The 72089-nt window shown below is 36.8% G+C and overlaps 1 protein-coding gene across 1 annotated transcript; it reads left to right on the top strand.

The window, feature by feature from the left end:
• Positions 1-10287: 10287 nt before the first annotated feature.
• LOC118851236 (receptor-type tyrosine-protein phosphatase R-like) lies at positions 10288-55767 on the top strand. Its single transcript, XM_036760730.1, has 3 exons — positions 10288-10560; positions 54302-54606; positions 55666-55767. The coding sequence occupies exons 1-3, from the start codon at positions 10503-10505 to the stop codon at positions 55765-55767; spliced, it is 465 nt and encodes a 154-aa protein (XP_036616625.1). The 5' UTR covers positions 10288-10502.
• Positions 55768-72089: the final 16322 nt, after the last annotated feature.

Here is a 72089-nt window from a genome sequence, read left to right on the forward strand (position 1 = left end):
ATTGCTTATTCATAGAAAGCATTTTATTGCTTATTTCTATTCCACTACATTTATTATGACACAATCTAAAGTTATCCAAATGAGGTATCAAGGGAATATCAAAAAACCAAATGACCAAATTTCTTTACCTTTTATCCTTAAAATAGATGGGAACTTGAGTTGAAATGCATATATTTATGCTGCTCCTTATTTGGTAGAGACTCAGGTGTGACTCAGATCTTCCAGTGTTATGTTCCTGTCATCTACTTTTGACAGTTGAGAATTTTCTCTCTCTTTGGGGCTCTTGCTGGTTCACTGGGATAGAAATTCAGTGTCACCAAGCCTGTCATTTTCATTCTCCAGCATATTTAAAACATTAAGAAAGAAACTGAGCACCATTAAAATGGCTTTTCTTGGCAACAAATATTAGTTCACATTAATAGATGTGCTTTTAAATAAAATATTTCATTCATGAGTTTAGATAGAGAAAAACTAATATTTATAAAGGGAAATTGAAAATGTCATATTGCCACTTGCTTATTTTCTAGAAGCATTAAGGACATATTGTATCTTCTTGAAAACTAGGAAAAAATGATCCTATCTAATTCTATTTAGGATTGAATTTTAAAAAAGAATTGAATTGAATTTCATTTCATTTCTGAAAAGCAAATGTGCTTAATTTTATGAAAAAATGCTTTATTTAACTTCCCGTGTGCCATTACCACTGGTACAGATCTGATGAAAAATATTTAAAATCTGGACGTTATGCTAACTTAATAGGTCAGATAGTTATTTCTCCCCTCTATCCTGAAGCACTTTCAGAATGTCTCATATACCTTGGTTCTCTAAAAATGGATATACTTTAATTCTTTCCCATTCCAAATAATATGCTATGGAATTCAACATTTTAAAAGTATAGCCTAATTTCCCTTAAAAACTCCAAGTAGAAGTATGATTTCAACCAAAATATTTCAATAATAGTAGCATGAAAGCAAATCACAACAGCTCATATTTGGCAAGGATTGGGTCATCAACCAGAGGTATCAAACATGCATCCTGAGGACTGTTTGAAGTCCACACAATTTCAAATGCAGCCTGAACCAGATTAATGTGTAATTGGGAAATATGTCCAAAAATAAGTAAAATGGGGGTGAGGGGGTGGTATGGCAGCAGCTAGGTGGCTTAGTGGATAGAGCATTGGCCCTAGAGTCGGGAGGACCTGAGTTCAAATCCAGCCTCAGATACTTGCTAGCTGTGTGGCTGTGGGCAAGTCACTTAACCCTGATTGCCTAAAAAAAGAAATAAAATGCAATATTTTCATATTAAAACTAAGTCAACATGCCACCCACTGGGATCCTTATGTATGGATCAGTGGTCTCCATTTTTATTTGAGTTTGACACCACTGATCTAAAGTCAGGAAAATCTGAGTTAAAATACAGCCTCTGACACTTACTAGCTGTATGACCCTAAGGAAGTTATTTTACTTCTACATGCCTCAATTCCCTCCTCTATAGAGTGGGGATAATAGCATCTACCTCAAGGTCATTATGAGGACCAAATAAGATATTTGTAAAGTCTTTTTTTAAAGTTGTTCGTTAATGTGCCTCTACCTACTTTTCTAGTCTCATTACACATCCTTCCCCTTCACATACTCTACAGTATGGCAAACTTACTTTCTTTCTATTCCTAACAAACAAAACTGCATGTCCTTTCTCTATGCCTCTTCTTATGCCTTTACTAAATCTTTATCCAAATGACACCTTTTAATCACAGGAACACTCCAAAGGCTCTGTGCTGGGCCCATTCTCTTTTCTCTCTGTACTTTCCCACTTGCTGCCCTTACCAGCTGGAATGGTTCAGTCAGTTCCAATAGGTCCAATTCTCATCTCTATGTACCCCCTTCTTACCTTCACTCTTACTTCCTTCAAGAGTCTGCTTCAGCACTTCCTTTTTCATGAAGCCTTTCCTGATCCTCTCAATTACTAGTGTCCTCCCTCCTGAAACCATCTTATACTTGTTTTGTGATTATTTTGTATGTAATGATGTAAGTATTCTCTATACTTCAGAAAAACTGAGGATAGGAAGGGGCAATATACAGAGATAATGAAAGATAATAGTGAAGCTCTCTATACCTTAGAAGGGGCCTAAGGCTTGAATAGTTCAATTGAATATGGAAAATCCAGGTTGGGGGTGGGGAGGGGAGTGCTTTATAACTACTATTATTGCTATGACATTTGAGTAAATGCATTTTCTAAGTGCTAATTGAACTTACTGGCTGATTGTAAAGGGGAAGCACATCAATGGGGGCTTATGAGCTACAGTATTAGGAGAAAAGTGTATCCCTAGCAGTCAGAAGTTATCACTTTGGGGACTTTACCTGGTGTTTAAGCATAGAGAGGTTACTGTGCTTACAAATCAATCAGTCAGCATTTATTAAGCACCTACTGTGCCAGCCACTGTGCTGCATGTTCTATTCCCCAATAGAACGTAAGGATCTTGAGAGGAAAGACTTTCATTTTTGTCTTTGTGTCACCAGTGCTGGGCCCTTTAAGGCATTCAGTGAATGACAGTTAATTAATTATTTTCTTTATAATGCTTGTCATTAAAGTTCCCACATTAGAAAAACAGGCTACCCTTGCTCACTTCAAAGAGCCCTTAGAGTTTCAAAGAATGTTGGAGTTTCATGATATATTAAAGATCCTATAATCTTTGACAGTATAATCTTATCATCATTGGTAATATTATCATCATAGAATCCTAACCATTAAATGAGCTTATTCTTTGGTATGCAAAATGAAAAGCAGTATTCAACCTCCAAGTTCTTTCCCTGGTGCATCTATGTGAGGACAAGATATTTTGTAATACTTGAACCTTTGGAATACTTGAACAGACACTCACCATTCAGATTAAATTAATCCTGCTTAATTTTTTAGTTAGCACCCACTTCTCAAAAAAAAAAAAAGAAAAAAGGAACTGCAGCTAGTCAAAACACACTTCTCATAACCCTCTTGGTGTAGAGGGTAGTCTTCTGAGGCTTGTGTTAAGGAGAAGGAGCATGAGAATCTTGGATTAAGAGCTCTGTTTCAAGGAAGAAATGGAAAATCGTTATCAGGTTACCTTCTTTTTATTCAGAATCTTTCCCTATAGTACAATGTGTTGATCCCCACCCCCCTCAATCAGTTAATTCATTCAACAAACATGTATCTTACCTATCATGTACTACACACTGTGCTATTTTATTGTGATAAATTCAAATAATAAATGTGAATTTTTTAAGTTTTTTTAAGTTTTATAATGTAAATTGGAAGAGACATGCCATATGTAAATGATAATGTGAAATATAACAAAAATACAAGAGGAATGCATACAAGATGTTATGAGAAGTGATAGGAAGATGAGATCACTTCCAGTCAGGGAAGGTTATTGCTTCATCAGAGCTGTCACTTAAGCTGGATCTTGAAGGATGAATAGGAGTATATGCCATTGATATCCTCTTTAAGCTTTTGAGATAGTGGGAGTAAACAGGAATATAAAATATCTCTTTAAAAAGTTAACATTTTGCTTGTTATACCAAGTATCTGTATGAAAGGGCAGCTTTCTCTGGTAGAAAGCAAGCTATACTTAGAGTTAAAGGAATTGGATTCAAATGCTGATGGTTCAATTGACTATCCTTGTGTCTTTACACAATTTAACATCTTGGGGTTCTTAGTTTCTTCAACTATAAAATGAAGGCATTGGATTAGATGACCTCAAAGGTATTTTTTTAGTTCTAAACCTATGATCTTAATGGACGAGTGATTTAAAAAAAAGGAATGACAAAATGCAGTGTATGGAATACAGCTTCTTTTCTTCTTATGAGGTATTAGGTGGTGATATGGATATAGTCCCCTCCTGGATCACTGCTTTATCATGGCAGAAGGCCTTGAGTAGCTCGATGAAATTATAAGCTTTGCCATGCAGGATTAACATTTAAAAAAAAACAATGACCATAGCGTATGGTCCCATCACTTACTGGGAAGTAGAAGGAGAAGAAATGGAAGCAGTGTCAGGTTTTATACTTTTGGGCTCAAAGATTACTGCAGAAAGTGACTGCAGCCATGCTCATTCCTTGGAAGCAAAGTTATCACAAATCTGGACAGCATACTAAAAAGCAGAGACATCACCTTGCTGATAAAGGTCCATATAATCAAAGCTCTGGTTTTTCCAGTAGTAATGTATAACTGTGAGAGTTGGACAGTAAGGAAAGCTGAACACTGGAGAACTGATGCTTTCAAATTGTGGTGATGAAGAATTTTTTTGAGAGTTCCTTGGACAAGAAGATCAAGTCAATCAATCCTTAAAGAAATTGACTGACTATTCATTGGAAGGAAAAGTATTGGAGCTGAAGCTTAAATACTTAGGCCTTCTAGTGAGAAGACAGGACTCATCGGATAAGACTCTATTGCTGGGAAAGATTGAAGACACAGGAAGAGAGGCATGGCAGAGGATGAGATGGAGAAATATTGTCATGGAAACAATGAACATGAACTTGGACAGACTTCATGAGCTACTGGAACATAGAAGGGCCTGGTGTACTAGCTGAATGACAAAACAACAATAAAGGGTATAATGCTCAGTTTGGTGTCAGAAAGGCAAGTTCAAATTCTGCTCTTACCTGTGTGATCTTAGAGACTGAATGTCTCTCAGCCTTAGTTACCTCATCTGCAAAATGAGGAGGTATGGACTTGATGGTCTCTAAAATCTCTTCCCGCTATAAATGTATGACCTATGGTCTAGAGATATAATGATAATTTTTTAATATAAGATAATTGTTATGGTAATTTAAAAAAATAAAATTCTTTGGCTGAAGTTGAACAATAGCTACATGTGGGCAAATTATTCTTACAATATCATTTGACTCTTTATCAACAAAATTTCTCTTTATAGGTATTGAAAGCATATTTTATAGTATCTGTAAAGTAAGAGGCTATTCTAGATTGGATAGATTTAGAATCAGTAGTATAATCATTCGAAGGGGGGAATATGTTATGTTACCTACACATCCTTATAGTCTATCATTTGATCCTATTTGAGAGCTTGGAGAGCAATTGACCATACTTTTAAATTCAAACTATATTTTGGGAGAGGTCACTGAATAAAGATACTGGTTTTTACAATGCATGGAAAGATACAAAACAAAATCATTTAGGGAAATTTTTCAGATGGCAATTTTATCAGAATATCATCTCAACGTTTGCTTAGGCTCCAAACTTCAGTACATGAACAAATGAAGAAGAAACAGGTGAGATAAAGAATAATTATATAAATTTAAGTAATGGGAATAGAATCCACAACAGGGTTGGAAAGGTAGCCAGAGTTAACAGTTTCAATTATAATTTGGTTTTGATGAAAGAATTGATAACTTGGACATAAACAGGCTGTTAGTCATATCTTCAAGGTAATGGCCATGTATGATTAGAGTGAGCACATCAGACAAGCCAAGAGTTGCCTGTTGGTTTTGAAATACTAGAAATAAATTACACAGAAATGTGTGCTATATTAATAAATAATATTAGTTATATATTACTAAAGAATATTAATGAATGAATAATAAGGTAATAGTATGATATAACATACAATAATATAATTCTAATAATGTATAATAAATTAACAATAGCTAGAATTTATAATGCTTAAAGGTTGCCAAACCTCTTTCCATATGTTAACACCATACATTTGACTCCCACAAAAACATTTTGAGGTATTTGCTATTATTATCCCAATTTTACAGATGAGAAAACTGAGACACAGAGAGGCTAAGTGACTTGCACAGAGTCTCCTGGCTAAGAAATGTCTAAGGCAAGATTTAAACTCAGTTGTTTCTGACTGTCAGTCCTACTGGCTATCCACTGTACAACCTAGCTGCCTCATTATGTTATATCTTGAGGTAATTGTTAAAGTGCTGAACTTGACATCAGGAAAACTTGGTTTCAAATCCTTCCTTTGACATTTTGCTTTCTGGGCTACCATGAATCAGTTACTTAACTTTTCTAGGTCTCAGTTTCATTATCTATACATAAATAACAGTTATAATTTATATTTACACAATTCTGAAGTAGTGTTTTACAACTAGTTTCTCTTCCATGTAAGAGGAACAGATAGTCCATTTGGATCACGATTCCCAGAAGTTCATATAGACAGAGCTAGACTCTAGAAACCTGAAACCAGAAGAAGGACAGCAAATAGATGCAGAAGTGAATGGATACACCACTTCTTCAATGTTCTATCCTCATCATAAATAGAAAAAAAACTTGCTTGGACTATCTAAAGTGTTTTAGGGAATGGCAATGACAATCAAAAAGATGAGCAGTTGGCCCTTACCAAGTATATAGAGAAAAAGTTGACACTAAGGTAGACGTACTTATAAAGGCACTCAGATTAATTATGATTTCTCAAAAAGAGAAAAGTACAAAGGGAATGACAAATTAGGGGTCATATTTTTCCCTAAAGAAGAGGATGATCGAAGAAACATTAGCAACTAACTGAAGAGTTGGTAGGAATAGAAGACTTTCAATGCTACAAAGAAATAGCAACTGGATCTGAAATTTCATTGATATGCAAAGGCCCCTAAACCAACTCTTCAAAAAAAATAGAAACATTATTAATCATTTATAATTTCCTCTGGGTTTTCATTGTTCATTTTTGTTCATGTGCTTAGGAGGCAGTTTGGGTTGTTCCATTTTACATATGGACAAATCAAGTTTAAAACAATCTACTGGAAATAAAGGTAAATTAGCTGTTGAACACCCCAGTTCTTAAATGTTCTTAAATGTACAACTTGTCCTTCTGTTCCATTTCTATTTTTATAAGCTAGCTAATACCACAACCATTTCAATTGAATGTTAAGAAAAAGAAAAAAAGGAACAGTATCAGTAAAAATTTCTTTCTCCTTTTGAAGAGAGAGCATTACTTAATTGGAATAAAACTGATGTTAGCTGAAATACTGAAACCGATATGTTTACTTTTGAAAATAGCACTACGAAACCCTTCAAAATGATGTCATTCAGGAAATTTAAATAGGAGTGATAAGAACTTAACCAACATTATTACATCTCTGAAGGGAATAATCTAATCAAAAATAATTTGAGTGTGGTCTCATGGAAGGAAAACTAGATTTGGAGTCCAAAGACCTGGATTCAAGTCTCAGCTTAAATATTAACTAGCTGCATATATTTTGATACTTACTACATGTGTGACTCTGCAAAGTACTTTACCATTCTGAGCCTTAATTTCTCCCTCTTCTTCAAAAAGGGATGATAATATTTGTATTTCCTGATCTACAGAGTTATAATAAGGAAAACATTTTGTGATATATTATAAAAGTGTGAGTTATTACTACTCATTCACTAGTTCAGTGAATCAAAATTCTCATCTTAATTTTTTCAATGTACTTGCCCAGATCATGAACTCATTTCTTCAGGCCAGTGTTAATTTAGATGGCCATGTCATATGCCTAGTCAGTAACAGAGCCAGAAATAGAAACTAAATGTTCTATGTCCTGGCACAGTGCTTTAGACTGGACCCATCTTTGTATAATCTCAGATTACCTCTACTAGCATAAGATAATTGTGGACCAAGAATGGCATCACCTATAGATTTGAACATTGCATTTTTAAAGAAATTAGAGAATGATTCAAAAAGTAAAGAAAGACATCCTATTTAGTAGTACTCTCTATGTGCTCAATTACACTTTCACAGGATTAGTTCCATGGGGGGGGGGGGAGGGTGGGAATGTGGGGGTGGGGAGGAGGGGCTTGTTAGATTGGCTTTTCTAAGTAATTTACATATTCTCTCTTTACAAATAAATTAAATCCTAATCTCCAATATTATGGTTCACTTGAGAAGAGGATATTTTTACTCTAGTGCACTATTCTGGTATTATGCTAAAATGGGAAAAAATGACTCTTGAGGGAATGGATCTATTGCACAGTTTGAGAATTCAGGCACATGTACCCTTGGGAACTGGAAATAGCTACCAGGCTGCTCATTGACAAAATCATAGCCAATTACATTAATTGAAACTTACAATCCCCCCCCCCCCCCAACACACACACACACAAGGGAGGGTTGGAACTGCCTATGGAAAAACATGGTGCCCATTGTCTTACTGTTTGGTTATTGTTTCACTGATATGCATGTACACCCACTTCCTTTACTGTTATACATTTTTCTTCCATGGAAAAATATCCTGTCTCAGAGACCTTCCTATGTAAGGAGATTAGCTGAATTTAGGGAAGGTGTGATAGCAGCAACTCTTTTTAAGGGATGGTGCCTCTTCTCTAAAGGGTGGCAGCTATACCACAAACTGCTAGGATTGTGAGATAGGTTAATTCTTTAAACTTTACTGACAAACAAATGCTCTCAATTTATTGAAGCTTCCAGAGAACATGACTGTTCATCACCAAAATGGATTTTGCCTGTCTAGTGTTTGACCTTTTCCTACTCCCCTCACAGGAGAGCTCCAGAGTAATAAAATGTCAGTATTTTCAAGGTACAACTCATTTTTGACCTATACCAATGTATTTCTGTCTCTTTTTACACATGTGCACAAATGAATCGGCATTTGACCTGTAATCAATTAAATTTTTACCAAGTATATTGTCTCGCATCTGAAATACTACCTGACTTAAACTTTTTGTGTGTAGTTGACCACTAATTATCGCAACTTCACTAAATACTAAGGAGGGGAACATTCATTTAAATATTCCACTAAACTCAATAAGAATATATCTGCACATGCTATGTCCAGGATTATGTTATATCCTAGTAGGAATGCAAGATAATTAGCAGGTTTTTTTTAAGGAACCCACAATCTAATTCAGGAGAAATAGATATGAGATAATATGTGGGATTTCATCAGTATGAGAATTTAAAATGAGAAAAGATCACTGTGGTGTGGGATTAGACAAAGGTCTGCATGAAGGAGGTGGCATGAGTTGGGCCTTGTGCAGAATCTGTTGGTGGAGAAAAGGGTAAAATATACACCTTGGAGAGGAACATCATGAGCCAAAAACAAGAAGAAAGGAATAAACAGAGAATGTTTAGAGAAAATTGAGGGAATCAAATGAAATAAATATTATCTGAGAGCAATTTATTTTTTTTCAGTTTGCATGCAGCACTTTTACTTGCTTATTTTTTACTCAATAGTGTGTTGGGTATTACAATTCTCAGTTCTTAGGATGAGTTACTAATGTTGGTATCTGAGAGTAATTTATTACTGGACTAGATGGGTTATAGACATGATATGCTTGAAGATCTTAGAAATAAGTAGGTGATCATCTGGCTTGGACAGCTTAAGTGCCAGCATGCTTAGAGGCAAGGAAAAGACTAGGGGAGAGACTGAGGTGAGGTGAAGCTTTTTCACCTTGTTGTGGGTGTTGGCTGAAAAAGTAGAATAAAATGGAGATCAATCAGGTGGATCAGTGTGGCTAACCAAAAAACAAACAAACAAAAAAACAAACAAACAAACAAAAACTCCACCTACATTTGCTTTCATTTTCTGCCTTGCATTTTCAAGTAAAAACCAGTTAGACTGAATTGTCTGAACAATGGCATCATTTGGTGTTTTGCTTGTAGACTCAAACTGTGGCCATAATAAAAGGAATGAGAAGGAAGCAACAGAGAAGGGGTTGGGGGTAGGTGGGACCATGAAGGAAATCCAGGCAGGAATGAAGAATAAATAACACCTCACCCAAGCAGCAGAAAACCAGAGGACTGGAGAACCAACCTTTATCCCTGCAGATAAATCCTTTGGGATGATGCATCCAAGCAAGTGGGCCTCCTGTAAGTAAGAAAAAGGGGTGTTTGGGCGACAAGGTAAAGCTTTATCAATGTGCTTGATGTTTTCCCAGGTGTTTTTACACCTGTCTCTCAGGCTCTCTTAGTCCCAGAAATTACAGGGTCTTTGATAATCTCAAAGCACAGCCCCCTTTCCAATTCTGTGGGGTCTGTGACCCCCTCTCAGCTGCTGCTAAGAGCTGGAGAAGTGGAATACCAAGTTGAAACTCCAATGTGGTTCTAGTACAGAAACTGGGCATGCTCAGTAGCCAAGGCAGGTTTGGGTTGCAAATAAGACGCTTTCTCACTCCACATGCAGCAGAACTGCCAGGCTGGGAAGGGACAGACAGTAATGCGACCAGAAATTCATTCCCTACCGTGTTCGCAGTGAGTGCCGGTTCCCGAAGGCATTAACCATAATTGATCAGGCATCTGTCCCAAGCCTACTTGGAACCCGACCCTGCTCCCTCCTCCCGCCCTCTCTTTCCCTCTATCCACCTCCCCTCCCCTTGGGAAACCTAGGAAAGGAGGGTTTGCTGCTGGTTTCTGTCAGCGCCACAGACCTCTCCACAATATCCAGGGCGAGATCTAGGAATCTTCGAACAGAAACAGCGAAACAGGAAGACACTTGGCCATCGACTCATTGCGCTTTGCCAGTGGTGAGATCGCGGTGGGTTGATTCTCCTCACCTCTCCATGCAGTCACTATGCAGAGAGCAATCGGCTTCCCTGCACTGTGCCTGCTTGTTAATCTCCACGCTGCAGGTAAGATACTGCCGCGCTTTTAGCCAGACCTAGATGAGCCTAGCAGTCGCACATGCTTGAGGACTGGGGGAAGAACATCCCGGTCTTGGGATGTCAGGGATAGGCTAGGGAAAGGGACGGCAAGACGGTGCCTGGTGGGAAGAGAATGAGGGACGCACCTGTTGGTGAATCAAGGCAAGGAGCTTGAGCTAAAATTGGAACTGGCATATACGCATATACAACACATGTATGTATTTATGTGCATATATATGTGTACATATGCATGCACGTATATGTGTATGTATTACATGAGTGCCATGAGATGCATCGTAGACATGTCTTATTCGTAATACTAATATCCACGTTTTCACTGAACGTGCAGAATTTTGATTCCCCACAGCTATTCGCGTGTGATGCACCTGGGTCTGTCTTTAGGAGTGTGGTAAAGATTTCTGCTGGAAGGAACCTCATCTATAACTATAGCTTCTCTTGGTAAGCAGGTTTAGGGAAAGCTCCCATAAATGCATTGGCCCTAATCTGGTGGACCACATCCCCGCCCAAAGGATCGAAATAAATGGCCCACATCAAACTGCTTAGGCTACTCTCCGGATCTTTGGTCTCTTTCCTTGTCAATCGAATAATCTCCACCAATAGCTGGAATGAGTGGGTTCAGCTGAGACCCGGCCTCATGCATTCAGAACCATGGTCAGCGTCTGCTGGTAATAAAAATCGAACCATAGTTTTAAACCCTGAACACTGCGGTAGGCACTGTCCCTAAAACAGATTTACTACTCTGTTGGAAAGAGCAGCTGTGAGATTGATCAAAATCTCACAGCAGTTTGTATTAAACCAGAGCCAGGTGTCTTAGTGAAGCAAACCAGGAGACATAAGAATAGACCTGGGATGTTATATGAAGTCACCAAAGGCCATGCTTTCTAGATGTGAAGGGTATCTCTATGTAATGTAGCCTGAAAGGACCTGATAAACAGAGGGAGTAAATTCTTTATGTAAAAAAAAAAGACTATGGCAGGGAGGTTTTAGGAATATTGCTGCAACAGCAGTCTTCTTTTAGCACTCAAGCAACCATAAGACTGTGAATCTTTCATGAGCTTGCATAATTAAGAAATTTCATGAAGGGAAAAAAATGCCTTGCAATTTTTGTTGTTAATGTCCCTGAAGTAGCTGTTAGAGTTGTTTTTTTAATTGCTGGTATTTTCATAGTGAAATAATCAGATTTTAAAATTTCACTTTTCCATTTCCCCCTGAAGCTTTTCTCAGTTTTAACATATTATAATCATGAAGAATGCAATAGATATACCTATTTAGATTGTAATTAAATAAGAGTTTCAACTGTTGTAAATAAAGCATTTCATTTTGAGGTTTTCTCTAGTTTCATAGTACTTTCCAAGGGGTATGCTTTGATTGCTGACTTCATTAAGTTAATTGCCAACACAATTTTGATTTTATGTCCCCCAATTTTCACAGTTCCTTAAATATCCCAACTAGATTGATATCAGGGAGGCAAAAAAAATTATGCTCATTTGGGAAGTAATAAGGTTTACATACAAAATATTCTATCAAATAATATGCTTGTATTTACATTTTTACAGAAATACAATTCCTCACCCTAATTTAGATATTAATCAGATGACCTATCATATAATTAATAGAGTCATTTTAAACAAGACAGCATGAAGCCTGTAAAAATAAGATGCCAGCATTGAATGTCACATACACCACATACAGATGGTCTCTATTTTTAAAATTACATTTAGAGAAATTAAAAGTATAAGTATGTACACCATTGATAACTTACTGAAGAAGATGTCTGTAATAAGATGGAGTGGAAACTCTTGTTTAGAGGAAAAGACTGGAAGTCTTAAGTCCTAGATTATGTCCAGAGCTCTGCCAAGGAAACTGTGTAACCAAAGGCAAATCTATTAATCTCTGTTGCCATCTGAAAATAGAAATGACCATGCTGTTCAGTAATTTCAGTTATGTCCAACTCTTCATGACCCCATTTGGGATTTTCTTGGCAAAGATACTGAAGTGGTTTACCATTTCCTTTTCCAGCTCATTTAAGAAACAAGGAACTGAGGCAAACAGGGTTAAGTGACTTCCACAGGGTCACACAGCTAGTAAGTGTCTGAGGCCAGATTTGAATTCAGGAAGATGAGTCTTCATCCCTAGCACTTTATCCACAATGCCACCTAGGTACCCAGAAATGACCATACTCTCTATTAAAATTTAATGAATAAATGCATGTTAATTTTTCCTTTCCAGAATCTTAGATGAAAAATGCTTTAAGCTGATGTTACACTTATCTTTCATTAATTCCTTCAAAATGGGTGTTTTGCTAGAGCATATTGCAATTTTGACATTTTGATAATTCTCAGTTCTATGTCAATGCATTTTAATTTAAACAAAGTGGGAGCTATCATATTAAAATTCAAAATTGCCATCTATCAGAAATTTTATTGCTTTTTATTATAGAACTGAGGTGAAGACTGATTCTTTCCCTTGTCTCTTGTTCGTTTGGATCAAACATGGGGGAAGAGGGCTTGAGGGGAGAGATAAAAAAATTATCACCCTTACGAATTACTAGCTTGTTGACTACTAGAGATTGTTTCCATGATAGCATTTTTGAGGGTATCAGGATGGATGTAAACTTTACAAAGAAAGGGATGACTTCTATACTCACATATTTTAAATTGAAAAGCTGATTGATTCATTTTGGGCATTACAATAATGTACGCTGGTGGGACTGAGGGCACAAAGGGAGATTGCAGTGAGCATTTAAAGGTTTTTGAGATGAGAGAAACACTTGAGACAAATTGGTAACCGAATTGGAAGATTGGATGCTTAGTTGCTTCCCTTCTCAGTAAGCTGTTTTGGATAGGTAGACATTGGGTGGATCAGGGAGGAATATCAGCTAGACTCTACACAACACTTAGATTCTCTTTTTCCTCCCATATGAAAAGTACTGCATTGTGACATAGGAGAACCAGCTCTTTGTAGACTCAGGCTTTGGATGTCTACTCAAGCACAGCTTTCAGTGCTTTATGATGGTGTGGAGTTGATCCTACATTCTCAATGACTTTGACAGAAGAACACAAGCTTCGGTAGGTCCTACCAAGCTTGAAAGGTCAGACATGCCTACTATTGGTCAAGGATCAGCTTAGCTAAGTTCATAGAGGCTCATCAGAAGTCGGCTATCAGGTGATGATATATTATGGCCACAATAGCTCAGGAAAACTAACTACTATCACATGGGTGAGACTGTGATGTGTACAATAAAATGATGGACCTCTTGAAACATTAAAGTGTTATAACTGAAGTAGGTTCAAGATCCTGGGGTATCTTGGAAAATTTCCCTTTGAGGAATACAATTATCAGATAAATAGCCATGATCTGTTTCTGTCTAGCCCTTCCTTCCAGAGTTTTGGAGAGTTTTCAGAAGGACGACACATTCTACTGAAGAGTTTACTTTCTACTGTTTGCAGTGGTCCGAATTTCTATCTTCCCTGGTAGCATACACAGTCTATCTAAATGTGCCACCTAAAGTTCAAGTCTCCTTTCTCTCCAAGTAGTACACCAGCCAGCCTCTCCCTATTTTTCCTTCTTTTTGTTTGTTTGTTTTTTTTTTTTTTTTGCTTTTTGGCAGGGCAACTGGGGTTAAGTGACTTGCCCAAGGTCACACAGCTAGTACACGTGTCAAGTGTCTGAGGCCGGATTTGAACTCAGGTCCTCCTGACTCCAGGGCCGGTGCTCTACTCACTGCGCCACCTAGATGCCCCTATTTTTCCTTCTTTTGAAGGCAATTTGTGTTTGTATCTAATTCTCTGTGTGGTCAAGGCGAGGGTTCATTAGTGGAAAAATCTTGAGAAACAACAACCTAAAAAAAATGACAGGTTCTACATGAAACTGATTAGGGAAAGGTTTATGGACCTTGAGCTTCTCTTGTTACCTCAATGAGTAATTACAGAGAGCCCTAATATCCATTTTCTCTGCCTCCTCTCTGTCTCTCTCTCTCTCTCTCTGTCTCTCTCTCTCTCTCTCTCTCTGTCTCTCTCTCTCTCTCTCTCTCTCTCTCTCTCTCTCTCTCTTTCTCTAGCACAGAGAGCAATATAACAACAGAGTACTATATACGTTGGTAAAAGTTGTCATCCTGACAGATTTTTTTGCTTAACAGTCTTACCCTCTTACAAGGGAAGGTTCAATTTGTGTTGGGAGAGGAAGTATTTCTATAGATGATGGTTATATAAAAGCAAAAGCACACATATCATATATATGTGTATATACACACATACATATATGAGCATGCATATCTGTGTATATACATATGAGAGGCAGCTAGATGGCTCAGAGTGCTGAGCCTGGAGTCAGGAAGACTTGAGTTCAAATCTGGCCTCATACACTTACTAGAAGTGGGACCCTGAGCAAGTCACTTAACCTCTGTTTGCCTTAATCTACTGGAGAAAGGAATGGCAGACCACTCCAGTATCTTTACCAAGAAAACCCCATAGACAGTATGGTCTATAGAGTCATGAAGAACTGGGCATGACTGAATGACTGAACAACAATATGTACAAGTATGTATATGCATACACATACATCCATATATATGTATATGTGTGTATACTTGAGAAAAATTATGAAGTTTAGGAGTTGGAATAAATAGTCTTTGAGGTCCTTTCCAGATCCAATACTCTATGATTTCCTATAAGCCCATATAATCAAAGCACTGGACAAGATACAATGGGGATATACAAATAAATATGAAATGAGGCCATTCTATCAAGTCTTCAGTCTAATTGTCTTATTTGTCCAACTACTATGAACTCTTGACAGAGGTCAAATCTTATGCTTCTTTGTGTGGGACCACAGGTCCTGGTAATAGTAATACCTTATTTAGAGGAGATGCTTAATAAATACTTAATTGTGAAAATAAGTGCAATACCTTTAGTTACGTTCATAAAGCCATGTCTTTTCTGACCACAAATAGCAGGAATGGCTCCATTATTTCCCATTTTCATTTACTGACAAAGAGGACCAGGAAGTAGGTAAGTAGGAGGTAGGGCTAATTATGCTTTAGCGAACTTCTAGCATAGTCCAATAGATAATGTTGCATTTTTAAGGCTCATTGTTTATCATGTAGTAGACACACATGAACATTTCTAGAATTTAAGAGATTTCTTGAACTTCATCAAGGTGGGAAAGTATTTACTAATGGATATCACACATTGATGTGATACCTACAGGAAAAAAATTATTTTCTTTGGAAAGAAGTGGAATACACTAAAAGAGCAAGTCAAGTATGTATCAGAAGCACCCCAAGTTTTTCCATCCTGAGTCTCAAGTGGGAACCAAGTTCATCTCATCTTACCTCTTATTTGCTCCATGAATTCCTCCTGCAACATACCAGCCAATCATTCACCCATGAGAAACTTACAACATCATTACTATCTCCATTCATTTTAGGACCTACTTTCTATTATTGAATTAGTATCCTTCTCCCACTAATTTCAACCCCTCAAGGGATCCTAGTTCACTCCTTTGTAACTTTCTGGAATAAATCTGATCCTTCCGTAACAACCCTCAAAGTATTAGAAGGCAGCTAATAGTGAAAATGAATGCTTTAATCATCATTTAAAATAAATAGATATTGAGGTAAATTGGCCATAGGCTCATAGGAGCACAACTTTAGAGCCAGAAGGGACATTTGAAACTATATAGTCCAACCCCCTCATTTTACAGAAGAAGAAGCTAAGGTACAGAGCAGTTAAGCAACACTTGCCACTTAACCCAGTTCATACAGCTATTAAGTGTCTAACATGAGATTTCTAAGTCCGATACCCTCTTTGGGATAATCCAGAACACTTTTATTCATAGGAAAATGGGATTTTTAGAGTTGAAAAGGAGTTTAGCATTCATTAAGCCTAAATTCCTTACTTTTTGCTATTTAGGAAAGTGAAATTCTTAGAAATTTGGTGACTTGCCGAAGTTTTCACCCTATTAGTCACAGTCTCTGTTACTCCTAAGCTATTGTACTCTTTACTATATTATTCTATCTTTCTTCTTCATAGGATACTAACCTCTGGCGAATTTAGGTAAAAGTGTTTTCATTGTACTGCCAGCTCCCACACTAGACAGTTGGATCAATTTCCTACTTCCTTTTTTAATTATGCAGAAAGTCTTTAACAAATGACAAAATAATTGGTCACTTGAACACAATATACATTTATTTATCACTTAGCACATGTAAGGCAAACCAAAAAAAAGGAACTTGTATTCTTCTGGCAGAAGGGATATGAAATATGCACAAATAAGTAAATAGCAGGTAATGTGACTAACAACTGAGTAAAATGATTGTCAGGACTGAGAGACAGAAGTGATGAAAGGGTGTTCCAAGTGCTGAGGATAGCATGTTCAAAGGCACAGAAGTAAGAGATGGAAGGCCAAGGTAAGGGAACAGCCAGTAGCCAAGTTTGGCCAGAATATAGAGTTCAAGGAGTAATATGAAAGGCATGAAAAGTCTTACTAGAGCAGAACTTTAAATTCCAGGATGAGACATTCATATTTTATCCTGTAGGAAATGGGAAGCTACTGAGGCCTGTGCCTTAGGAAGATAATTTGGCCAGCTGTGTAAAGGGTGGATTGGAAAGGGGGAAAGTCTGGCAGCCCAGTCAAGAGTTAGGAGGCTATTAACAAAGTCTTACTCTACACAGGGTAAACAATTAGAAAGCTATTTCATAGTCCAAGTTAGTATGATGAAAGCCTAGTCTAGGGTAGTGACCAATGAATAGAAAGAAGAGGATGTGGAAGAATCTAGGTTCAATTAATTTATATTTAGTGTCCTAAAAGTCAGTGCAGTTTGAAGCTTTAAGATCTAAGACTTTTGGGACAGCTTGTACTTATTGTGGTGAACCAGATGAAATATTTGCCTTCAGAAGAAATATTGGTTTAAATGTAAAGAGATAAAAAATTCAATTATTCTTAGAATAATGGGTGATTCAGTTCAATAAACTTTTATTACACACCTAATATTAAGTACCTACATTATATTAGGTTTTGAGTACTCATATAAGATATACAACAATTAAGCTCTCAAGGAGCCTGCAGCCTAGTTGGGGCAAGGTAGAGGATAAATACATTAACAACTCTGATCAATTCATGGGAGAGGTCCAGGTAGGGCTACAAGAAACTTAAAAAGAAATCTTTTTCACCTTGGGATAAATAGGATGGGGGTTCAAGAGGAGGGAGCATCTGAGCTTGGCTTTAAACAAAGGGAGTCAATTCTTAATGATATGTACCTACTTATATTTTGTGAAAAATTTTTAATTCATTTAAATATATATATATATATATATATATATATATATATGTATGTATGTATGTATTTGTCCATAATAGGTGTGTTCCTTTTAGTAAAGGTTTTTGAGACATATGGTCTCATTTGTATAATACTTAGCACTTACATGTATTTTTAATCTTCAAATCACTTACAAAGGATGACATGTAGGACAAGTTTTGATGTCAAGGGTTCCTTACAATTTAAGAAATAGAGTTAAATGGTAAAATTACTCCCTTCACATATCCTTTTGTGAATTCCTCTTTGATCTCACATAAAACTTTACACTTCTTTTTCATTAATCAAGTGTTTTTATTATTATCATTGTGTTATTTATCTATGTGTTCTAATTTAAGCTTCAAAAAGGCAGGGGCTGTGTCTTATCTAAGCTTTGTGTCTTCCTCAGTGTCTATCAAAATGCCCTTCTCAGGTTAGTGGCTTAATAAATGTCTATGAATGAGTTGTAGAATTGAATCTTTATTAAATAGTTGTAGAATTCATTTGACTTATCTGTATGCTCATTATCCTATTTGTAGCCTCTCTGTGTATTAACTGAGGTTCTATTGGAAGATAATCATATCTCTTCTAAAGAGAAAGTATTGACCCACAAGAGTAATTACAATGGCTTACTTACCTACATTTTAAGGCTTACTGAGCTCTTTTCTCACAACTTTCAAGTGGTGAGCCCCTAGGTAATACAAATAATATTATCCTTATGTTACAAATGAGGAGACTAAGGCATGGAGAATTTGTTACTGGCCCAAGGTTAGACAAGAAACAAAGGAGCTTGTAATCAAACCCAGGACTCTGAATCCAGTGTCCTTTCTGCCTAAATGCTATGCTGCCTAATTCCTTATTCTATGTAAAAGTGCTAGATACATTTCTGGAGGATATGACTCTGTTTTCTCTCTGCAACAAGAAGCACATTTTGAAAGGGCATCATGCACTTTCTAAAGAACATGAAACATACATGGGACCCCTTGTATTACATCTAAAAATCTAATTGTGTCTCCTCAAAGAAACTAGCTGATTCCTCTGTTCTTATCTTTAGTAATGGCATATCTTATTTGTGGCTAGAGGCAAAAGCAAAGGGCTGTGTTCCAATTTTTATTTTTCAACATTAGCCAATTATCTGAAAATGGAAGGGGCTTCTTCCTTAGGTTGTGAATTCCTTGTCACTAGAAGTGTTTCAGTAGTGGCCTACATAACCAATTGTTAGCGAAGTTTCGTAAAAGGAGTTGATTCTACAGGTAAGGGTTGGAATAGATGAACTTTCAGGTGCTTTCTAACTTTGAGAGTCTGATTCTGAGTCACTCCACCCCCATCTTAATCTTTATTTTTGTTTATTAATTTATTTTTAACTTACGGAATAAGACAAACATTTCCATAACATAGTGTAAAAAAGATGATTGAGCAGGAAACTGCAAATTATTTACATACAACTTGCTATCTCTTTTAAGTATATAATAAAGTTATCATGTAAATTTCTTTTTTCCTTTTTTTCCTTCCCTCCATCCCTACCCTAGAGACAGCTACCATTAGACAAAAATATGTACACACACATACATACATGTATATGTAAAATCATTCTATATATATTTCTACTTATCAGTTCTTTCTTTGGATGCATCTTCCTTCATATGTCTTTTGTAGTTAATTTAGGTGTTTGTAATAGTCAAAATGACTCATTTGCTCAAAGTTGTTCTTTGTACAATACTGCTTTACATGATTTTTCCATAGTTACACAGTGAGTTAATTATTGGGGTTGGTAAATGAACACAGATCAATCAATTATAGGCAGGGAGTTGGCACCATGTCTAAAGCTTGGGATTTGGAGTCAGGAAAACTTGAGTTTGAATCCTTCCTCAAATACTTTCTAGCTGTGTGACCTAGGACAAATCCCTTAATTTCTCTGAGCCTCAGTTTACTCATCTTTAAAACAGGGATAAGAATAACACACCTCACCAGGTTGTTGCAAGGAGCAAATGAGTAGTAGGAGCTTGGAATTCACAACCCAAGGAGGAAGCCCCTTCCATTTTCAGATAATTGGCTAATGCTGAAAAATAAAAATTGGAGCACGACCCTTTGGTTTTGCTTCTAGCCACTCATAAGATATGCCATTACTAAAGATAAGAACAGAGCAATCATCTAGTTCCCTTGAGGAGACACAACTAGATTTTTTAAGTGCATTACAAGGGGTCCCACATATGCTTCATGCTGTTTAGAGAGTACATGATGCCCTTTTAAAATGTATTTCTTGTTCCAAAGAGGTAAATAGAGTCATATCCTCCAGAAATGTATCTAGCACTTTTACGTAGAGTAAGGAATTGGGCAGCATAGCATTTAGGTAGAAAGGACTCTGGATTCAGAGTCCTGGGTTTGATTACAAGCTCCTTTGCTTGGTTCTGCTGATTTTGTTCTTCATTATTTTTGCACATCTATCCAAGTTTTTCTAAGATCATCAAGCTCATCGTTTCTTATAGCATAGTAGTATTCCCTCACAACCATACACCACATCTTGTTCAGCCATTCCCCAATTGATGGGCATCCCTACAATTTGTCACCACAAAGAGAGCTGTTGTAAAGAGCTTAGGACGTACAGGTTCTTTTCCTTTTTCCTTAATCATCTTTGGAAATAGACCTAGTCAAAGGATATGGGCAGCTTAATTCCATCTTGATCTTTATAAGTCCTGTAATTGACAAGTTTTTTCTGGGGAAAGAGGAAGGGAATAATCATTTATATAGTGCCTACTATGTGTCAGACACTGTGCTAAGCACTTTTTTTACAAATATTATCTCATTTAATTCTCACAAAAGCCCTGTAAGGTAGGTGTTATTATAATATTCCCATTTTACAATTGAGGAAACTGAGGCAGACAGCATTTAAGTGACTTTCCCAGGGTCACAGAGCTAGTAAATGTCTGAGGCCAGATTTGAATTCAACTCTTCCTGACTCTTGGGCCAGACTCTATCCACACTGTACCACCAGCTTCTTTGGTTGTAATGAATAAACAAACACTGATACACCAACTAGTTGAATATAGGCCCCTTAATGACAGGAGCAACTTTGCTTTTTCTTTTTGAAATTGTATAACAGTGGTTCTTAAGCTAGGATCTATGGACAAATTTTAGGGCATCCATGAACTTGGATGGGAAAAAGTTACATCTTTATTTTTACCAACCTCAAACTGAAAATTTAATTGCAAATGTAGGCAATAATTAGTCTGAGAAGGAGTTCATAGGCTTCCAAGTCTGTCAGAGGGATCCAAGATGCACAAAAAAGTTTAATAACCCTTGGTGCATCATAAGGTTTTTCTGTAAGATTGAAAAAAAACCTAGTTAAGTGAGAACTACAGACTACTCAGATAAAGTAGTCTCTTGCGTGATGATTTCTAGCCCTGACACTCTGGCTTTTGTGATTGTGTCCATGAAATCCCCCACAGTTCCTCAGTGGAGATTTGACTTCACTGCCTCATGAAGCATCTCTTTTCACTTTTAGACAGTTACTAGGCAATTTAATATAAAAGAAAGCTCATTGGATTTAGTATTAGCTAGCATTTATTTAGCTCTTTAAGGTTTACAAAGTTCTTTACACATCTTAACTCATTTGATCCATGCAACAACCTACTGAGGTACGTGTTATTCTTATCTCTATTTTAAAGATAAGTAAACTGAGGCTCAGAGAAATTAAAGGACTTGTCCTGGGTCACACAACTAGAAAGTATCTGAGGAAGGACTCAAACTCAAGTTTTCCTGACTCCAAATACTAAGCTTTAGCCACGGTGGCTACTCCCTGCCTATAATTGGTTGATCTGTGTTCATTTACCAACCCCAATAATTAGGTCACTGTATAACTATGAAAAAATCATGTAACCTCTCAGAATATCAGTTTTTAACCCTAAAAATTAGAAAAATAATTCCTTCAACAACCTTACAGGATTTTTCTAAGGATAGAAATTTATAAACACTAAAAACCTTTTTTAAACTTAAAACTTAAAAAACCCTTATAATTTTAAGGACTAATTCTAGTCATCCTAGCTTCAAGGCTGGCTCTCTACCCACTATACCATGTGCCTTCACTAATATATACAAATATGAACTATTATCAAGATTTTTTTGATATGACTCCTTAATCTGCCTCTCCACAACTTCTACTCATTGCTCCCAGTTATTCTCTCTGAGCCAAGTAGGACAAATCTAATCCCTCTTTTTGAGGCAGATAAAATATCTGTCCTAGTTGTCTCCAGGATAAACATCCCTAATTAGTTTATCTGACCCTCAAATGTCATGATTCCCCTAGCAATCCTGGCAGCCCTCCTCTGGACACACTCCAACTTATCAATGTCTTCCTTAACTGAACACTTCCTGTTTCCTTTCGTTTCCTTTCCTTTCCTTTCCTTTCCTTTCCTTTCCTTTTCCTTTCCTTTCCTTTCCTTTCCTTTCCTTTCCTTTCCTTTCCTTTCCTTTCCTTTCCTTTCCTTCCTTTCCTTTCCTTCCTTTCCTTTCCTTTCCTTTCCTTTCCTTTCCTTTCCTTTCCTTTCCTTTCCTTTCCTTTCCTTTCCTTTCCTTTCCTTTCCTTCTCTCTCTCTCTCTCTCTCTCTCTCTCTCTCTCTCTCTCTCTCTCTCTCTCTTTCATGTCCGGAGCTTAGCACAGTACCTGGCACATAATAAATGTTTAGGCACTTGATAAATTTTTATTGGCTATTCACTATACCATTGTCTTAGATATGTCCTGGCAAAGTACAATGGAACCATCCTTCTTCTGGGTGCTATACTTACTGTAGTATTAGGTTTTATTGGTTGTCATGTCATATTAAATTATGTAGAGCTTACAATCCAATAAGACCTTCTTATGTAAGTAGTCTTCCCCTCTCCCTCCTTCAACATCATGGGAAAGCTATCCTAGATTTGAGGAATCCTTTAGATCAAGATCCACAAGTCATGAATCCCCAACAATGTTTCTCTTTTGCTAGATTCAGTGAGAGCACACATTAATTCAAAACAGATGTTAATTAGTTGAATAATATAGTAAAGTAAATAACAAAGACTACATATAGCCAGGACAACTCATGCTTGTGGAGTTGCATCCAGTTGTACTCTCAGCATCTTAAGCTGCTAGTTGACACATCCCTACAGAGCTGCTGCTGTCATCTGCTGTTCTGTTGATGTCATCTGTTGGGCCATTTCTGCTGTGCTATGAGCTGTTAGTGTCATCTGCTGGGCTTCTTATTCCTCTGCACTGCGAGCAATGGTTATCTCCAAATGGTGTATTTCCTCCAATGCATTTCTATTTATTGGTTCTCCACCAAGTTGTTGTTAATTACTTATTGATATGCTTTCATCTCTTGTTTCTCTATTGAATGATAGCAGCTACTTCACTTTTTACCTTCAGAGAAAACGTTTCTACAAACCCCTACTATATAAAAAAAGCTATTCGAGTTTTTTTGTTAGATCCATATTCAGAAAAAAGTTAATTCTTGACTCAAGTCTATCTTTTAAGCTCTCTTGATCTTCTTTTAACTGCAGCTCCTTTAGGGTGAGAAATTTCCTTTCAACTTCTATTATGCTTCTGGCTGCTATTTTTGGATCAATGCAAATTACTATGGACTTTTAATTTAGTAAGACTAGAGGAGCAGGGTTTGCTTTTAGACCTTCATTCTGCATTCTTGAGGGCAACACATTTTTTGTTCAATCTGTTTCTACTGTTTCTTTATTCAGAAGTTGTGGCAGGGAAGGGGAAGAACTATGGGATATCAATTTTGTATATTTCAATATACACATATATGTGTATGTGTGTGGATTTATTCTAATCTTTGGTTAAAAAATAAGCACACACATTTGAATTTTGATCCATTTGGATGACCACATAGAATTAAACTTTGAAAATGAATATGTATATTAGATGATCATAATTATAGATCTTTTAGAAAGAATATATATTTTAACTGGTTAAGTGGCATGAAATACTCAAATAGACCCATCATTTCATAGATAAAATATTTGCTCTGATTATACAGATCATGATTCATCCATGCTTGACCATCTTGTGCAACTCTTGTCCATTTCCTCTTTTAAGTTTGACAAATGAGGTCCTTTCTCAATTTCTCCTAATATCAAGAAGGTTATTAATGGAGAACTCAGACTGTCTACCACATAATCATCTAGTTCCCTGATGACATCCTTTGCTCCATTTTTTGAAATCCTTTATTTGTTAAATGCCACAATCTGCTCATACCCTCCAAACACCTTTTCATTCCACTCTCTATTATATTAATTTTTCTTTCTTTGAAGACTGTTATATTCTTTGTCTCACAGCCATATCATAAGGCTTATGTAATACTGCCTTTAAAAATCTGTGTGTACATATATATTGATTAATAAAGTTGTCCACTCAAATGCATATCATACTGTAAATAACAGACATTCTTTATCCACTTGGTTTTTAATGTATGGATGGTCTGGATAAAGTCTTTGAATGGTTACAACTCTATTCCAGGAGGCTAAGCAGTGTTTTGAGGCTTGATGTAGCCAGCACTTCACAATATCATTCCAAAACAAGTATATCTTGATAATTTTACTATCCAAATGAAATTGTCATTCAACATGGATTCATCACTGGATCTTCTTTATTATAGGTTCATAGCTTTAGACTTCTAAGAGACTTTAGAAGCCATCTAATCTAACTTCATTTTACATATTAAGAAATGGGATCCAAAGAGGCTGTGACTTATCCAGGGTCATAAAGATAGTCAAAAGCAATGAAGATTTTAGCTCAGGCCCTGTGACTCCAATTCTAGCATGCCTCTTGCTATACCACTTAGAGTGGCAAGCACCTTTTGTGGTTATGTTTCCCTCATATTCTTAGCCTGATGTTTATGATCAGAGGGTTGTTGAACAAGGACATTTCTATTGTTATATTGTTAAAGGAATTTTTAATTATTTTGTTGTATGAATGAGAGTAATACAAAAAAATTATGACCAATGGAAATATACTTTATCAAAGCTCACTTCTTAGTTGTTTAGTTACCATGCCCCAAACTTGTTTTCCTTACTGTGGAATGGGTTTTGTAAACTGTGGAGAGACATATAAATGTGTGCTATTGTTTTTGTCTTGATCTGGGCCTGTACTTTCTTTGGTGTAAGAAACTCCCCCCATCAATGCAGATCAGCAACTGCTCAGCAACTTATAAATCCTAGAGAGCTGCTTGGAAGCACTGAGAGGTTAGGTGACTTCCATAGGGTCACATAACCCTTATATATTTGAAGTGGGATTTGAGTCCATGACTTCCTGCTCCCAAGGTCAATCTTCTATGCACTGCCATATTGTTTCCCTATTACTACTGGTATACACACATATACACGCATATGTGTGTATATATACACACACATATGTGCATATATATACACACATATATGTGCATATATATACACACATATATGTTCAAATTTGAGTTCTGATGCTCAGATGTATGACCCTGAACAAGTCACTTAACTTTTTTGCCTCAGTTTCCCCATCTGTAAAATTGGGATAATAATAGCACCTACCTTCTGGGGTTGTTGTGAGGATCAACTGAGGTAATAATTTTAAAGTGACTATGTGACCAGTGCCTGGTACATAGAAAGTATTCATATATAATATGAATACAAACACTTGAAAAACAAGTCTACCCATCACTTAAATGTATTGTTATGGTTATGAATTTATATGCCACAAATATGAAATTCATAAGGTAAAAAAATAAGCACTTATGTATGTTACTTTATTGTAGGTTTAAGATTTATTTCTGCTTTAAAATTGTAACATATTCTTAATTTCTTGTGAAGGAAATATAAGATAAAAACATTACTTGTATAGACTTTTGTGAAAAGTGGCCAGATGGTGCAAAAATTATTATTATTTTGTAAAATTAGGAGTGTTTTTTTTTAACAAAGCTTGGAAACCATTGCACTAGACTATCTCAAAACCAGACTTGAGAGTCTCTGTCCTAGAGATTTTAAAGGAATTACCAAAAAGATATAAAGAAGTCACTTCATGTTGCTTCTTCATGGGTTAATATCCATCAGGATTTTTAGCTTTTTGAGTGGTTGCTTCTGGGTTAGAATTTATCCAAAGCTCTTCTGCCTGAATAAGTATCCTTTCTTGGTGCCTAGATAGGATTTAAGGTATAGTACCATTCAGTATTGTTAACTTCTCTCTCAGACATTGCTCTCAGAACTAATTCTTCACCAAAGGTATCTTTAGCAGCTACAGAATTACCTGCACAAAAACTTAATCTCCTCCAAAGAGTCTTAGCTTTCAAATATATCAATCCAAAGATCTTAGTGATTCCCATTCCTCCTACAGAATCTTTATCCAGCTGTACTGTCTGTAATGCCATCCTATGCTAATTCTGAAAATGTATTATGTATTACATGAAAAAAAACACTCGATTAAGGCCATATAGACAATAGGATATTCAAAATTCCTTCATTTGTTATAATTTTAACTCAATACATGTCTTATAATAAAAATCTGGTGAAATAAGGGGCAGCTAGTGGCACAGTAGATAGAGCCCGGAACTAGAGTTGGGAAGCCCTGAGTTCAAATTTGACTTCTGATGCTCAGATGTATGACCCTGAACAAGTCACTTAACTTTTTTTGCCTCAGTTTCCCCATCTGTAAAATTGGGATAATAATAGCACCTACCTTCTGGGGTTGTTGTGAGGATCAACTGAGGTAATAATTTTAAAGTGACTATGTGACCAGTGCCTGGTATATAGAAAGTACTATGTAAATGATAGCTGTCATACCACCACCACTACCACCACCACCACTACTTATTAATATTCTAATACTCAATTAGATTTTTCTACCATGAAACTCACTCATAACACTTGCATTGTTTTTAGTAGATGAGATAAGTAGAAGTTTTACAGAATCAGTTTTGGCTAAGTGGAAGTATAAGCAATTTTGTTAATTTATTTTTAGTTTTCAACATTCATTTCCACAAGATTTTGAGGTCTAAGTTTTCTCCCTATCTCTTCCCTCCCCCACCCCAAGACAACATGCATTTTGATTACTCCTTTCCCCAATCTGCCTTTGTTTCTATCAGCCCCCCTTCTTTTATCCCCTTCCCTTCTATTTTCCTGTAGGGCGAGATACATTTATATGCCTCATTGTCATCTTATTTCCCAGTTCCCTTCCTACCCACTCTCATTGAGAAGGCAAGCAATTCAACATAGGTTATACATGTGCAATGATGCAACACACTTCCATAATAGTTATGTTGTGAAAAACTAACTATATTTCTCTCCACCCTATCCCACCCCCCATTTATTCTATTCTCTCCTTTTACCCTGTCCCTCCTCAAAGTGTTTGCTTCTGATTACCCCTCCCCCAATCTGCCCTCCCTTCTATCATCCCCCCTTCTCTTATCCCCTTCCCCCTACTTTCCTGTAGGGTAAGATAGATTTCCATACCCAGGTGAGTGTGTATGTTATTCCCTCCTTAAGCCAATGATGAGGTTCACTCATTACCTCTCACCTCCACTCTCTTCCCCTCCACTATAAAATCTTTTTCTTGCCTCATTTATATGAAATAATTTACCCCATTCTACCTCTCCTTTTCTCCTTCTCCCAGTACTTTCCTCTCTCCTTAATTTTATTAGATATTATCCCTTCATATTCAACTCATCCTGTACCCTCTGTATGTATATATATCTAAACATACATATGCATACATATATATTTATTCCCTCCAGCTAATACTGAGAAAGCATGAGTTACAAATATCATCTTTCCAGATAGGAATGTAAACAGTTCAACTTTAATAAGTTCCTTATGATTTCTCTTCCCTGTTTACCTTTTTATGCTTCTCTTGAATCTTGTATTTGAAAGTCAAATTTTCTATTTACCTCTGGTCTTTTCATGAAGAATGCTTGAAAGTCCTCTATTTCATTGAATATCCATTTTCAACCCTGAAGTATTATACTCAGTTTTTCTGGGTAGGTGATTCATGGTTTTAATCCTAGCTCCTTTTACCTTTGGAATATCATATTCCAAGTCCTCCAAACCCTTAACATAGAAGCTGCTAAATCTTATGTTATTCTGGTTGTGTTTTCACAATACTTGAATTGTTTCTTTCTGACTGCTTGCAAAATTTTCCCCTTGACCTGGGAACTCTGGAATTTGGCTACAATATTCCTAGGAGTTTTCCTTTTCAGATCTATTTCAGGAAGTAATCACTGGATTCTTTCAGTTTCTATTTTCCCCTCTGATTTTAGAATATCAGGGAAGTTTTCCTTGATAATTTCTTGAAAGATGATGTCTAGGCTTTTTTTTTCTATCATGGCTTTCCAGTAGTCCAACAATTTTTAAATTATCTGTCCTGAATCTATTTTCCAGGTCAGTTTTCTTTCTTATGAGATATTTCACAGTTTCCCAATTTTTCATTCTTTTGGCTTCCATTTACTACATTCTAATTTTTAAGGAATTATTTTTTTCGGTGAGCTTTTGGATCTCTTTTTTCATTTGGCCAATTTTGCTTTTTAAGGCATTCTTCTCCTCAATGGACTTTTGCCATTTGGGTTAGTCTATTTTTTTAAAATGTTATTTTCTTCATAATTTTTTGTGTCTCCTTTATCAAGCTCTTGACTCATTTTTCATGATTTTCTTGCATCACTTTCATTTCTCTCCCATTTTTTTCCTCTACTTCTCTTACCTGATTTTCAAAATCCTTCCATGGCCTGCAACCAATTCATATTTTTCTTGGAGGCTTTGGATGTAGGAGCTTTGACTTTGTTGTCTTTTTCTGGTTGTATGTTTTGATCTTCTTTGTCACCAAAGTAAGATTCTATAGTCTGAGTTTTTTCCACTGTTTGGTCATTTTCCCAGCCAATTATTTGACTTTTTAACTCTTTGTTAAGGTAGGGATCTGCTTTCAGTGTAGAGGGTGTACTGTCCCAAGCTTCAGAGGTTTTATGCAGATGTTTTCAGAGATACTTCTAGGGACCTATAAATGTTCAGTTCTTCCAAGGTGGTATGATCAAAGGAGAGGTATTTTCTACTCTCCTGGCCTGTGCTCTGGTCTGTGAGTGACCACAAGCACCCTTTTCTGCCTTGGAACTGTGAGAATAGCTTCTCCACCACTGCCACAAGCTCTGCTATGCTAGTGCTCCTGCTCACTCCAGGACTACAATCCAAGAACCAAGCATGAACAAAGCAACAGAATGCTGCCTCAGTGCCAGCGAAGAGATCCAAGCAATCTCCTTCCAATCAGCCATTCGATCACCCCATCACCTGTGGGCCAAGAGCTCAGGAACCAGGGACTACCACCCTAGGGCTTGGGCCACACCACACTCCTCTCTCACCCAGGTCTGACAGACCTTTGCTACTGACCTTCTAAGTTGTCTTTGGCATTTGTGGGTTGAGAAGTCTGAAAACTGCCACAGCTTTCATTGATTCAGTCCTCTAAGGCCTGCTCCAGGTTTGCGGGGGCCCACTCTTTGCTGACATGATTTGTGTTGGACTGTGTTTCTCTCTCAGCCTGGTGCAAGAGATCTTTCCTGTTGATCTTCCAGGTTGCCTTGGGCTGGAAATTTGTTTCACTCTCTCATTTTGTGGGTTCTGCTGCTCTACAATGTATTTGGAATCATTGTTTACAGATATTTGGAGGAATTTGTGGTGGCATAAACAATTTTAATTGGGAAGGTTTTAACATTCTAGTCTATACTCATATTGAGGGAAGGGAGAGGGAGGTAGTTAATATGTCTAGTATTAAATCTGGAAGATTCCCTTGCAAAAATATCTTATATCCATGTAGAATTAGTTTTTCTCTGAAATGGAGCTAATATAACAGAAGAAAATTGGTTATTTTGATAGGGGTTTCATGACCAAAATTACAGAAATATTTGATGCATTACTACTCAAATCCATGGACTATCTTGTGAAATTTTAATACCTGAAGACTGCTAATGCTGACCTATGGGATTGTGTGTGAAGATTTTTAGCATCCTATTTAAGATATTATTCCTGTAGTCAGGTATTCTTTCAATTATAATTTTATCTCAAGCCTTTCTTTGAGTAGTTGCCAGTGGATAAGTTAGTAAATGAAATTTTTGGCATTTTCTGAAATTCCTCTAATTTCTCTGATTTTTTTTAAATTTAATCTTGAAGACCACAAAATCATAGATTTAGAGGTAGAGAGGACCTCAGGGGCCATCTAGTAGAAATGCCTTTTTTTGCAGATGAAGATACTGAAGGCCAGGGAAATGCATGACTTACCCAAGGTGGCACAGGTACTTTTCTAGAAAACTGGAATTTGAACCTATGTCCTTTGACTCCAAATCCAAGGCTCTTTACACCACACCATGCTGACTCCTTATTCTAAAGCACTCATTTTGTAGATTGGACAAGTGAAGGCTAGAAGGGTAAAGTGACTCATCAAAAGTTGAAAAGACAGGATTCAAACTAAGGTCTTCTGATTCTGTGATGTAAAGTTTTCCACAAAGAATAACAGCTTATTTTATGTTATGTATATTTCAGCATAAAATAAATGGTTGAAAGTGACATATTTAATACAGTTGGATGTTTGCTGCATTGTAGCAAAAGGAAATATATATAAAACTGGCTTTAAAAAGGAAATTGATTTCAACTACAAAAACAAAATTCAATTAAATTGGTTTATTTGTGTAGACATAGCTACACCATTGTTGTCGTTAATTGAAGCCAGAAGACAAATTACAAAGAATTTCAATCATTTTGCTTGTGATATACCTTTTAAAATCAGAGAGACATATACATTCTATAAATTCAATCTAATTTTTAAAAAATTCTCTAGGACAGAGATTCCCATGTCTGGTTCTGAGATTTTCTACTTCAGTGGTTTCCAAGCTTTATATAACAATACTTCCCTTTTTGCAAAGAAAAAAAATTTGCACCATCTGCTCACTTTTCACAAAACAGTCTACACAAGTAATGCTTATATTTCCTTCAAATAAAATTAGGGATCTATTACAATTTTAAAGCTGAAATAAATGTTAAACCTACAATTAAGTAATGTATCACACACAGATGCTTAATTTTCACCTTACAATTTTCATATTTGTAGCTCATAAGATTAATAACCTTAATAATATATCGATGTGATAGGTAAACTTATTTTTCATCATAAAAATCCTTAAAACATGGCATCATTGATGATTTTGCACCTCATAATTCTTTTCAACCACTAATATCAATTAAAAATTTTTATAACACCTACAACAGACAACCTTTTCCCATAAATAAGATATTATGAAAGGCCATAGAATTGTTATTGCTTTAATTATTACCTTAGATCATTATTTATCCATAGTCAAAATTTAAATTGGTTTTCAAGTTAAATCCCTTGCTTTAGTGTACTATTACAAGACAAGCCCAGGAACAGGTTTCCAAAGTAACAAAATGTTTCCTAACATCATTTTCGTGACATACTATATATATGTAATCAAATGAGTTTCTTTAACTACTTTTCTTTCATCCATTTGTGACTGCAAAATAGGAAGATTTTAGTTCCGCAATAGATCACAAAAATTTCAGACTTATGGACAATTCTTCTTACTGCATATTATCTGCAAGTGGAACCCTTTGGAGGTGATTTACATATGATTTGCTAAGTATCATTTCAATCATATCAAGAGGTGTAAGTAATACCTATATTTATCTTATTAAATCAGGATTTTTGCCTTTAGCAATTCTATGAGCATGCATATATGATGCAAACAATTCTTTTGCTATCACAAGCATCATTTTTGGAAAAAATGGCTTTTTCCTTATAAAGACATCACATTTTCAAAAAATTCTGTCAACTATTTTCTACATGCACATTTTCAAGATGTTCAAAATATCATGCTGTGACCAAAAAAAGCACATGTACAAAGCAAGTATAGTAGGCTTTCTTCTCCATCGTTACTAGTATTTGTGGATCCCAATGATGAGTTTTATGAGTCTGAGCTTTTTGGTTTTTTTTTTTCAAATTCACTAGTTAAATTATCTCTGATGTCTTTGCTGTTAGTAATTTCAGTAGCTTAAGTGGATTTTTGCGGCAAATAAGTTACATATTTCTACATCACAGAGAAATATTGCTTCACTTTTAAAAGAGTCAAAATGAAAACAATTAAATTTAAATCAAAAGTGTTATGAAAATAAAACTGTTATCTATTATTATTCTCAAATTTTGATGTCTTAAGTTTCAGGCTTTTTGGAAAGCAGTTTATTGCACTGTACTTACCTAAGTGAATGGTATTAAGAAACATAACAGATATCATGGTAATTTTAATTCTAACCCAAACATCATTTAACTTCCAGTTTACATTTTTCATTTTCAAAAGCAGCGTTCAATGCAATGACATAATTTGTCTATGTCATCAGCCTACAGTGACGGACAGTATGACAATGGTAGACCATTCTTATATCAAGATTCAATAAACATTTTTTTACCTCCTTTGTGACTATCATTAAATAATTGTTGCACAGTCAGTCCGAATTTTTTGTCATATGCTAATACAACAGATGATTTTTATTTTGGACTTTAGTAATATTTTTGGTTTTTATTATTTATTTTCCAAATTATTTATTTAATTTCCAAATATATCCCTCCTCCCTCTCCTTCCCAGCAAAAGTCTTAAAGTCTTAAACAAAAGTCTTTTTATTTTATTTTTTTTAAAGATATTTACTAAGAAGGCATAGTGAGTACAATAGTTAGAAAACCTTCCTCCCAAAATGGACGCGCACTCTCTTCCATGCATACATTCAGTCCCAGAATTACAGCACAAAAGCAGTGGGGCACACATGTGTGGATCACATGAAGCTGAGAGGGTACTTCTAGATTCCTAGCTAACCCTAGGAACGATATTTCTCTTTCTGGTTATGGTGTTTCTGGTGGATGAGTAGCTTTCCAGCTTACATTGAATGGCTCCTTTCAGGAAATGATGTCTTGACTGCCAGATCAGTCTACTGCTGGACAGGTTAGAACAGGTTGCTCCTCCAAGGAAGGCTACCTATTCATCAGATTCAGCTACTGTTGCTACTAGCCCTAATAGTCTCTGCTATTAGCTTTAGTTATGGAAGGCTTTTCTGACTTCTGAAGTCCCCAAGGTCATTATCTGGTCCATACTGTCTCTAAATACTCATTCACCTAAGATTCCAAAAGAATTATCATAACAGAACAGGCACTGTATGTAGTCTCAGTATATGTGGTAACTGGGTGAGGGGATAAGGCAGCTGAAGACACTTTCCTCCAACTCCATCTGGAGGTTTACAGCAGTTCTTCCTGTATCAAAGACCACTAGGGAAGACAGAAGTTTTAAAAAGGGACAAAGGGAGGGGTACATGTATCCTTGACTCTGAAGCCAATTAGAGAACTCTTCATGACCACATAGCACTAGCCTTTCATTCATTCGTGTCTGGGAGTAGGCTCACAAAGCCTCCACATACTGGACTGAAAGTCAGAAGGAAATATTGTGCATGCCCCCCACTCTTACTGTCCATCTTGTTCCCAATCCTGCTCCTGTCCCTGCTTCTCCTCCTCCCTTTCCTCTTGACCTTGCTTTTGCTATGGCCCCTCTTCCTATTGTTCCTCTCTCCTTTACTTTTGCTTCTGTTTCTATTTCTAATCTTGATGCTTTTCTTTTGACTTAGACTTTTTTTTTTGCTTGTGCTTCTTATACTTTCCATCCATTCCTTCTTCTCCACTCTCTTATTGACACTACGACTCTTGGCTTTTCCATCATCTTCAATGTTTTTTTTTAGAGCATTTATTTTTTTTAATTTAATTTAAATTTATTTATTTAACATATTTGGTTTTCAGCATTGATTTTCACGATAGTTTGAATTACAAATTTTCTCCCCATTTCTACCCTCCCCCCCACTCCAAGATGGCTTATATTCTGGTTGACCTGTTCCCCAGTCAGCCCTCCCCTCTCATCCCCTTTTCCCTTCCTTTCTTGTAGGGTAAGATAAATTTCTACGCCCTATTGCCTGTGTATCTTATTTTTTAGTTGCATGCAAAAACTTTTTTTGTTTTTGAAAATCTGATTTTAAAACTTTGAGTTCCAAATTCTCTCCCCTCTTCCCTTCCCACCCACCCTCCCTAAGAAGTCGAGCAATTCAACCTAGGCCACACATGTATCATTATGTATAACCCTTCCACAATACTCATGTTGTGAAAGGCTAACTACATTTTGCACCTTCCCAACCCATCCCGCTTTATTGAATTTTCTCTCTTGACCCTGTCCCCTTTCCAAAGTGTTTGTTTTGATTACCTCCACCCCCATCTGCCCTCCCCTCCATCATCCCCCCCACTTTTATTTTTTTTTATCTTCCTCCCTCTTCTTTCCTGTGGGGTAAGATACCCAACTGAGTATGTATGGTATTCCCCCTCAGGCCAAATCTGATGAGAGCAAGTTTCACTCATTTCCCCCTCACCTGCCCTCTCCCCTCCTCCCACAGAACTGCTTCCTCTTGCCACCTTTATGTGAGATAATCCACCCCATTCTATCTCTCCCTATCTTCCTCTCTCAGCATGATACTCTCTCATCCCTTAATTTCATTTTATTTCTTTTAGATATCTTCCCTTCATCTTCAACTCACCCTGTGTCTGCTCTCTCTCTTTTACATATATATATATACACATACATACACATACATACATATACACATAGATATATACATACATACACATTCATTTGTATATATACATAAACATATATATATATATGCATATTCCCTTCAACTACCCTAATACTGAGGTCTCATGAATCATACACATCATCTTTCCATGTAGGAATGTAAACATAACAGTTCAACTTTAGTAAGCCTCTTGTAATTTCCGTTTCTTGATTACCTTTTCATGCTTCTCTTGATTCTTGTGTTTGAAAGTCAAATTTTCTATTCAGTTCTGGTCTTTTCACTGAGAAACCTTGAAAGTCCTCTATTTTATTGAAAATACATATTTTGCCTTGGAACATGATACTCAGTTTTTCTGGGTAGGTGATTCTAGGTTTTAATCCTAGCTCCATTGACCTCTGGAATATCGCATTCCAAGCCCTTCGATCTCTTAATGTAGAAGCTGCCAGATCTTGGATTATTCTGATTGGGTTTCCACAATACTCAAATTGTTTCTTTCTGGCTGCTTGCAGTATTTTCTCCTTGATCTGGGAGCTCTGGAATTTGGCGACAATATTCCTAGGAGATTTCTTTTTGGGATCTATTTGAGGAGGCGATCGATGGATTCTTTCAATTTCTATTTTGCCCTGTGGCTCTAGAATATCAGGGCAGTTCTCCTTGATAATTTCTTGAAAGATGATATCTAGGCTCTTTTTTTGATCATGGCTTTCAGGTAGTCCAATAAGTTTTAAATTCTCTCTCCTGGATCTATTTTCCAGGTCAGTGGTTTTTCCAATGAGATATTTCACATTGTCTTCCATTTATTCATTCCTTTGGTTCTGTTTTATAATATCCTGATTTCTCATCAAGTCACTAGCTTCCACTTGCTCCAATCTAATTTTTAAAGTAGTATTTTCTTCAGTGGTCTTTTGGACCTCCTTTTCCATTTGGCTAATTCTGCCTTTCAAGGCATTCTTCTCCTCATTGGCTTTTTGGAGCTCTTTTGCCATTTGAGTTATTCTGTTTTTTAAGGTGTTGTTTTCTTCAGTGTATTTTTCAGTATTTTTTTGGGTCTCCTTTAGCAAGTCATTGACTTGTTTTTCATGGTTTTCTTGCATCCTTGTCATTTCTCTTCCCAATTTTTCCTCTACTTTTCTAACTTGCTTTTCCAAATCCTTTTTTTGAGTTCTTCTATGGCCTGGGGCCAGTTCATGTTTTTCTTGGAGGCTTTTGTTGTAGGCTCTATGACTTTGTTGTCTTCTTTAGGCTGTATGTTTTGGTCTTCTTTGTCACCAAAGAAAGAATCCAAAGTCTGAGACTGAATCTGGGAGCATTTTCGCTGCCTGGCCATATTCCCAACCAACTAACTTAACCCTTGAGTTTTTCAGTGGGGTATGACTGCTTGTAGACTAACGAGTTCTATGTTCCACGTTTGGGGGGGAGGTGCCAGCTCTGTCAGATCCGCACTACTCCTTCCCCAAGAACCCCCAGTCCAGACTGGGCTTAGATCTTCAGCAGGCTGTTGCACTCCTGCTCTGATCCGCCACTTAATTCCTCCCACCAGGTGGGCCTGGAGCTGGAAGTAACAACAGCTGTAGCTGCCCCACCTCCGCTGCCCCCGGGGGCTGGAAGCTGAACCGAGAACTCCTTCCACTCCCGCAGCTTCTCCCACTAACCTTCTCCGCAGTCTTTGGTGTTTGTGGGTCGAGGGGTCTGGTAACTGCCGCAGCTCATATATTCAGGGCTCTAGGGCCCCATCCGTCCGACTCCAAGTTTGGTTGTTCCACGCCGCTCAGGCTGGGCTCTGCTCCACTCCGTTCCCAGCTCCCAGCTCCCAGCTCCCAGCTCCCAGCTCCCAGCTCCGTGTGGAATAGACCTCACCCAGAGACCATCCAGGCTATCCTGGGCTGGAGCCCTGCTTCCCTCTGCTGTTCTGTGGGTTCTGCCATTCTAGAATTGGTTCAGAGCCATTTTTTATAGGTTTTTGGAGGGACTCGAGTACGGAGCTCACTCTAGTCCCTGCTCACCAGCCGCCATCTTGGCTCCGCCCCTCACAAAAGTCTTTTTAAAAATCTTAAAGAACAAAAAGTGGGGGGGGGGGGTGAGGAAAAGCATAACTTTTGTTTCTATTTTTTAAATGGATGTATATATAGCAGTTGGATTTGAAAATATCTATTTGTTTTGACTACTGGCTCTTGAATCCCCTGAAGTTTCTCCCTCCTGTCTGGGAGTGGAGGGGATAAAAAGACTTTTAGCACACTCTGCTGTATTGTCACCAGTTATTTCAATGAGTGCTACAAAAATTCTTATTTTCTAGAACAAACTGAGTTTAATTGACTTATTTTGAGTGTCCTTGATTTTCCTCCAGTGCTCTCTCCAATACACTATGTTGCCTTCTCACACTGAGTTAAGTAAGCAGAACTGAGAGAACAGCATAGACAATGTTTTCAATAATGGGAAAACAGAACACTCAGTAAAACAAAGTCAAAAATCGCTTAAGTATCTTTTATAACCAACCATGACCACAAAAAGGAAATGAGGGAATACTGCCCTCCTTTCATTAGCAAACTTAAGGATGATGGGTATAGAATAGTTACATGTTCTGTCAGATCCAGTTACCACATTGGTTGGATTTGGACTAATTGTTACTTGTTTTTCTTTCAAGGGAACTGGCCGGGGGGCCTATATGATAAGAGAAGTAATATGCAGAAATAACTTCAATGGAAAAAGAAATGGTATTTTTAAAGGAAAAGTTTCCATTTACTGATATGGAAGATGAGAAGAGAAAGAAGGGATAGCATAATGTTAAATCCCATATCTAAGGGAGAAAGTGACTATGATGCTTGATACAATATGATTCCCTTTTCACAAAAAGACAAGGGGTGTGAGCCACCTTCTTTGTGATTGTGATTGTACACTTTGTCTCTTCAGGAAGAATTGGTTTGTCCCATTCTTCCTTTCAAAAGCACTGAAATTGTTTTAAAGCACTTACATTCTAAGAGTTCATGCTGAGAGTGACTGTACAAGGCCACTCTGCCTGGCAAAGCCAGGAATTATGTACATTGCTTTTGAAATAATAAATCATAATATGATCTACCCTCACAGCAACTCAATACAGTTCTTCTCTCTTGGTGCAATGTTTCTTCCGTTATGGCCATATCTGGAAACAATTCCCAACTGAGTTGTTTCCTAGTCCCCACAAATACATATGCTCTCTTCACCCACACATTTTGCTTTTGATGCTATTCCTTGCGTAAGACGCACCATTCCCCTATTCTGGACATTTTCACCAGCTGTGCCTCATGCTTAGAATCCTCTCCTTTTTTCCTTTTTCCTCCTGGCTTTCCTTAGTTCCTTCAAGTCCTAGTTCTACTTTCCATTAGAACCCTTTCCTGATTTCCCTTTATACTAGTGCATTGCCTCTATTGATTATCTCTAATTTAGTCTGTCTATAGCTTGTTTGTACACAGTTGTTTGCTTGTTGTCTCCTCCATTAAAATAAGAGCTTGGGGGCAGGGGTTGTTTTTCACTTTTTTGTATCCCTAGAATTTAACGCAGTGACTGGCATATAGTGGGCAACTAGGTGGCACAGTGGGTAGAGAACAGGGCTTGGAATCAGAAAGACTCATCTTCCTGAATTAAAATCTGACTTCAGACACCAGCTGTGTGATCTTGGTCAAGTCACTTAACCCAGTTTGCCTCAGTTTCTCATCTCTAAAGTGAGCTGGACAAGGAATTGGCAAATGACTCTAGTATTTGCCAAGAAAACCCCAAATAGGGTTTTGAAGAGTTGGGACACAACTGAACATCAACTGGCTCCACAAATGCTTGTTGATTGATGATAGAGTAATTTTTCATAAATGCATACTAGTGTCTTTGGGTTACTACCAATTACATATTCTGTGAAAGACTTTTCATATTTCCTAACAGGGCTAGACCTCAAAAAAATTGTGAAATTGGCAAGATTTGTCTTTGGTACCCTTTCCTTTTTCAATCCATTTTTACCTCCTTTCAGTGCACAGCCCTGCCTACCCTCCTTCTCAACTATATATGCTCATTTCACAATGCTCAGTGCTTCCATGCTGCCCTCTTTGGGAAGAAAGTAATTTGACAAATTTATGCACAGTGAAGTGTTAAGTGCCTGTTGTGTAGGGTGTTACGCAATGAACTCTTTGTCTTCCACGTTCTGAGCTTTCTCAGTTTTCTTGAAGTCTTTTTGTACAGGTCTGGATTTGATGAAGAGATAAACTGGCTTATAGGTTTTTCTCTTTGTTTTCTTTATCAAGACTCCCTCTGGAAAATTTTAAAAGGTTTAACCAGTTTATTTGTGGGGGATATGGGACCCTTGAGGTCCTAACACACTACCATCTTCCAACAGTCACTGAGGGTGCTATATAGAGAAGAGCAGAGGAATTTAAACCAGAAGTCCTGGGTTCAAATTCTGATTCTGTCACTACTTGGCTCCTTTTTGAAAGTCACTTAATCTTTGTAGACTAAAAGTCCTATAAATCCTTTGGCACCTTGGATCAGTCTGTTCGTATCCTCTTTTTCAGGAGGAACCATTCCTTTCTGTGCTATTACTAGCTACCAGTCTACTTGTGCCAAAAATTGAGATGCTAACTCCTGTTTACACTGAATGATAGTGTCATACTTTGAAAGCTCCATGAGCTCCAATATTGGAGCCATGAAATAAATCAGAATATTTCAAATATTTAAGAAAGATGAGTCCAGGGTGGCTATACTTTAGATCTTACAGATCTTCAAATGTATAACATTTGGTACTTTTAAAGAGACAATTCACTTTATCTATTTCTTCTGACTGAGGGCCATTTTGAAGCTCTATTGCATACTCAGCCTAGATCTCTACCATTTTCCCCATGAGGGTGAACGATCACTGCTAAGAAAATAATTTTGTTGGTCCAGTTTTCATGATCTACACCATAGTATGTTTTCCTAGACCTGTTCATAGATGTGTTGTGCTATGTAACTCAGGTGATACAGCCCTTGCCTGATACACTAAGTAAGCACCCATCTCTTCTCACTGTACGGGTCCTAGCTTTGGGTTTCCTACAGATGTCATGTTGCTATGTGAATTAGGGGAACTGTCCCTGTCTAGGCATGGGTAGGCTTTTCATCTTTAGCATAGCAAATATGGAATAAGCATCATTCACAAATAAATAATCTGACCTTGATAGCAAGAATCTTGTCTTAGTTTCTCACACAGATACAAAACCCAAGTGTAATTCCAAGCTTGTCCCTAAGTGACTATGCCACAACTTTCACTCATTAATTTTGCAGCATTTTTCCAGGACTATTTCTCTTTTGATGGAAGATCATAAGCCAATTTCCAGGTACTACTGCCTATGTGAATTTTTGTTAGATTTTTTTAATGGTTATGAAAGTCTCATAATTCACAGATTTTCTCAGTGGATTTTCCTAACCTCATTCCAACAGAAGCAATTCTACAGTTGCCCAACTCTCATTCCCACATATCAAGTCTACTTAAAATATCAATAATCCTTCATGAATGCAAGTCACATGCATGAATGCAAGTCATAATTTCACATTATTGATCCATAATGTAAATATTTAATGAATATTTAATGAATCACCAAGTATCTATAATCAACCTAACAAATAAGCCAGGTTGCCAAAATGGGGGTGTTGGTTTTGAGGATGATATTCAGTGAGGATTATCAAGGATTAAAAACTATAGCAGCAATGGTATTCCACTTATGTAACAGTTAGTTCACTGTGGCACTACCAAATAATAAAAATCAATATACAGATACAAACGAGAAATAGTGAAGAGCAAGTTCAGTGAAAACTAGTATACAAATAAGAAAAATCAAATGATTTAAGTAAAAGGAATCCAAGACAAGACAACTTTCAAAACAAAAGTCTGACATTTTCTCTGATCTTCATGACTTGTCAAAACTCACAAAAATAATTATGGTGTAAGAGGTGAGGCAATTGCAACTGTCTCTATAGGTTGAGACCATAAGGACTTTAATGAGATAACAACCAGATAAATTAACAGCAAAGAAGACTAATCCCTGTTCCCTAGCACTCACTAAGCACCTGCTCTCCCACAGGTCCCCAGACTTTGGGAGGGCAGCACTGGCATTCTGCTCTGGGATCCACCCAGCAATTCCTTTGTTGCTATTGCAGTCTCTTCCAGCACACTCTCTTGTCATCACCTTGCCATTTGATGCAACAAGCCATAGAAATCAGCTTTATCCTCCCTCACTTCCCCCCTCCCCATGTGAAAGAAGTGGAGGTATGGGAAGATTGTGCTCTGTGTTCTGCCTAGGCCATGAGTGCTACATTGCAGCAGTGTTCATTCACAGAACCAAAGAACAGAGGGAACTTGGGTAGGGCAAGAGCACATGTGTGGGGCTCTTCCAGGCTGGAAAAAAAGAGGACTGACATTCAGCTAACGTCAGTCTTGTCCCAAAAGAAGCCACTTGGGATGAGACTGAGTCCAGAAGATGGGAATTCTGCAGTGTGGGAGAAGGCTAAGACATCTTAGAGGTGCATTTCTCAGGGAAACCATTAACAAAAGGGAAGGAGCCAAAGAATGAGTGACAAGGTAAACTGAGGAAGGAGAATGAAATTGCCAAAGATTTCAGAAGTGAGGAAGCTCAATTAAGAACCTTGAATGCAAGCATATAAATCAAACAGGAAAAATATCAATAACAAGGGAAGATGGCCTCCAAACATCTAAATGAGTCCAAAAATCTCAAAATAAACATTGCAAGACAAAGGAGAAATGAATCAAATCAAATGAAGCAGAGGACTCTTTGAATTCCCAAAAGAGAATGGAAATGCACTCTGACATGATTTAAGAATAAATGACTTATTAAAGCAGAATTTGTAATTTAAGCAGCAAAAATCATTGCCAAAATGGAAAACTTGAATCCATGATTATGAGTCTCTCCAAAGAAACAAAAGAGAAGACACCTGATGGGAATATAAATACACAAAAGTGGAGGAAAATCTGGAAGGAGAAAAGCAAAAAGCAATAATTTTGAAAGAACACAATCTATAGACACCAAAAAATGCTTATCTCAAATATGAGATACACATAAACAATATAAAGACCATAGAGTTTCCAGAAGAAAACAAGTTGATTTTTAAAAGAATAATCAAAGCCAATACTACTTAAGTTCTCAAAATGAGAAAAAAATTGTGTACAAAATACAATTTTGTGAAATAAATATACTATCTAAACTACAGAAGAATCAAACAAAGAAAGATAATAGACCAATATAATTAAAGTATATCAGTTTCAAAATTATAAATAAAATCCTGGCAAAAGATTGAATACACACATATGTTTTTATGTAGTATTATATGTATTTGTACACATATGTGTGTATATTATATATATAATTATTCCTTATTATCAAGTTGGATTTATACCAGTAATACAAAGATAGTTTGATATTAAGAAAACAGTTAAAATCATATCAAAATAAAAATATCTTAGCCATTTATTACATCAATTAATTTTTTAAAAGCCTTTAACCAAGTAGAATATTCATTTATGCTTAAAAACTCTACTAAATATAATCATAGAAGAAATATAAAAAATATGATAAAAACATTTGTCTTGCTACCATTATGCAAAATTGGAATAATCTATAATTTTCCTAATAAATAAATAAAGAATTCCCCCCTTTCCCTGCTGTTTTTTGACATGGTCTTAGAAATGCAAATAATAGTGATATAATAAGAGAAAGAAATTTTACACATATACATAAGCAAAGAGGGCCAAATTTTTTTATTTTCTGATGACATGACAGCTACTTTATATGGAGAACAACTAAGAGTCAGTAAAGAAACTAAATGAGATGACTAATAACTTCCGTTAAGTAGCAGGTTATAAAATAAATGCACAAAAGTATTTCATCATAGCAATAGCAAAACCCAAGAGGGAATAATTGAAAGGAAAGTTCCATTCAAAACAAGTGAATAATGCACAAAACATCTGAGAATCAATCTCCCACAGAACACTCAAGACCTATGTAGATAGAATTATAAAATGCTTGAAGAAGTCCAAAATAATTTTAATAACTGGAGGCATATTGATTGTTCATGGCGGGGCTACAACAGTCTAATAAAAATGGTGATGTTACCCAAATTAATTTATAGAATATGTGAGTCAAACCACCAAAGGGATACTTTATAGAACAAATAAAAATAATATCATTCATTTGGAGAAGCAAAAATCTAGGCTCTTAAAGGAAATAATGGAGGGGGAAGGTAGCAATTACAGAGGAACAACATTTCCATAACTCAAGTTGCCCTATAAAGTGGCGATTATTAAAAACTAGTTAGGATTGGCTTTAAAAGGAAAGTAGGTAAATAGAACAGAGTATATAAAGAGACACATAAACAAATGAATTTGATAAACAAAGAGATATAAATTATTTTTTAAAATTTTTCATAAATTTATTTTTTTATTTTTAGTTTACAACACTCAGTTCCGCAAGTTTTTGGGTTCCAAATTTTCTCTCCCTCCTCTCCTTCCACCTCCCTCACCCAAGATGGCATGTGATCCAATGTAGGTTCTACACATACCTTCACACTGAAATTATTTACATAATAGTCCAGTTGTAAAGAAGAATTATAACCAATGGAATGAATCATGAGAAAAAAAAATGAAACCAAAAAAGAAGGAAAAAAAGAGAGCAAAAAGTTTGTCCCAATCTGTATTCAAATTCCATAATTCTTTCTCTGGATGTGCATAGCTTTTTCCATCATGAGTCTGTTGGAGCTGTCTTTGAACCTTACATTGATGAGAGGAGTCAAATCTATCAACAGTGCTGAGTGAGCAACTTTGATAGACTTGACTCTTCTCATAAATTACTTTTAAGAGAAATACAAATCAAAACAACTCTGAAGTTTCAGTTCACACCCAGAAAATTTTCAAGGATGACAAAAGATATTAATAGCATTGAAGGCATTGTGTTAAAATAGGAACAATATTAAATTGTTGATGGAAATGTTGATTCGTCTAAACATTCTGGAAAAGAATTTAAAATTAAGCTAAGAAAGTGACTAAAATATTCATACAATTTGAGCCAGATATCTCACTGCTAGGTATATGTTCTGAGGTCATTAAAGTAAAGACATCCAATAATCACCAAAATATTTGTAGCAGAAGCTTTTATAGTAGAAAAGAACTGGAAGCCAAATAGATGCCTACTGAACAAGGGATAGTTAAGTAAATTGTGGGTGAACGTAATGGAATATTAAGGTACTGTGAACAATGATGAATGTGAAGTCTTCAGGGAAAACTGCAAGCTGATACAAAGTGAAAAAAGAGACAGGAAAATATAATATGCCATAATTATGATAGTGTGCATGGAAAAAACAGTAACAGCTGTAACAAAATAGAACAAACTGCTATTCCTTTTAAGATTCATTTCCATCAATTTGGTATTTATTCTGTATATTATGATTTATTTATATTGTCTCCCCACGTTAGAATGTATCTTTAGGTCAGGGACTGTTTTTACTTTTTCTTTATATTCCCAGTGCTTAGCACCATGCTTGGTACATAGTAACTCTTAATAAATGCTTGTGAATTGATTGAAACTAAATGCTGTATAATAATATTTATCAGTCTTCACCACAAAGAAGAGAGATTAAAATACACTTTCCCCACCCCTCTTTTGTAGAAATGGGTGGAGGTTGGGGTGGGGGAGATTAAGGTTATGAAAAACAATGTATAGTGCTGGACTTGGTTAGTTTTGCTAAACTTTTTATTCTTCTATTTTCACTTCCTTTTAAAAATTTTTTTGTTATAAGGGATGGTTAACTGGGTGTGAGAGAAGAACATATCAGGAATTCAAGATGACATAAAAATATACCAAATAATATTATTTTTTAGAAGGAAGCTCCAGGTAAACATCCAGAGCCTACTGCCCCTGTCACAAGAAGCCTGAGACAGTGCACCTTCTGCCCTGGGAGCAGAACTCAAATTTCAAAGAAAGGAACAAGGCCAAAAAAATGAGCAACCTCCTCCCTCAAAAGAATCTGACAATAGAAAGTTATTATAATGACAAGGAAGATTAAGACACAAACTCAGAAGAGGAGAACAATGTCAAATCCACTGATCACCTCAGGAAAGAGATTCTAAAATAGAAACTCAAAGGAAAATTATAGCCAAAATTCAGAACTATCAGGTTAAGGAAAAAATACTTCAAGTGGACAGAAAGAAACAATTCAAATATCAGGGAGCCGCAATTAGGATTACACAAAACTTAGCAGCCGCAGCATTAAAAGATCAGATGTCATGGAAAAATATATTCTGGAAGGCAAAGATGCTAAAACTATAACCAAGAATCAGTTATCTGGTGAAATTAAGCATAATGCATCAAGAGAAAAAATGGTCATTTGATGAAATAGAAGGATTTTAAGCTTTCACAAGGAGAAGACTAGAATTAAACAAAAAATTTGATCTCCAACTTCAAGACCCAAGAGAAGCATAAACCGGTAAAAACAAAAAAAGGAAAAGAAGACATAAGGGATTCAATAAAGCCAAACTGTTTACATCTCTATACAGGAAGATAATATTTGTAATTCTTTAAAATTGTATCATTAACAGTACAGCTAGAAGGAATATACATAGACAGAGGATACAGGTGTAAGGCAAATTTAAGGGAATGAAATTAAAAAATAATTAAGGGGTGAGGAAGCAGAGTACATTGGGTACAGAAGAAAAGGAGAGATATAGGGTGAGGTTAATTATTTCACACGAAGAGGAGCAAAAGACCAATGACAGTTGTGGGGAAGATGAAAGGGTGGGTGATAGACATCACTTAAATCTTCCTTTCATCAGTATTGTCTCAAAGAAGGAACAACATATACAATCAGTTCAACATAGAAATCTGTCTTACCTGACAGTGAAGTAGGAGGGGAAGAAATTAAGTAAAGCGTTGGGGGGAAAACTGACAGAGGGGAGGGCAGATCAGAGGAAGTGGTAGACAGAAGCAAAACACTGGTGAGGAGGGAAAGGTTGAAAGGAATGGACAAACAGGAGGAAAAATAGGATGGAGGGAAATACACAGTAATCATAACTGTGAATGTGAATGGGATGAACTCTCCAATAAAACAGAAGCAGATAGCAGAGTGGATCAAAAGCCAGAATCCTACAATATGTTGTTTACAAGAAATACATTGAAGCAGAGACACGTAAAGTAAGGTAAGAGGCTGGAGCAGAATCTGTTCAGATGAAGTTTAAAAAAAAGCAGGGCTAGCAATCCTGATCTCAAACAAAATAAAAGAAAAAATAGACCTAATTAAAAGAGATAAGGAAGGAAAAAACATCTTGCTAAAAGGTACCATAAACAATGATGCAATATCAATACTAAGCATATATGCACAAAGCAGTATAGCATAAATTCTTAAAGGAGAACTTAAGGTAGTTACAGGAAGAAATAGACAGCAAAACTATACTAGTGGGGGACCTCAACTGCCTCATTTCAAAACTTTATAAATTGAACCAAAAAATAAACAAGAAATTAAGGAAGTAAATAGAATATTAGAAAAGTTAGATATGACAGACCTTTGGAGAAAACTGAATGGGAACAGAAAGGAATATACCCTTTTCTCAATGGCACATACTACCTACAGAAAAATTGACCATGTTTTAGGGCATAAAAGCCTCAAAATCAAATGTAGAAAAGCTGAAATATTAGCTATATTCATTTCAAATAATAATGCAATAAAATTGCATTCAACAAAGGGCAATGGAAAGATAAATTAAAAATCAATTGGAAACTAAATAATCTAATCCTAAAGAATGAATCAAAGAACGAATCATAGAAGCAAACAATAATTTCATTAAAGAGAAAGACAATAATTAGACAACATACAAAAATTTATGGGATGCAGCCAAAGCAGTATTTAGGGGAAAAATGATTTCTCCAAATTCTTACATTAACAAAATGGAAAAAGAACAGATGAATTGTGCATGAAACAAAAAAAAAAACCTAGAAAAAGAACAAATTAAATATCCCCAATTGAGCACCAAATTGAAAATCCTGACAATCAAAGGTGAGATTAATAATATTGAAAGTTAAAAAAAAACTATTGAGCCAATAAATAAATCTAGGAGCTGGTTTTAAGAAAAAACCCAAAAAGGTAGGTAAACCATTGGTTAGTTTGATTAAAAAAAGAAAGAACACCAAACATCCAGTATCAAAAATGAAAAGGGTAAAATCACTACCAATGAAGAAGTTAAAACAATCATTAGGAAATGTTTTGCCCAATTATATGCCAACAAATCTGACAACCTAAGTGAAATCAGTGAATATTTATGAAAATATAAATTATCCAGATTAACAGATCAGGAAATAAAATGCCTAAATAACCCTATCTTAGAAAAAAGAAATTGAACAAGCCATTAATGAACTCTCTGAGAAAAAAATCCCCACGGACAGATAAGTTCAAAGTGAATTCTACCAAATATTCAGAAGACAATTAATTCCAATACTATATAAACTACTTGGAAACACAAGTGAAAGAATCCTACCAAATGCCAAAGATGGTGCTGGTACCTAAACCAAGAAAAGCTAAAACAGAGAAAAAAATCATAGACCAATTTCCCTAATGAATATTGATGCAAACATTTTGAACAAAATAATAGCAAGGAGATTACAGAAATGTATCACAAGGATTATACCCTATGACCAGATGGGGTTTATACCAGGAATACAGGTTTGGTTCAATATCAGGAAAACTATCATCATAATTGATCAACAATAACAAAACCAACAAAAACCACATGATTATCTTGATAGATACTGAAAAAGCTTTTGACATAATACAGCACCTATTCTACTAGAGACCATAGGAATAAATGAAGTTTACTTTAAAATGATAAGCAGTATCTATCTAAAGCCATCAGAAAGTGTTATCTGTAATGTGGATAAGCTAGAAGCCTTCCCAATAAGATCAGGGGTGAAGCAAGTATGCTCATAATCACCGCTATTATTCAATATAGTACTAGAAATATTAGCTGTAGCAATAAGAGAAGAAATAGAAGGAATTAGAACAGGCAATGAGGAAACAAAACTGTCACTATTTGCAGATGTTATGATGGTATACTTAAAAAAAACTACTTGAAATAATAAACAACTTTTGCAAAGTTTTAGGATATAAGATAAATCCTAAGAAATCATTACCATTTCTTTCTATGACCTACAAAGCCCAGCAGCAAAGGATAGAAAGAGAAAGAAAGATTCTGTTTAAAATAACTGTAAACAATCTAAACTATTTTGGAGTCAATGTGCCAAGACAAACCCCAGAACTATATGAACACAATTACAAAACACTTTTCATACAAATAAATCAGATATCAATAATTGAAAAAATATCAATTACTCATGGGTAGGCCAAGCCAATATAATAAAAATTAGAATTCTATTTAAATTTATTTATTTATTCAATCAAACTACCAAAAATTATTTGATAGAACTAGAAAAAATAATAGCAAAATTCATCTGGAAGTTTAAAAGGTCATTAATATCAAAGGAATTAATGAAAAATAAAAAAGAAGGTTGCGTAAAAATATCAGATCTCAAACTATATTATAAAGCAGTAATCATCAAAACTATCTGGTACTGGCTAAGAAATAGAGTGGTGGATCAGTGGAATAGTTTAGGTACACGAGACACAGTAATCAATAACCATAGTAACCCATTGTTTGATAAACAAGACACAGTAGTCAATGACCATAGTAATCTAGTGTTTGATAAATGTGAAGCCCCCAGACTTTGGGATGAGAACTCACTATTTGACAAAAACTCCTGGAAAAACTGGAAAAAAAATAGAACACAAAGTAGGTATAGACCAGCATCTCATACTGTATACCAAGATAAGATCAAAACTTGTACATGATTTGACATAAAGGGTGACACCATAAGCAAATTAAAAAAGCAAGAAATAGTCCACCTGTCGGTTCTATAGGGAAGGTAAGAATTCATGACCAAAGAAAAGACAGAGAGCATTACAGAATGTAAAATAAATAATTTTGAATATATTAAAATCAAAAGCTTTTGTACAAATAAAACCAATGCATCCAAGATTAGAAGGAAAGCAGAAAGCTGAGGAAAAAATCTTTACAGCAAATGTCTCTGATAAAGGCCTCATTTCTCAGATATATACAGAACTGAGTCAAATTTATAATACCAGCCATTCCCCAACTGATAAATGGTCAAATGATATGAACAAGCAGTTTTCAGATGAAGAAATAAAAGCTATCCATAAGCATGTGAAGAACTACTCTAAATCACTTTTGATTAGAGAAATGCAAATTAAGACAACTCTGAGGTATCACCTCATACCTGTCAGATTGTCTAATATGACAGAAAAGGAAAATTATAAATGCTGGAGAAGATGTGGGAAAATTGGGGCACTAGTGCACTGTTGGTGAAGTTGTGAACTGATCCAACCATTCTGGAGAGCAACTTGGAACTGTGCCCAAAGGGCAACTGAATTGTGCATACCCTTTGATCCAACAATAGTGCTACTACATTTGTATCCCAAAGAGATTATAAAAAGGGAAAAGGACCTACATGTTCAAAAATATTTATAGCAGCCCTTTTTGTGGTGGCAAAATATTGGAAATTGAGGAGATGTCCATCAATTGGGGAATGACAGAACAAGCTGTGGTATATGAATGTAATGGAATACTATTGTGCAATAAGAAGTAATGAATGGGAAGATTTCAGAAAAACCTGGAAAGACTTATATGAACTGATGCAAAGTGACATAAGCAGACCCAGGAAAACATTGTACACCATATCAGCAGCATTGTGTGATGATCTGTCTATGAATGATTCAGCTCTTCTCAGCAACAAATCATCCAAACAAGTACAAAGGACTCACAAAGGAAAATACTATTGACATCCAGATAGAGAGGTGGTAGCCTCCGAATGTAGATTAAAACATATATTTTCATTACTTTATTCTTTTCTGTGTTTCTTTTCTTTTGATTTGTTTTTTTTTCACAACTGTGACCAATATGTAAATATGTTTTCTACTATAGCACATGTATAACCTATATCAAATTGCCTACCATTTTCAGAAGAAGGGAGTGGAGGGAGGGAGAAAAATCTGAAACTCAAAATTTTGTGGAAAATGAATGCCAAAAATTGGCTTGGGAATTGGGAAATTGGGAAAGTAAAATACTACTAAATATAAAATAATGTTGATATCATGTTTACGCATCACTTTCATTTCCCAATATATCCTTCTGTCCTCTCTTTCTCTTCCCTCTCCAGAGAGCTGTGGCATATAACAAAGAATAAAAAAAAGATGGAGGCAAAGCTCACCAACATATCCATCAAGTCCAACATTCAAAGCCCTCCACCACATACACAGCACTCCACTTCTGCAAACTTGGATAGGAAATTTTGTAGATATTTTTAGTGGCAACTCCTGGTGTACAATTCTTACGTTTTCATTTTTTAAAAAATTACAAAATTAAGAAACATTAACAAACATTTGAATCTACGAAGTATCAGAAAATAGGATTGTACATGAAACTTTAAATTTCTATTAAGTAGAAGTTTTAAAACTGTAAATTAGATTTATCACCATAATACCAAGACTTCTTTGCTTTTCTTTCCCCTTTTGAACTTTCATCTTTTCTTTTGTGAATTGATAAAATGGGTCATTGATACTTCTTTCTATTTCTTTGTTTCTTTCTCTTTTTCCTTTTCTTCTTCCTTCTTTTTTCCTCCTCCATATCCTCCTCCTCCATGTGCAGGCTGGTTGAAGGAATTGCACATGTTTGGCCTAGAGAAGAGATTTGGTGCATGAGAGGGGGGATTAGATATGATAATTTTCAAATACTTGGAGAACTGTCTTTTAAAGGTTAGATTCTATTTACTCCCACTTGCCTGCTGACAGCAAAATGTGCGAGAATTGCAGAGAGGCCAATTTCAGCTTAATATAAAGACAAATTTACTAACAATTAGAGTTGTCTAAAAGTGGAATAGGCTTGCTTGTTAAATAATGAGCTCTCCTAGAGGAAAGTCACTAAAGTTATTCAAGTGGAGGCTTCAAGCATAATCCTTAAAGTAACTATTTAAAGAGAATTATTTGACAAGGTTTTAAAGAAAGAAAGTGGTTTCAGCACTGTTCATTCAGCACACCATCTATTAAGGTTGTAATTTTTTTTCTATATGTTGAGGGAGATGCAAAGATACATAAGACAGCCTCTGATCCCAATTCAGTCTAATTCAACAAACATTTACTGAGTCCCTACTGCATGCTAGACAAGTGCTAGATGCTGAGGAGGCAGAAAAATAAAAACAAAATAACCCCAGCTCTTAAAAACTTTCCATTGTACTGTGGGGAAACATACATACAGATTAGAAAATGCAACTATATAAATAAATGAAAGTCAATCAAAATAATTTGGAAAGGAACACTAGTAACTGTGTGAAAACAGGAAAGGTCTCTTGAAGGAGATGAAAGTTGAGCTGGTGATTGGTTATTATCCTTTGTTCTCAAAGAGGACCAAAATGACATCACTATGTTGGGATCAAGGTACCGTGTGTCTAACTGTGGTTGATTAGACCAATACAAGTTTGGAAGACTCTACCACATATCAGGCTGGTTGTGTTTGTCCTTCAGTTTTGAAGAGGACCATGGCATCAGGGAAATGATGACATGACTTACAGTTGACTTTGATTTGAGTGAGGGAGAGCTGTACAAAGTCACCAGCCTCACTTTCTCTTCCAGAGCCATCTGGGTCCAGTGGCCATATTCATCAGGACGACTGGAGATGACCCAGGATGCAATGGGAGACCTTGGCCCTTTTGGGCTAAGGCCTTTTCATGTGCTCACATAGAGTGAGGTAATAGGCATTCGGTGAATAGGCCTCTTTAAGAAGTGAGTCAAGGGATGGCCGCTTTAATGAGAAAAAAAGAAAAAAAATCAAGCTGGAAGGGGAAGACTCCCAGGGTTGCTGTTCCAAAGAGAAACAGTTACCATTGACATTCACTCTAATCCAGGAGGGCCCAAAATACAGCCATTAAGTGCAGCTTGGGCAGGAACCTATTGTGGTCTAATCTATGAGGTTCAGAGTGAACTGGATTTAAGGTTTTGTGAAAGAAAGGAAGAAAGAAAGAAAGAAAGAAAGAAAGAAAGCAAGAAAGCAAGAAAGAAAGAAAGAAAGGAAGGAAGGAAGGAAGGAAGGAAGAAAGAAAGAAAGGAAAGAAGGAAGGGAGAGAGGGAGGAAGGGAAGGAGGGAGGAAGGAAGGAAGAGAGACAAAAAGACAGACAGACAGAAACAAAGGAATCTAGCCAGTGAACCCCAAGTTAAGTGGGCAGCTTCTGGCCATCAAAATTTATCTTCCTTTGGAGACAAGAAAGAGAAGGAGAGAGAGAGAGGATATCAGCCATAAATAACCAATATGAACACTTTGAGTGGGGGTATCTTTAAATTTGCACATCTCAGTTCCTTTTGAGCTACTGCAACTCTGCTTTGCTCATAAAACACAGTGCCTTTGTTGCTGCAGGCATGCCATTCTTGACAGCCCTGTGCCAATGTCTCCCATGTCTCAAATGGATTCCAAAGCTCTTCAGAGAGACTAGTGTATCCTTGCATCACTTCTTCTGACATCCATGTGAGCACTTGCCTTGTGTTGAGTTCTCCATAAAATAGCCTTTTGGCATTAGAAACACGTAGCCAGCCCATCAAAATAGCACTCTCTGTAGTAGAGTTTGAATAGTTGGCAGTTTAGTTTGAGAAAGGACCTCAATGTCTAGTACTTTCTCCTGCCAAGTGATATTCAGAATCTTCCTAAGACAATTCAGATGGAAGTGACTCAGTTTCCCGGCATGGCACTAGTAGGCTGTACAGGTTTCATAGGATGTATGATTAAGGGTTCCAAAAGGTGGAGGTGAGAAAAGAGAATATTCTGGGCATGTGGGACACTCCACACGATGGCATGGAGATGAGAGATCAAATGTCATGGATGGGAAACAGTAATTTGGACAGTTTGGCCTGAACATAGATACGATTGAGAATAATGAAAAATCAGTCCAGAGAGATGAATTAATGCCAAACTATGAAGCACTTTAAATAGTTTTTTAAATGCTTATATTTTATGAAGAAAACTTTAAACTTTAAGTAAATTCACCTTTTATTCTAGGAGCAATAGGGACCTACCAAAGTTTCATGGGCAGGGAAGTGACATGGCTAGATATGTGCTTCATGAATATCAATTTGGCAGCTGTGTAGAGATTTATTAGAGAGGAAGCAAGGAGACCACTTAGGAAGCTATTAAAATAATCCTTTTGAGAAGTGATGATGCCCGGAACTGGGGGGTGGCTATGTAAATAGAGGGAAAGAGACAAATGTGAGATATTTGTGGAGAGCTCCTCCTAGATCCTGGAAGATGCCCATGAATGCCATCTCATCATTTCCCACCTAGCCATGTATATCTAGGGGATGCTGATTGGTACCCTCTGATTGGAGAGTGTGGAGGGTGGACAGTGGAGAGCTTCTCCCAGATCCTCCACCCAGCACAGCCACTCTTCCCCACTGGTTGCAGTTCACTGATCTTTGAGCATGCCTCCATGCCGCAGGGTACCCTTCCTTTCTGTTTTAGCTTATTTTTGCGTTGTCTTACTCCATTAGATTGTAAGCTCCTTGAGGGCAAGGCCCTTCTTTTGCCTTTCTTTGTATGCCCAGGACTTAGCGTAGTCTCAGCAGAAGTTCATGGAAATAGGAGATAGACTATCATGTATGAGAAACTGCAAGAAGTCCAATTTTACTGTCCCATAGGATCCATTAAGAGGAATAATAAGAAGTAAACCTGAGAAGTAAGTTGGGCTAGTTTGTTAAGGGTTAAATGACAGAGAAGTTTATATTTTGTTCTAGAGATAATGAGATACTATTAGAGGAATTGAGATCATGGTTGTAATATAACATAACGTGTTAAAGGAGGACTAGTACCTCCGGTGTGAGGGTTTGCTGAGTGCTTTTCAGGGATGCTCATCTACCTTTGGTATCTAACTAGTCATCCAACTCTCGCCGGTGGCTCCAAGAAACTATAGCATATCCAGTGGCCACACCCCAATAAAATCCACCTTGGTAGACAGGCTAAACCAGGTTGAGGGTAACCAACAGGCCTCAAACCCCTCAGTGTGTTAGGGAGATGTCTACCTCAAGCATGTGAAGACCCAGTGGTTTGGGAGGATGAGAACAATTTGTCCCAACAGCCACGAAGGAGGCTGAAGCAGGCACTATGGAACACTTACAGTTTGGCATTAAAGATGCCAAGGTCATCCATTGCATCCCAGGCCATTGCCAGTCATTCTGACTTTTGTCTGGCCATTGGACTTTGAAGACTCTGGAAGAGAGAATAAGGCTGACAACTTTGTGCAACTCTGCCTCACTTCAATCCAATTCATGCAAAAATCAAGCTATCACCCAATGGTGTCATTGGTCCTCTTTGAAATCAAGGACAAACAACAATTTAGAGCAGTACCTGTCTCATAGCAGGTGCTTAGTAAATGTTGTAGAGATAGAACTAACATGACTTATCAACTGATTTTGGACGTAGAAAATTGACCAATCAAGACCCTGATGTTGCTAAGGAGGCTATGCACCTGTATTACATTATGTAAAACAAGAAAAAAATCTTTTAGAAATCATGAGACTTCTTGGGAGGATGCAAGTATTTTATCTGATTGGTCCGTCCATCTATATAAATATGATTTCTGACTCCTGTCTCTCTCCTTTTTTCCCTACAGGATGTTTTTCAGGAGATAGTGACCACCTCTTGGCAATTCATCAGAGGAAGATTGGGAAGCCTGTATTTATCTATCATCACGCGCAAACTATTGAGAAGAGCTTGGACACAAGCCATGAAAAAACATATAAACACAGCTTCCATTCCCCTTCTCATATGCAAACAAGCAAACGACATCCTGGCATAATTGTTAAGTCCACATTTACTAGACCTGCGTACGACCCATCTCTCAATTTGCTAGCGATGACAGGTCAAGATCTAGAAGTGGAAAACCTTCCAATCCCTGAAGCAAATGTGATTATCGTGGTGAGTGGTATTTTTAGTTATCCATGCTATTTTTGTTTTATTTGTTGGGGGAGGGGGAGGAGGATAGTAACACAAAAGAAGGATGAGTTCATTGACATCATGATTCACAAGGTAACTTGGCTAGGTTGTTTTAGGAAGTGACTATATTTATAATGTGTAATAGCTTAGGCTGAGTGATCCTTAAAAGCTCAACCAAGCAGAAGACTGGTCTTGCTCTTAGTTTTAGAAACTCAATGTTCCTAATAGGTTTTGATAACCCTTGAACTCATATTCTAGTCCTGACCTTCCTCTGTCCTATCCAATAAAACATAGATTCTTAACCTTTTTATGTCATAGACTACTTTGGAAGTCTGGTGGGGCCCATGGACCTCTTGTCAGAATGATGATGTTTTTAAAAACAAAATTTCAAAGATTAGTGAAAATAAAGGTGTTTTAAATTCACAGACCTCCCAATCCCCCAAAATTCTGCCTATAGAGACCATAGGAATTCATTGATTCCAGGTTTAAAAAACACACAACTCTGCTGTAGAGGAACTGAGGCTGCAAAGTAATACAGATCCTGAAACCCTCTGGTACATCTTAAGAAGTTTCATTACTAACTCACTCCAGGAGAGCTCAAAGAAGCATGTTTCACAGGGCCACACGATGCACTTCCTTGAATAGGTGTCTGGCAAGAGTTTTAATAATCCTATAGTCTCTGCCACCCCAACATAGTTCTCCTGTATCCTCCTCCTCAAAATTCTTTTCCCCATCCTATACAACCTCTGGCCACAACAGTGGTTTTGAGCTTTTGTCTCTTTTTCTGAATAAGTGACCGTCCCACAGTTTCTTTAGGGGAAATAGATAAACTTGGATAGCTGACTGACTCAATTATTTCTTTGGCAGTAGAAATGTTTATCCAAACGTTTGGTGGTCTGTGGTGGCGGATGCACTAATCATCTTCTGTGGTCATTTTGTGGTTGACATCATTCCTTTAATAACCTCCTGATTGTCACTGGATGTTAACAAAAGGGCAGATATATTGGCCTAATGTCTCAAAGGAAGTTTTTCTTAATAAAGGTGAACATCAAGAGGGACTCTGGGGTAGTAGATAAAAAGTTGGCTTCAGAGGCAAGAAGATTCAAGTTTGAATCTTACCTCTACTACAACCAGTCTGTGTGACCTCGGGCAAGTCACTTAACCTTGCTATGCTTCAGACAACTCTCCAAGACTCTAAGTAATAATTACTAAATCGAAATAATTACTGATCTGTGTCATCAGACTCTCACTAGAAACTTCTTGAACCTTATGTCTGTACAAAATTTTTAAGTTCTAAAACTTTCTTGGATTCAGAGTATGTCATGATGGGTTGCCCATCATTGTACAGCATTCTTGGATTCAGGGTATCCCATGATGGTTGCTCATCACTGTTACACCCAGAGAAGGTCTGGATGACTACAGTCTGAATTCTTTATGCTGCCTTTCTGTTCCCTTGTTGCTCTTAGTGTAAGAATTCAAGGTTTCATCAGCTTGGGCACCTCCTCCACTGACACAATATGTAGCCCTTCCACACCTTAGGGGGTAGTCTTTGATAGACAAGCTTCTCTGACTTTGCTAAGCTGCTCCTCTGACAACAGATACACAATATATCTCTGAGCCTATATGCCAATCATTCCAGTTTAGAAGAACCTGTCAGCCTTTTTTTTTAAATTAAATTTCTGTTAGCAGAGCTTTCAATGATCCATACTTGACAGAAAATGTACATTTGAAGACTGACATTTGTCAAGTTGCCCTATTTCCTTCCTAAACAACCCTTCTTGACTTATAAAACTAAAACTGGAAGGTTATACTTAACCATTTTGTGACTAACAAAGGTCTGGTCTGGGACTGTCACACCTTATGGGTAACTAATAATCATGACTGAGACAAGTATATTGACAGAAGAGGCCAACATGCTTCAGAAATAGCATGTTGGAGCCATTACTGCCCATGAAAACCCATTTATATGGTGGTTATGTGATGACAAAGTTAAAATTAAACTCCTAATCAACTACATATAATTAAATCTTTTTGAGGGGAGCACCTAGGTTGTGCAGTAGATAGAGTGCCAGGCCTAGAGTTGGGAAGACCTGAGTTCGAATCCAGACTCAGGCACTTACTAGCTATGTGACCCTGGGCAAATCACTTAATCTCTGCTTGCCTTAATGCACTAGAGAAGGAAATAGCAAACCACTATAGTATTTTTGCCAAGAAAACCCCATGGATATTACAGTCCACAGAGGTCACAAAGAGTCACATACAACTGAACAGTAACAACAACAAATCACAAAAGCAAATGCCCTTGGGTTCAGTGCTTCCACGGGGCAGGGAGTGTTACATAAACCTCATCCTGCCAATTCAATTTGTCCTTCCCAGTGGGCATCATCAAACATTATATAAAGATTCTTGCCAGTAAATAGAAAGGTTTTTCCTAGAAAGGGATTACTTGTATTATATTCACAGAGATTCATTTTGTAATTGGGAGAAAAGTGAATGAGTTTCAAGGACAAAACTTAATAATTTTGAACATTTAGTTGAAAGAATACTTATCTCTTGACTGGTACTATTGATAAAGAAACTGATATTGGACTTCTTGCACAAATACAATATGTAGGGGGAATGTGGATGGGTGGTCTCAAGGTCAGTGCTATTACTGAAGACAAAAACCAAGCTTTAGTTAAACATGGATTAGCATTTGAATTGCCTTTCCAGCTGGATCTCTGAGCCCATTCCTCAAGCTAGAGAAGCAGAACGGCAGGGAGGCAAAAGCTCCTAAAGGTTTGAAGGAAGAGGAAAGGGTAAGCAGCTGTAGGGGTAGGGACGTGTAGAAGAGGAAACACATCCTAATGTATTTTTATATTGGGACTGATCAGAGCTGTAACTAGGGTGGGGTGGCTAGAGCTTTGTATTAAGGCAGCAAGATTTTAGAGGACTTTGACAGCACTTGCTTTCTTTCTTCAGGATAGAATCAACTGAACTTAGCAAACAATGAATAACAGCTCACATTTGTACAGCATGCTATGTTTTTCCAAATATGTTCTTATTTGATGCTCACAAGAATCCAGAAAGTACGTGCTATTATTATCACAATTTTATAGATGAGGAAACTGAGGCTAAAATGTTAAGTGACTTGCCCAAGGTGACACAGCCAGTAAGTCTCTGAGACAAGTTTTGAACTAAGATCTTTGGACGCCGGAGCCATTGCCAGGCATCTTGACTTAAGTCTTGCCACTGACTCTGAGCGTTCTGGAGGAGAGGATGAAGCTGATGGCTTTGCATAGCTCTGCCTCACTTTAATCCAATTCATTTGCAAGTCAAGAAATCACCTTCCTGATGTCATTGGTACTCTTCGAGAATGAAGGAGAATAATAATCTTGACTCCAAATTCAGCTCCCTATCCACTGTGCCGCCTTGCTGGTTAGCAAAAATTATCAGTTCAAATGGGAAGCTACCAGATGACGTTCTTCCTTCTCCCAGTGGCTTTTCCCCAGACATTACTGGACCTTGCTCTTTATGCCCTCCCATCTCCCCATCCCTGTAGGTCTACTTAGCAATAATGTCACAGTGTTATGGAAGGGCATATTTCTTTCCTCCATAATGGAAAAGGATCTGGGGATCCCTTCCCTCTCTATCCAGCTCAAATGCATTTGTCTTAAAATTGTTATTAGTTCCTGTTTTATGCTGTTGGTCTCAGGCACAAAAATGACTATTTAATGGGTCTGTGACTAATTGTGTGTTAAAGACTATGTGAGATAAATGTTCTGTCTGGTTTCAACTCCAAGGAACAAGATGACCTTCCCAGGCTAAGCTCAGCATCTTTAATTTCCTCACCAAGCTGCTCACTCAAACCTTGACTTGACACCTCCTCCCTCAGGCTTCTGCTCCCACTGATTGGAGGGCTCGGGTTGGGCATGCCAAGCTCCTCTCAATGCTTTTCTTTGTAAAGGGCAGAAACTGGATGTTTTGGCCCACTGCACTCTGCTTTGCTCTGCCTGGTTTCAACTGTGTAGAATAAGAACTCCCTGGATCTCTAACCACCTGTTCCATTTTCCTGTTCCTTTTGTGTTATCCTCCCATTTGATGGTGAGCTTCTTGAGGGCAAAGACTGTCTTTCTTTTTTATTACTTGTATCTCCAGAGCTTAGCACAGTGCCTGGCACATAGTAAGTGCTTAATGAAGGTTTATTGGATTGGATGGATTCATCGATTGCTTACTATGTACCAGACATTGTGTTAAGCCCTGGGAACACAAATACAAGCAGAAAGAAAGACAGTCTGTGTCCTTAAGGAGCTGACATTCTTATGGGGAAAGACAACACATAAATGGAAGCTGGTGGGGTGGTAAGGTAAGAGTGGGAGGGGAGTAGGGTGGGAGAAAGTACCTAGCTCAGGGAAGTCTGAGATTACAGGCTTGGGTGCCCTTCTTGCATGGAGATTCTGGGAGGGCCATACAATCAGAGGGAGGTGTCACAGAGGCAGGGGTACTTCTGATATATGAGGTGGTTTCTGGGGCATAGTGGAGAAGTCTAGAAGGAAGTTGGATGAGAAATGATGAGAAATATGGATATATGTATGGATAGATACATACATATGTAGTAGAAGCAATAAGAATAATCAGAGTTCAAATCTTGCCTCAGATGCTACCTGTTTGCCCTTTGCCAAGTCACCTAACTTAGTCTGCCTCAGTTTTTTTCATACATAAAGTGGGGATAATAATAATGCTTAACTTCCAAGGTCATTGTGAGGCTTAAATGAGATGATGTTTTCAAAGCATTTTGCAATCCTTAAAGCACTTATATAAGTGCTATCTATTTTTATGAAACATTTATTTTGCATCAAGCACCATTATCTGGAGATAAAAGCAAAACAACTCCTGACCTCATCCTAATGGGGGAGATAACTCATAAAGGTGAGCCATAAAAAGTGGATGGAGACATGTTCAGACAAAGTGGGGAGATGACTGGGAAGTGGTGTGGAGGCCTGGTTCCAGGCAAGAAAAGGTGAAAGGTCACCTATCAAAGCCCATTGTCCCAGAGGCAGAATTCCACTTATATAGATGTGAGGATGAGGCCACATGGTGTATACACATATGGCCAGAAAGTATTCTGGAGGCCTGGTTGGGGGCAGGATAAGGCAAAAACCAACCTATCAGTACCTAGCCTACAGTTATGGCTCTTTGGGAATTAGGTAATAGCACTGAAGGAATCTGTTTTGACTCTATCCTGCAGTTAATTATCCCACTTCCTGCAACTTTTGTCTTGAAGTCCTAGTATTGAGTCTAATTTGCAGATGCAGCAGACTCCCAGCCACTGACATAATTTGAAGTACCTGGAAAGTCCTGCCTGTCCTCCTATATCTCCTCCCTGGAATGCCACAACCAGGGAGACAACATGATGTAGTGAACTTGGAATTCACTATGACATGGATTTGAATTTCACCCCTTACACTTCTCATGTGACCATGTGCTACTCATTTAATTTCTCTGATCATTGGTCTAGGGCAGCATATGTAAGATGAGGATACTAATGACTGTAGTAACTAGCTCTTAAGGCTACTATAAGGATCGAGTGAAGTGATGCATCTAAAACACTGCAAAGGGACATGTGTTAGCATGTAAGCTCCTTAGGACAGGTGTTGTCTTTCTGCCTATATTTGGATTCCCAGCACTTAGCATGGTGCTTGTGTAATGGCAAGCAGGGTGGGACTTTTTGCTGTTTTTTATTTTGGAATGCTTCTTAGCACTGAGGCAATCAAGTGTCTTTGATTGAGTTTTGCCTTTCTTTCAATCAAGAATCTTTGATTGAATCAAGTCTTTGATTGAATCGGGAGTCTTTGATGACCTGCTTAAGTCATGGGAAGGTCTAGGTCACATAGGTTTGAGTCACATGGTTGTGACACCCTCTGACCCTGAAGAAGTACTTGCATATATACTTTGAGGATAGCATTTTGTTTGGGACACACTGATTGGAAGAGAGTTGGTGTGAAGACTCTGGATAGCTATTAAGGAGCCTTCTGGCTTTGAAAACCCAGATATTGGTGCTTCTTTCTCTGGTAACTATGTATGTATAGCATTGGACAGACAGTTAGAAGCCTGTCTGTTGATTTTTTTGCTCTGTTTATATAATAATTTTGCTCTGTTTATATAATTATATAATTTCTGCTTGTAATTTCTGTTTGTTTTCTCTGAAGTTCAGGGTGCTGACTTTTACCCCTAAACTAAATGAATGATATATGTATGTTTAATTAAAGTGAGATTGTAAACCCCTTAAAGTTGCTTTCCTTAGAAAATCACATCGAAGAACCTTTGCTAGTAGCCCAACTGTGTGCTGATGTTATTGGTCTTATGCAGCCACAATAGCGGCAAGTAGCATTGTTGTTACAGCCTGACGCATGGAAAGTGCTTAATAAAAGTTTGTTGACTTCTTAACTTTGTGGCATGATTTCCTCTCAACAACCGGCTGAATTATCAACTCATAGAGTTTGTATTCTTCGGAGATGTCTCCTACTTCATTCAACTCCTGAGACTAGAGATCATGCCTTGGTTTTTTTTTGTTTTGTTTTTTTAAAGGGCTTTGTAAAAGAGGTGACTATTTCTTTGTCCAGTCAAGGGTTGTAAAAGGTTAACAAAGTCAAGACTCACCTTTGAAGTTTGATGCCTGACATCTAACTGCCAAGGTTTTATCAGTTATGCTGGGGAGAAGTCAATTGGTCTGTCAACCCCAATACATGTAAATATATAAAGAAAATATAAATATGTAAATATATAAAGGAAAATAAGGAAATGTAATTTTTTTTGGGAGAGAAGGCACTGGAAGTTTAGGGTAAATGAAGAAAGGTTTGGGGTAGAAAGTACTGTTCAAGATAAGCCTTAAAAGAAAGGATCTATGAAGCAGGTGAGGGGGCAGAGCATTCTGGGTAGGGAAGATGGCCAGTGAAAAGGCTGAAAGACAGGAAATAGAATGCCATGTATGAGGAACAGTAATATCAGTTTGGCTAGGCTATAGGCTGTGGGAAGGAGGTACTGTATCCCTAAGATAGAAAAAGAGAGGAGGGAGGTTTTAAAGGACTTGAAAAGCCAAAATAGCCTTAGCAATTTATTCTAGAGGAAATGGGGATATTGTGGTTTATTGAGCAGGATCAGATCTGAACTTAAGGAAAATAATTTTGGCAGCTGTATGGAGAATGGATAGGAGCAGGAAGGAACTTGAGTGGGGAAGACTAATTAGACACCATTTTAATAGCCCAGGTGGTGGCTCTGTTAGTAGTGAGGAGATAGGTGGGTGGATGGATAGATGGATAAAGCATTTATTAAGTACTTACTATGTGCAAAATACTCTGCTAAGCACTGGGAATACAAATAGAAAATTAAGACAGTCCTTGCTCTCCAGAAGTTTGCATTCTAAGGGAGGAGACCACATATATGGAAGGTTTCAGCAGAATCTCAGAAAAGTCCCATGATCTTCATGGTGCAGCAGCAAAGCAGATGGTAATGCCTCTTCTTTAATGTCATTTCTACTGATAAAATAATATCAGTTTCTAATTTTGATTCATTTGACAGTGCCAAGGACGTGGGTGGTAAGAACTTTGTTGTGGTTGTAGCACCAACGGGAGCAATTGCCAGGCTGGATTTTCATAGAATTTGCTTTCCTGTATCATGGCTAAGGGCACTGGGTTGGAAGCATTGCTATTCCCGAGGCTCCTGGGCTATCTCCATCAGGATCTGAGGGAATATTGTGCTCAAAGAAGTGGTGGTGGTGGATTGACTTGCCTGACATATGCTGCCTTCTGTCTCTCCCTCAGGGTGTCCTGCTCTTTCGGCCAGGCTGGCCTGCTTGCCCTTTGTGTGGCCTCTAGCCAGCAGTTGGTGAGAATAGCTGATCCTCCTCTATATAGGAAAGGGATATTGGCAAGGTGGAAGTGAGCTCTTTGAAGATGATTTCTACTTCTATATATCAAGTCCTAAATTCTCTCAAGTTATAGTCATACATCACCACCACATACTATAGGCATCTCAAATACAACACACCCAAAGTAAAACTCATTTCCCTTTGCCACAAACCTTCCCCTCTTCTGAACTTCCTATTACTGTTAAAAGGTACGACCATTCTTTCACTTACACATCTTGACTCCTAACTTTTACTCACTCCACCTATCCAATATATTCCTAAATCTTGTTGCTATGAACTTTAGCAAATCACCTATATGTGCCCCCATACTTCTCTTCACTCAAACAGGCACAGCCCTAGTTAAGGATTTTTTCACATCTTGCCTAGACTATTGCAATCACCTTCTAATTGTTCTCTCTGCCTCAAGTCTCTCCCCCATCCAATCCCTAATATACTTGGCTGCCAGAGTGATTTTTCTAAAGAGTAAGTCTGACCATGTCATCCTCCACCCTGTTAAATGAGCACCAATGGCTCCAAGATCATATATAAACTCTTTAGTTTGTCATTTAAAGGTTTCATCACCTGAACCTTTCCTACCTTTCCAGCTTTCTTACACATTATTCCCCTTCATATGTTCTAAGATTCATCTCCGCTGCCCTGTTTTCAGAACAATGTTTTATCTCTCATCTTTGTGTCTTTGCACTGGCTTTTCCCTGTTTGGAATGCTTCAGTCTCTCACCTCTACCTTAGTTTCTCAGACTTCCTTCAAGACTCAACTCAAAACTCTACCTTCTTCAGGAGGCCTTTTCCAGTCCCACCAGTTGGTAGTGTCTTCCTTTCTCAGACCATCTTCCCTCTACTCTGTAGATATATTGTATATAGTACTATAGCCCTCATTAGAATATAAGCTCCTTAAGGGTAAGGTCATTTTTTGCCTTTCTTTGTATTTTTGTGCTTAGCACAACACCTGGTACACAGTAAGCTTTTAATAAATGCGTGTTGGCTCACTGACTGACCCATGGTTCTGTTTTGGATGTCTTGAGTTTGAGATATCTCCACCACATCCAATTTGAAATATCCTAGAACACCCAGTTTAAAATGTAGAATAGACAGATGGTTATATGTAGTTTGGGAGAGTAATTGGGGCTAGATATATAATAAAACCCATGGGAGTTGATGAAGTCATAAACTGAGAGAGTATAGAAAGGGAGTAGGAGAGTTGGAGTATAGCCACAGTCAAGGAGCATATTATACATTATGATCCAGTAAAGGAGACAGTAGTCAGACAGGTAAGAAGAAAACTAGGAGAGAGCAGTGTCATGAAAACTCAGAGAAGATACAATAGCCAGAAAAGTGATGATCAATTGTGGGAATACTGCAGACAAATCAAAAAGGATGAGGACTGAAGAAATGCCGTTACATTTGACAATTAACTTGGAGAGGTTTTGGTTTGAATGGTGAGGTTAGGAGCCAGTTGAAGAAGTGTTAGAGGAGTATTAGAGGAGAGGAAGTGGAGGCACCATATGTGGAAAGCTTTCTCAAGGAGATTGGCTAAGAAAGGTAGCAGTGATCTGGGATAATACCTCAAAGGGATGGTTGGGTCAAATGAGGGTTTTTAAGACCTATTCACAAAAGCAAAACTTAATTAGCAAAACAAAGAATTTATGTGACATGGATGAATATAAAACACCAGACTTAATAGATCATGAAATGAAGATCTTAAATAACTCAGTCTTTGAAAGCAAAATTGAACAAACTATTAAGGAAATACCAGGAGTGGGGGAGAAACTCTATTCCAGATGGATTTACAGGTGCTTTCCATCAAACTTTTAAAGAGCAATTAATACGGATGGCTTACATATTTTTCTCAGTTATTGAGAAGTAAAACATTCAATCATACTCTTTTTATGAGAAAAATATGGTCTTAATACCTAATCCATTGGGAATAAACCAGAAAAGGGGAATTATAGAATGGAAACATTAATAATATTGATGCAAAATTCTTAAATAATTTCCCAGGAAATGAATTAATTGATATATTGAAAATTACTACAATCAAAGTTGGATTTCTACCAGGGATAAAAAGGTGGTTCAATGTTAGGAAAACAATTTGCATAATTCATCATGCTAAAGACAAAAGGAACCAAAACAATTTGATTAATAGACACAGAAAGGGGCAACTAGGTGGCTCAGTGAGTAGAGCACCAGCCTTGGAGTCAGGAGGACCTGAGTTCAAATCCGGCCTCAGACACTTGACACACCTACTAGCTGTGTGACCTTGGGCAAATCACTTAACCCCAATTGCCCTGCCTTCCCCCCTGCAAAAAAAAAATAGATGCAGAAAAAGCCTCTGATAAAATACAACATTCATTTATGCTAAAATTAATTAACAAAATGTAAGATTATAGGCACATAAAGGCCATTAAAATATTTATTATATATGTATATATAATGGTTATATGTGTATATATGTATATACATGTATACATACATGCATACATATATAATACACACACAAAAGCTAAAATTTTTTATGATAGAGAAATACTAAAAATTTTCCCAATGAGTAAACATATAACAAGGATATAGCTTTCTATACTATTATTTGATCTAGTTCTAATTAAGAGAGCAAGAACAATTGTTGCTGTTCAGTTGTTTCAGTCATGTTTGACTCTTTATGTCCCCCTTTGGGATTTTCTTGGCAAAGATACTGGACGAGTTTGCTTTTTCCTTCTCTAGCTCATTTCACAGCTGTGGAAACTGAGTCAAGCAGGGTTAAATGACTTGTGCAGGGTCACCCAGCTGCTAAGTATCTGAAGATAGATTTGAACTAAGGAAGATATGTCTCCCTGACAACAGGCTCAGCACTTTGTCCACTGCGCCCCCTAGCTGCCCAGAAAGAATGATAAGACAAGGCAAAAACAAGGACATAAAACAAAATTAGGCTTTTTTTGCAGATGATGTGACGATTTAATTAGAAAACTGCAAAGAATCAGCAAGTGAGCTAATTTTGATGACTATGACTTTTAATAATAATAACTAATATTTATGTAACATTGTGTGCCAGGGACTGTGGTAAGAGCTTTACAATTATTATCTCATTTAATGCTCACAATAACCCGAGGGGTAGGTGCTATTATTAATCCATTTTATAGATGAAGAAACTGAGTTTAAGTGGCTTTCCCAGAGTCACACAACTAAGTATCTGAATTCAGATTTGAACTTGGGTTTTCCTGACTTCATGGCAGCATTACATCCTCTGCACTATCTAACCGCCTATAGATAAGAGAGTGTATATAAGTATAAGATAGGAAAATGCAAAAAGTCATCAGTATTTAGATACAGCAGTAATAAAATCCAATAATTTTAATCCTATCCTCTTCCATCCTCTCTTCCTGTCTCTACTTTGAAATCTTTCCTTGAAAAAGTAGAATTAAGGATGACATCAAAATTGAAGACAACAGGATAATAGTTATAACAACTCATATCTATATAGTGCTTTAAAGTTTACAATTCATTTATATTCATTATCTCATGTGAGTCTCACAACAGCCCTTGTGAATTGGGCACTGACAGGTGTTATTATTCGAATTTTACCAAAAAGGAAACAGGCCCAGAGCTATTAAGTGGTTTGTTCATGATCACTGAGCCACTAAGTCTCAGAGGCATGATTTGAACCCAGATCTTCTGGACTCCAACTCTGTCACTCTCCACTCTGCCACTGTGGCATCTAAGTTTTCCCTCGAGATTACTTTCCACCTGTAAAATGTTATCCATGTATAAATTCTTATTCTGGAATCTGGAAATCTTAATTATCCACATTTGTATCTCTCATCTCTCTACAACTTTGAAAGCAGATACAGATAGCACTGCAACACTTTTTCTACACTCAAGGATAAGCTTGGGTTATGTCTACATGATGCTAATGCAACAGTCTTCTGTCCCAAATTTAGTCCATCTGTTGGTTTGCAAGCATCTAGACTAAACATCTGGATGATTGAATTTTTGACCAAACTAACTAAATGGACCAGATGTTTTGGCATGGTGTGGACCAACCCTTAATGCCCTGGATAGTTTGCATCTCACTGTGGGGTTTATTGACTATGAAAGTGTGAAATTATTCTTGAATTGTTGCTATCTGCTAGTTTCGACCGTTACTGCACAATGATGATAGTAATATTTTGGTGTGCCTAGTGGGAAGGATTAAAAATTCTGTACTGAAGCAAATTCTATCATTTACATAAGTGTAGAATGTAATATAAATGTCTTTTTTCTTTTTGCAAATTATAGTTGCTCAATGAACCTTAGATGGTAGGCAAAGAAACTAACATAGTAATGAGGACAAAAAATTAGCCTTTCAAGAAAAGATGATTCTTAGCTGGGAGAGATGGAAAACTCTATGCACTTCTTTATTAGAAAACTGAAAGAATTGTCCTTTTGAAAATTCAAATCTCCCAACAATGATGTAAAAAGCTCATTTAAACACTGTGCAGATGTAAGTGGAATCTTTTTATCTTCTAGCAAACATTGACTTTGTTCTGTGGGGCCACTCCCAGAACAACTTCTGGTTTTTCATTTTTAAAGAATCCCTCAAGTGCCCTGGAAGAGGCAAGGTTGGAGGGGGTGTACCATTATAAAATAATTTCTTGTTAATTCGTGGTAATCAGGTTTCTGATATTAGATAGTAGTATCATTAATTCTTAAATATCCCAAATGCTTGAGAAGTCATGTTTCCTGTATCAACAGGCAGTATTTCACCTTAATGGAATGGAAAATTACCAATTGTTATTTATAGTGAATCCTTAGGCCGCCTAGCCCCATATAGCATACTGTGTGACTGGCATCCCATCCCCAGATAAAATAATGGGGACTAGCTACTAAATGGCCATTTTAATGAGTATCATTTACTCCTAAATCTGGGTCTTTCATTGGAGTGTTATGACAACATTATACATGTGTATGAATGTATATGTGTGTGTATATACATATACACACATAGATATTTATTATATTGGGTAAGACCGTAGTAAATAGTAATATTTGTAAAGCGTTTTGCTAACCTTACTGCACTACATAAATAGAAGATATTAATTAGTAATAATAAAGTTACCACCATAAACAACATTAAAGCAAATGTGAATACTATTGTGGGAGCAAAGAGTCAATCTTCAGATGCTTTGAGAAGGTGAATGGGAACATGTGATAAGTGATATTTTGTTATTCTTTAGTGAGAAAGAATAGAAACATTACCCCTATGCTATTAAATGACTGCACATTTGCTGTTCTTGACCTTGATTGTCAGATGTTTATCCTTCCACCTCCATGTCCACCTACTATGGGGAATGTTTTTTTGAAATCCTGTCTTCTTCAATGTACTCTGCAATGAGAGCTTGTGATAGGATTCCAGTCATTGTCAAAGTTGTCATAGCTGACCTTGCAATTTGAATATAATATAAGCAACTAGGAGGTAAGGACTGTGTCATTTTCTGTCTTTGTATCCCTAGTGCCTAGAAGAGCACTTCCCACAGAGTAGGCCCTTGACAAAAGTTTATTAATTTAGTGGATGAGAGCCTAGGTAAGAACTTTAGTATTTAATGGATTCTTGATCTCTCCAGTATGGGACCCTTTGCCTATAGGTGCAGATCTCAACTTTTGTACAACATCTCATTTTATTCTATTCTTTTCCATGTTTTCCAATAAATCCTTTAGAGAGGATCTGGTCAACACAATGAAGCTCTTCCTTTGGTTCTCTTTGTTTTTGTTGGCTCTTTTAATATCTTGTGCATATCATGGTGACACATGGTCCATCCATCTGCTCTCTCTATCACTACATGGCAGACTCATCTTTTTCAGTTGTATTTTTTTGATGACATCTTTTCTACCATTTCCCACATAACAAGGCATCTTGCAACACTCGAAATACATTTACACTGCACTTATTAATATGTTACAGATTTCTGAGCTTCATTATATAGTTATCCATTTCATTTTATGTCAAAAACAATTTTGATTCTTTCTGAAGATCATGATGTTTTGTGATTTGTAGTCATAGGATTGTCATCAGGAAAACATGAATACTGAAAAGATGGACTTTTGGCATTAGTAAGCAGTTTGATATAATTAAAAGTGCCTTGCAATTTCCCAAATGCAATTTAGTTTGATCTTCTCTTCCTCTTCCTCTTTTGCACTCAACCTATGTATGGTCCATTTGCTGCCCCCATCCAATGCAGACACACCGTTGGACTAACTCAATAAGTTAAGGAAGTTAATTTTTTTTTAACTGAAGCCCCAAATTGAATGAAGTGTGACAATAGAAAGCAAGAACATTCTAATATGCCACTGGTGGCTTTCCATAGATGCTTCTAATATTTAGATCATTTTGGCAGAGCTAGGATTAGAAATAACTGAGCTAGACAGATACTACAGCACAAATGTGCAAAGGGGTAGCAGAGTCACATTTAAATGTTAAAGCAGGGAGAAGGAAAGGGAGAAGGATAGAGGAGGTATGGTGGATAAGTAGATAAAGGGCTGGAAAGTCAGGAGAACAAAAAGGCCTACCTCTGGTTTGCACCCACTCTGTGATTCTTGGGAAGTTAAGGAGAGGGAGAGGGAGAAGATGGAAAAGGATGAGGAGAGAAAAGAGGCAATCTAGCATATTGAATTTAGGGCTGGTCTTAAAGTCAGGGAGACCTAAGTTTGAATTTTGCCTCTTGCCTACCTTTAAGAAAATGGACAAATTACTTAGCCTTTCATTGCCATAGGTAAAATCTCTAAGATTTATGAGTTGATGATCTGTATGAGTAGGGAGAGCTTTTATTCCAGGAATTCATCACATAGATGAAAAGAAAACATTTTGGACCAAAGTAATAAGTGTGTGTGTGTGTATACATATACACATATACATTTATTCATATCTGTATTTGTCCAAATATATTTCTGTTTTAAAATATCAAAGAATACTTTAAAACAGTGGTTCTCAAACTTTTGGTCTCAGGACTCCTTTACACTCTTAAAAATTATCGAAAATCTCAAAGGACTTTGCTGTATGTGAGTTTTCTCTATCAATATTTATTGTATTAGAAATTAAAATGGATACATTCTAAAATATGTATTTGCTAATTAATTTAAAGTAATAATAAACTCATTCTATGTTAACATAACTTTTTAATGAAAAAATAACTATTTTCTAAAATAAAAAATATTTTGTTGGAAGAGTGTCCTTCTTTTACACATCATTTTTTGTTGCATATTTCTTCAGTCTAGCTTAATAGAAGACAGCTGGATTCTCATATCTACTTCTGCATTCAATCCGTTGCAATATGCTGTTTTGGTTAAAGTATATGATGAAAATCCAACCTCACACAAATATGTAGTTGGAAAAGGGAGGAGTATTTTAAAAGGCAAATAAGATCTTAGTTTTATTGCAAGAATAATTTTGACCTTGCAGACCCCCTGAAAGGGTGTCATAGACCCCATACACTTTAAGGATCATTGTTTAAAGTAGATGCATAGAATAACAATGTATCCATAAAACTCAAGGCATATGGATTTGTACAACCACACATACATGGATGCACGTATATATTTAAAAAGCAAACTTCAGTATACCAATTATTAGTGAGGAACAAGACAATGAATAGCATTCTACACAAATTAATTAGAAGGAAGATTAGATCAGACATAATTTTCATTATGTGGATGAGATTTTATTTCATTAAATCTAAAGTGAACGTCAAACATCTTTTTTGAAAAACAAAAAACACGAAACATTGCGATATCAAACTGATCCAAATATCTTCCATTCTTGGACATTTACTGAATATTATTGTTCTAAGAATATAAGTTTCAGGGGACAGTCTAGTTGCTTGTCATGAAGAATATATGAGTAATGCCTCTAAGGAATGCTGAATTTCCAAAAGGGAGATCATATAGAATAGGGTCCTAAAGCTTATCTGTTAATGTAAAATAGAAAGACAGAACCCCTAAATGACTATTTGTCAAATCACAAACAATTTCAGAATTCTAGGGCACACATGGCAGAATGTATATGTAGTCTTGTAATTTCTGAATGTCATAAAGGATTACTAACACATTGAAAACTGGGACCACAGTCTGGAGTTTCCAGTCTGTAGTTACTCTTTTAAAGGTATTGACTGCCAGACACTAATGAATTAAATTAGAATTAAAAGATCTGATTGTGCTATGTATATACATGTATATATGTACATGTCTATATATATATATATGTTTTGTTACATAGTGATATGATATGATGTTGTGATATGTCATGTGCTGTCACATCATATTGGGTCATACTGTATCACATCACATCACATCAGATCACATTATTTCATATATAATATACCATATGTGTGCATATATTATATGTACATGTATTCCTATATTATACACATTATGTATAATACATTGATGTGTGTATGTGTATGTATATATCACAGGTTTGATTTTACAAGTCTTTAAGAAATTATTTCTGATTCAAAATGAAAGTAAATTGGAAGTTATAATTTGTTACAAATTAATTCTGCCTCCCCCCCACCACCACTACTCCCCTCCTGCCCATATATTCTGATCAGTATGATTTGAACAAAGTTAAACTTTCAATTCTAATTCTGGTCCACTACCTCTGTACAGCTCTTGCCTTTACCACCTACAGCAGCCTATATTTCAGCAAAATTCAATAGAATCAGAATATTAAACAGTGAAATGATCCATCATAAAGCATAAATGTAGTCATTTTCCTAATCGATATAAGAAATTGCTTCTTAGACTATTTGGGCTAAGTTTATGTGCAATAAATATACATAGGTTGTTCATCTACATAGAATCATTATCATAAAGACAGAACCACCCTTAGAACATTTCATTTAACTACTGCTCCATTGAGTTCAGATACAACCTCAGACACTTACTAACTGTGTGATCCTAGGCAAGCCTACCTTAATTTCCTCATCTGTGAGATGGAGATGATAATAACACTTACCTCCCAGGGTTTCTATGAAGATAAAATGAGAAAATATTTGTAAAGGACTTTGCAAACCTTCAAACACTATAAAAATGCTAGCTAGCTAGTAGTAGTATCAGGGAATAAAGTGCTCTGTATTCTTTACTTATTCACTTTTTGTTTATTTAAAATAAATGGATTTTCAAAATAACTGAAGCTTATCCTTAGAGTTCCCAAACTTTCTTCTATTTTTAACCAGTCACATCAGAGTCTTTCTGAGATATCTTATATATTTCCTTTCTTTTTAAACAGGAGACAATATTTAGCCTTTTCTTTATGAGTTAAGATCATCAATATGAACACCCATTATTGGGCTTTTAGCGGTACACTGCTGTGTCCACTTTTTAAATTTTTGCCTCCTCCCATGTCAGGGTCAGCCATCTCTAATAAATATCATGCTATCAGTCTGCCAAAATCTAGATGCACCTTTCTAATTTGTCACTTCAAATACACTGTGGCCTGAGATCCACACAGCCTGGTATGTTAAGAATTTTATATTTCCATAAGGATCGCAATGACTCTCAGTGACAGGAGGAGCAAACTGTCTAGCCTGTATTC

The sequence above is a fragment of the Trichosurus vulpecula genome, chromosome 5 (genome assembly GCF_011100635.1).
Source record: "Trichosurus vulpecula isolate mTriVul1 chromosome 5, mTriVul1.pri, whole genome shotgun sequence".
In the NCBI taxonomy this organism is placed as follows: domain Eukaryota; kingdom Metazoa; phylum Chordata; class Mammalia; order Diprotodontia; family Phalangeridae; genus Trichosurus; species Trichosurus vulpecula.

What these genes read in the sequence shown, in the direction of transcription:
- LOC118851236 (XM_036760730.1), top strand. Translation starts at nt 10,503, where the DNA reads ATGCAGAGAGCAATCGGCTTCCCTGCACTGTGCCTGCTTGTTAATCTC. An exon ending in TGTTAATCTCCACGCTGCAG is followed by an intron (nt 10,561 to 54,301) that starts GTAAGATACTGC and finishes TTTTCCCTACAG; the next exon opens with GATGTTTTTCAGGAGATAGT. An exon ending in AAGCAAATGTGATTATCGTG is followed by an intron (nt 54,607 to 55,665) that starts GTGAGTGGTATT and finishes TTCTTAATAAAG; the next exon opens with GTGAACATCAAGAGGGACTC.